This window comes from Hypanus sabinus (genome assembly GCF_030144855.1).
Source record: "Hypanus sabinus isolate sHypSab1 chromosome 31 unlocalized genomic scaffold, sHypSab1.hap1 SUPER_31_unloc_2, whole genome shotgun sequence".
Classification (NCBI taxonomy): Eukaryota; Metazoa; Chordata; class Chondrichthyes; order Myliobatiformes; family Dasyatidae; genus Hypanus; species Hypanus sabinus.
Window position 1 is genome coordinate 1 of NW_026778954.1, and position 67500 is coordinate 67500.

Genomic DNA, 67500 nt, shown 5'->3' on the forward strand with positions numbered 1-67500 from the left:
GAAACATCCTCTCCACATCCACTCTATCTGTGTCCTCTGGTCCTAGACTCCCCCACTATAGGAAACATCCTCTCCACATCCACTCTATCTGTGTCCTCTGGTCCTAGACTCTCCACTATAGGAAACACCCTCTCCACATCCACTCTATCTGTGTCCTCTGGTCCTAGACTCCCCCACGATAGGAAACACCCTCTCCACATCCACTCTATCTGTGTCCTCTGGTCCTAGACTCCCCCACTATAGGAAACATCCTCTCCACATCCACTCTATCTGTGTCCTCTGGTCCTAGACTCCCCCACTACAGGAAACATCCTCTCCACATCCACTCTATCTGTGTCCTCTGGTCCTAGACTCCCCACTATAGGAAACATCCTCTCCACATCCACTCTATCTGTGTCCTCTGGTCCTAGACTCCCCCACTATAGGAAACATCCTCTCCATATCCACTCTATCTATGTCCTCTGGTCCTAGACTCCCCCACTACAGGAAACATCCTCTCCACATCCACTCTGACTGTGTCCTCTTGTCCGAGACTCCCCCACTACAGGAAACATCCTCTCCACAACCACTCTATCTGTGTCCTCTGGTCCTAGACTCCCCCACTATAGGAAACATCCTCACCACATCCACTCTATCCGTGTCCTCTGGTCCTAGACTCCCCCACTATAGGAAACATCCTCTCCACATCCACTCTATCTGTGTCCTCTGGTCATAGACTCCCCCACTATAGGAAACATCCTCTCCACATCCACTCTATCTGTGTCCTCTGGTCCTAGACTCCCCCACTATAGGAAACATCCTCTCCACATCCACTCTATCTGTGTCCTCTGGTCCTAGACTCCCCCACTATAGGAAACATCCTCACCACATCCACTCTATCCATGTCCTCTGGTCCTAGACTCCCCCACTATAGGAAACATCCTCTCCACATCCACTCTATCTGTGTCCTCTGGTCCTAGACTCACCCACTATAGGAAACACCCTCTCCACATCCACTCTATCTGTGTCCTCTGGTCCTAGACTCCCCCACGATAGGAAACATCCTCTCCACATCCACTCTGTCTGTGTCCTCTGGTCCTAGACTCCCCACTATAGGAAACATCCTCTCCACATCCACTCTGTCTGTGTCCTCTGGTCCAAGACTCCCCCACTGTAGGAAACATCCTCTCCACATCCACTCTGTCTGTGTCCTCTGGTCCAAGACTCCCCCACTGTAGGAAACATCCTCTCCACATCCACTCTGTCTGTGTCCTCTGGTCCTAGACTCCCCCACTATAGGAAACATCCTCACCACATCCACTCTATCCATGTCCTCTGGTCCTAGACTCCCCCACTATAGGAAACATCCTCTCCACATCCACTCTGTCTGTGTCCTCTGGTCCAAGACTCCCCCACTGTAGGAAACATCCTCTCCACATCCACTCTGTCTGTGTCCTCTGGTCCAAGACTCCCCCACTATAGGAAACATCCTCTCCACATCCACTCTATCTGTGTCCTCTGGTCCTAGACTCCCCCACTACAGGAAACATCCTCTCCACATCCACTCTGTCTGTGTCCTCTGGTCCTAGACTCCCCCACTATAGGAAACATCCTCTCCACATCCACTCTATCTGTGTCCTCTGGTCCTAGACTCCCCCACTATAGGAAACACCCTCTCCACATCCACTCAATCTGTGTCCTCTAGTCCTAGACTCCCCCACTATAGGAAACACCCTCTCCACATCCACTCTATCTGTGTCCTCTGGTCCTTGACTCCCCCACTATAGGAAACACCCTCTCCACATCCACTCTATCTGTGTCCTCTTGTCCTAGACTCCCCCACGATAGGAAACATCCTCTCCACATCCACTCCATCTGTGTCCTCTGGTCCTAGACTCCCCCACTATAGGAAACATCCTCTCCACATCCACTCCATCTTTGTCCTCTGGTCCTAGACTCCCCCACTATAGGTAACATCCTCTCCACATCCACTCTATCTGTATCCTCTGGTCCTAGACTCCCCCACTATAGGTAACATCCTCTCCACATCCACTCTATCCGTGTCCTCTGGTCCTAGACTCCCCCTCTATAGGAAACATCCTCTCCACTCTATCTGTGTCCTCTGGTCCTGGACTCCCCCACTATAGGAAACATCCTCTCCACATCCACTCCATCTGTGTCCTCTGGTCCTAGACTCCCCCACTATAGGTAACATCCTCTCCACATCCACTCTATCTGTGTCCTCTGGTCCTAGACTCACGCACTATAGGAAACATCCTCTCCACATCCACTCTATCTGTATCCTCAGGTCCTAGACTCCCCCACTGTAGGAAACATCCTCTGCACATCCACTCTATCTGTGTCCTCTGGTCCTAGACTCCCCCTCTATAGGAAACATCCTCTCCACATCCACTCTATCTGTGTCCTCTGGTCCTAGACACCCCCACTATAGGAAACATCCTCTCCACATCCACTCTATTTGTGTCCTCTGGTCCTAGACTCCCCCACTATAGGAAACATCCTCTCCACATCCACTCTATCTGTGTCCTCTGGTCCTAGACTCTCCCACTATAGGAAACACCCTCTCCACATCCACTCTATCTGTGTCCTCTGGTCCTAGACTCCCCCACGATAGGAAACACCCTCTCCACATCCACTCTATCTGTGTCCTCTGGTCCTAGACTCCCCCACTATAGGAAACATCCTCTCCACATCCACTCTATCTGTGTCCTCTGGTCCTAGACTCCCCCACTACAGGAAACATCCTCTCCACATCCACTCTATCTGTGTCCTCTGGTCCTAGACTCCCCCACTATAGGAAACATCCTCTCCACATCTACTCTATCTGTGTCCTCTGGTCCTAGACTCCCCCACTACAGGAAACATCCTCTCCACATCCACTCTGACTGTGTCCTCTGGTCCGAGACTCCCCCACTACAGGAAACATCCTCTCCACATCCACTCTATCTGTGTCCTCTGGTCCTAGACTCCCCCACTATAGGAAACATCCTCACCACATCCACTCTATCCGTGTCCTCTGGTCCTAGACTCCCCCACTATAGGAAACATCCTCTCCACATCCACTCTATCTGTGTCCTCTGGTCCTAGACTCCCCCACTATAGGAAACATCCTCTCCACATCCACTCTATCTGTGTCCTCTGGTCCTAGACTCCCCCACTATAGGAAACATCCTCTCCACATCCACTCTATCTGTGTCCTCTGGTCCTAGACTCCCCCACTATAGGAAACATCCTCACCACATCCACTCTATCCATGTCCTCTGGTCCTAGACTCCCCCACTATAGGAAACATCCTCTCCACATCCACTCTGTCTGTGTCCTCTGGTCCATGACTCCCCCACTGTAGGAAACATCCTCTCCACATCCACTCTGTCTGTGTCCTCTGGTCCAAGACTCCCCCACTGTAGGAAACATCCTCTCCACATCCACTCTGTCTGTGTCCTCTGGTCCTAGACTCCCCCACTATAGGAAACATCCTCACCACATCCACTCTATCCATGTCCTCTGGTCCTAGACTCCCCCACTATAGGAAACATCCTCTCCACATCCACTCTGTCTGTGTCCTCTGGTCCAAGACTCCCCCACTGTAGGAAACATCCTCTCCACATCCACTCTGTCTGTGTCCTCTGGTCCAAGACTCCCCCACTATAGGAAACATCCTCTCCACATCCACTCTATCTGTGTCCTCTGGTCCTAGACTCCCCCACTACAGGAAACATCCTCTCCACATCCACTCTGTCTGTGTCCTCTGGTCCTAGACTCCCCCACTATAGGAAACATCCTCTCCACATCCACTCTATCTGTGTCCTCTGGTCCTAGACTCCCCCACTATAGGAAACACCCTCTCCACATCCACTCAATCTGTGTCCTCTAGTCCTAGACTCCCCCACTATAGGAAACACCCTCTCCACATCCACTCTATCTGTGTCCTCTGGTCCTTGACTCCCCCACTATAGGAAACACCCTCTCCACATCCACTCTATCTGTGTCCTCTTGTCCTAGACTCCCCCACGATAGGAAACATCCTCTCCACATCCACTCCATCTGTGTCCTCTGGTCCTAGACTCCCCCACTATAGGAAACATCCTCTCCACATCCACTCCATCTGTGTCCTCTGGTCCTAGACTCCCCCACTATAGGTAACATCCTCTCCACATCCACTCTATCTGTATCCTCTGGTCCTAGACTCCCCCACTATAGGTAACATCCTCTCCACATCCACTCTATCCGTGTCCTCTGGTCCTAGACTCCCCCTCTATAGGAAACATCCTCTCCACATCCACTCTATCTGTATCCTCTGGTCCTAGACTCCCCCACTGTAGGAAACATCCTCTGCACATCCACTCTATCTGTGTCCTCTGGTCCTAGACTCCCCCTCTATAGGAAACATCCTCTCCACATCCACTCTATCCGTGTCCTCTGGTCCTAGACTCCCCCTCTATAGGAAACATCCTCTCCACTCTATCTGTGTCCTCTGGTCCTCGCCTTCCCCACAATAGGAAACATCCTCTGCACATCCACTCTATCTGTGTCCTCTGGTCCTAGACTCCCCCACTGTAGGAAACATCCTCTCCACATCCACTCTATCTGTGTCCTCTGGTTCTAGACTCCCCCACTGTAGGAAACACCCTCTGCACAGATGGAATGACTCCCTGAAGGATGGTGCCACCGGCCACGTGTCACTCTGTCAGTGATCTACTTTGGGCCTGGGGGTAATCACACGAGTGGAGCTCAGAGCCTGGCTTTGGCACAGTTTGGTCAGGGAGAAGTGAACAGCATCAAAACTCCTTGTGATATAGTGTGTTAAATAAATAAATCAAATGTTTTTTTAACATTTACCTCATTTTTTAATATTTTGAGTGGCATAGATGAGGTAGATTACCTTTTCCCAGGGTGAAAAAGAAATATCAATTAATTCAAGTTGAATTGTCACTCCAGCTTACACGGATACAGCCAAGCAAACACCGTTTATTCCAGGGCCAAGATACAAAACGCAGTGCCAGCTGTCACTTGCAGAAGAAGGCACATACGAGGTATCAGTAGAAATAGTCAGACAACAAAATATCTAGTCCCAGTCCCAGAGTCCTTGAACGTTGCATCCATCTGCAGTCGAATACAATACAGCTTGTCTTCTGCTGGTTGAACAGAGGGGGGCAGCACCGACTCCAGCTTGGACACTGCGCCACAGCGCCCCCGGTGGAGCATACCGGTGAGTCAGACTTGCTGCATTCCACATTAACGTTGTCCAGCGGGATCCTCCGCTCGATCGCAGGAAAAGCCACTGAGACAGTCGCTCGCCTTCGTGCGCCACTGCTCCAATTCCCCCTCTGACTCCAGCTCCTTCAGTTTCTCCACCAACGATGGGGTGGACCTGCAGTACCTCCAGCAGGGTCTAGAGAGCACAGGATGATTGACAATGACCAATTGACCCCCTGACTGCGATGTCTTTGGACTGAGAAAACCCACATGGTCACGGGAAGGGACTTCCCACAGAGGGTGCCCGAGTTGAGCTCTGAACTCCAACACCACGAGCTGGAATCGCATTGTGCGGACTGCTACACTACTCTGTGGTGGGGGGGGGGGGGGGTGGAAGCCTCGTTAAAGAGAGAGGTCAGAGGGGAATGGCCAGACTGATTCAGGCAGACAGGAACTCAAACAGGCACATGTTGCTACAGTGATGTGTTTCTCTCAGAGGTTCTCTGAATGTGGATGTTCCACTCCTGTTCCTGATGAGGGAGCCACCGAGTACAGTTAGTTACAGGGGAGGCGTGGCTGGGTCCACACTCTGTACAGCTTGGGGATGCACTGCAGAGGGCCTGGTGTTCTTTCCTGCCATCGCAGTTCCCCTCCTGTTCTCTATGGGAGCTTGAGGCGGGGCAGGGGCCTTGTCCCAGCAGTCGGGCCGCGTCCTACATACGTACGGAGCTGGAGTTTCTCACACGCACGCTCTGCCTTGCCTTTAGAACTGGGAGCTTGGCTATCACGCGGAAGCTCGCCTGACCCCGCGGGAGGATTACCACGCCAACGCTCCAGACCTCTACATTCCAAGTGAGTACGTGAAGCTCTTCCGGCCGTAGTCTCGCGCGACGAAGAAGCTGTTCCTAAAATATTGATTGTGTCTTCTGACTCCTCCACCTCCTCCCCAATGGTTCGAGAGAGAGGCAAAAGGGGATGTTCCGGACCACCCTCCCCTCTCGGCTGTGCCGCTGCCACGCACACGGCCTTTTCTGCCATCTCATTATCCCCTTTATATCATTAACTTTCAATTTTCATTCTAAATATTCATGGTTTAAAAAAAAGCTTTCAAGTGCTGCGCAGATTTCAGACGGTGAATGAATAAATTCCTGCTGAGAGCTGCTGTGTTCAAATAAATAGCAGAGGGAGGTTGTGATTGGACCAGTTTGTCTTCGGAATGTAGCGGGGAACCGGATCACCCGGAGGAGACCCATGCGTTCACAGGGAGGACCTACGAACTCTGACCCCCCCCCCCCCCCGGAACCGTAATGTCGTCGTGCCAACTGCTACCCTACGGTGGCGTCCAGCTGGGTGAGGAATAAGTACTGACATGTCAAACTGAGAGAAGCTCGCCACTGCTCCGTGCGGTGTGGCTGAGAGAACAGGCGGGGCTTGGGTTTTAGTGTCCCGCCTGCTAGCATGGGCTCGATGGGCCAAGTGGTGCTCTCGGTACTGCTCGCTGTATCCAAGTGCGACGCAGCTGAGCCACGGCTAGGGCCAGTGTGCGGAGCACTGTACTCCTTCCTGACATGTCAGAATCAGGAAATGCAACAGCAGTACAGTGCAATACATAAAAATCACTTTAAAAATAAAATAAGCAGTGCAAAGGGTGGCCACTGTCCGTTCAGAAATCAAGTGGGAAGGAAGCTGTTCCTGAGTCGGGTGGTGTCTTCAGGCTCCTGTACCACCTTCCTGATGGCGGAGGGGAAGAAGCTGTTCCTGAATCGCTGAGTGTGTGTCTTCAGGCTCCTGTACCCCCTCCCTGATGGCAGAGGGGAAGAAGCCGTTCCTGAATCGTTGAGTGTGTGTCTTCAGGCTCCTGTACCTCCTCCCTGATGGCAGAGGGGGAGAAGCTGTTCCTGAATCACTGAGTGTGTGTCTTCAGGCTCCTGTACCTCCTCCCTGATGGCAGAGGGGAAGAAGCTGTTCCTGAATCGTTGAGTGTGTGTCTTCAGGCTCCTGTACCTCCTCCCTGATGGCAGAGGGGGAGAAGCTGTTCCTGAATCACTGAGTGTGTGCCTTCAGGCTCCTGTACCTCCTCCCTGATGGCAAAGGGGAAGAAGCTGTTCCTGAATCGTTGAGTGTGTGTCTTCAGGCTCCTGTACCACCTCCCTGATGGCAGATGGGAAGAAGCTGTTCCTGAATCGTTGAGTGTGTGTCTTCAGGCTCCTGTACCCTCTCCCTGATGGCAGAGGGGAAGAAGCTGTTCCTGAATCGTTGAGTGTGTGTCTTCAGGCTCCTGTACCTCCTCCCTGATGGCAGAGGGGAAGAAGCTGTTCCTGAATCGTTGAGTGTGTGTCTTCAGGCTCCTGTACCCCCTCCCTGATGGCAGAGGGGAAGAAGCTGTTCCTGAATCGTTGAGTGTGTGTCTTCAGGCTCCTGTACCCCCTCCCTGATGGCAGCGATGAGGAGAGGGCACATCCTGGGTGGAGGGGCCCTTCACGTTGGAGGCTGCCTTCTTGAGGCATCACCTTTTGAAGATGTTCTTGACAGAGCAGGAGCTTGTCACCATGATGGAGCTGGCTTAGCGTGCAATTCCTGCAGCCATCTTCCGTCCTGTGCATTGGCGGCTCCAACCCAGACACCGACACAACCGTCAGAACGCTCTCCACCGTACATCCGTGGAAATTTATAAGAGCAACTGTGGTTGGCAGGATCCCGTTGGAGTGTGTTCCCTCAATTTTCCCCCATCTGGAAGTCCTCCATCAGTTCTGTGGTCTTACTGCCATTGAGACATGTGACAACTGCACAGGGGAATGCTCAGTATTTTAAATGAAGGTTTATTAGGTTGGAGCCTGTCTTTTGTTGGCCCGCAAGATTGTAATTTGCAGTTAGTCCTTTGATTTCTGCAAAACGTTCTCAACTCGTTTCTCAGAGCACAAAGCTGGTTTCTGCTGGTGATTTTTTTTTTTAATTATTCGTCCAATCCTGCTTTGTCTTATCCTCCTTGCAGTCCCACAGAATGCTGGAGGGCCTGTTCAGTTCCACACTCTGGCCTCTCATCTCTCCTCCTCGCCTGCGTGTCGCCTCCCTCTGGTGCAGCAGTGCACTGGCTAGCTCAGCTCCTCATAGTACCAGTGACAAGGTCACCTGCAGATGAGCAGTCTGGATGGGGTGGGTCTTTAACGGTGTTACCACCGTGCCAAAGGCATTGGGAGACGATCTCCAGGTCAGGTAGTTGAGTCCGGGTGATGTCCTACTCACCCGTTTTAGCTCGAGGGCCATTTCCAGTCCTTCCAGCATTTTGTGTGTTTTGTGCTGTGGATCTGCAGAATCTCTTGTGTTTGCTTTCAACCTGCTCTCAGTCCTTTGCCTCTGTAGTCCTTGGTGTTAAGTCGATTTGGAAAAAGGCTGAAGCAATGCCAGGTAGAATCAGATCGAGTTTATTTTCGCTGGCAAATGTCACGAGATTTGTTCAGCTGTAGCAGCAGTACACGGTGCAAGACTGCAATAATTTGTACTGCTGCTGCAAAAGAAACACTTCACAACATATGTGAGTGACGATAAACATGATTTTGATATAACCATATAACAATTACAGCTCGGAAACAGGCCATTCGGCCCTTCTAGTCCGTGCCGAACGCTTACACTCACCTAGTCCCACCGACCTGCACTCAGCCCATAACCCTCCATTCCTTTCCTGTCCGTATACTTATCCAATTACTTTAAATGACAATATCGAACCTGCCTCAACCACTTCTACTGGAAGCTCATTCCACACAGCTACCACTCTCTGAGTAAAGAAATTCCCCCTCGTGTTACCCCTAGACTTTTGCCCCCTGACTCTCAACTCATGTCCTCTTGTTTGAATCTCCCCTACTCTCAATGGAAAAAGCCTATCCACGTCAACTCTATCTATCCCCCTCATAATTTTAAATACCTCTATCAAGTCTCCCCTCAGCTTTCTACACTCCAACGAATAAAGACCTGTGGGTCTTTATGGTATGATATGGGTCTGTGTTGTGGACTGAGTGTGGGAAGGGGGCAGGGAGAGGGGAATCATGGTTGGGAAAAGGGGGTGGGAGAGGGGAGGGAGCGGGAAGCACCAGAGAGACGTTCTGTAATGATCAATAAACCAATTGTTTGGAATCAAATGACCTTGCCTGGTGTCTCAGGGCTGGGTGTGTCTGTACCCGTCCCTGACACTCCTTCTCTGCCCCCTGTCCCACACCCCTCCCTCACCATTCCCAACATCCTCTGCTCCCACCAGATTTACAAACTCGCTCTCCGCACTACGTTGACAAATACAGGACTGTGCGAAAGTCTTCGGCACCCTGGCGATATATACGCACCTAAGGCTTTTGCACGGTATGGTTTGACTTCATGAACAATGCAGTCTGGCTAAGAGCTGGGATCATTATAACCCTGTTTGAACAGCAGAGTTGTCCATTTTCATGGCTCGGCCTGCAGGTTGCCCTGGCAACAAAGGAATGGCTGACAGCTCGGCCCATTAAGGCTTTAGGCAAGCATCCAGGAAAGTCAAAAAGGCAGCGTCCATCACTGAGGACCCCCATCACCCAGGACGTGCCCTCTTCTCACTGCTACCATCAGGGAGGGGGTACAGGAGCCTGAAGACACACACTCAACGATTCAGGAACAGCTTCTTCCCCTCTGCCATCAGGGAGGAGGTACAGGAGCCTGAAGGCACACACTCAGCGATTCAGGAACAGCTTCTCCCCCTCTGCCATCAGGGAGGAGGTACAGGAGCCTGAAGGCACACACTCAACGATTCAGGAACAGCTTCTTCCCCTCTGCCATCAGGGAGGGGGTACAGGAGCCTGAAGACACACAGTCAGTGATTCAGGAACAGCTTCTCCCCCTCTGCCATCAGGGAGGAGGTACAGGAGCCTGAAGACACACACTCAACGATTCAGGAACAGCTTCTTCCCCTCTGCCATCAGGGAGGAGGTACAGGAGCCTGAAGACACACAGTCAGTGATTCAGGAACAGCTTCTTCCCCTCTGCCATCAGATTTCTGAATGGACATTAGAACCACAGAACACTACAGCACAGTACAGGCCCTTCAACCTTCCATGTTGTGCCGACCCATATAATCCTAAAAAAAAAGTACTAAACCCACACTACCCCATAACCCTCCATTTTCCTTTCATTCCTGTCCAAGAGGCTCTTAAATACCCCTAATGTTTCAGCCTTCACCACCATCCCTGGCAGGTCGTTCCAGGCACTCACAACCCTCTGTGTAAAAAACTTACCCCTGATGTCTCCCCTAAACTTCCCTCCCTTAATTTTGTACATATGCCCTCTGGTGTTTGCTATTGGTGCCCTGGGATACAGGTACTGACTATCCACCCTATCTGTGCCTCTCATAATCTTGTAGTCCTCTATCAAGTCCCCTCTCATTCTTCTACACTCCAAAGAGAAAAGTCCCAGCTCTGCTAACCTTGCTTCATATGACTTGTTCTCCAAACCTGGCAACATCCTGGTAAATCTCCTCTGCACCCTCTCCATAGCTTCCACATCCTTCCTATAATGAGGTGACCAGAACTGAACACAATACTCTTAAGTGCAGTCTCACCAGAGATTTGCAACATTTGTAGAGTTGTTGAGTCTCTACTGTTGAACTCAATCCCCCGTTAATGAAGCCCAGCATCTCATAGGCCTTCTTAACTACCCTATCAACCTGCACAGCGACCTTGAGGGATGTATGGATTTGAACCCCAAGGTCCCTTTGTTCATCCACACTCTTAAGTAACTGACCATTAATCCTGTGCTCAGTCTTCTGGTTTGTCCTTCCAAATTCCCACAACAGCCTGGGGTGTATCATATCCGGCTTTGGGGATTTATCAATCTTAATGTTTTTAAGAAGATCCAGCACTACTACTTCCTTCATCTCTGCATTGTCCAGCACACAGGCCCGCTCTACTTCAACCTCATCCTGATTAAGATCCTTTTCACTTGTGAATACTGAAGCAAAGTATTCATTTTGGACCTCCCCAACCTCCTCCGCCTCCAGGCACATGTTGCCCGCTTTATCCTTTAGCGGCCCCACCTTCGTTCTTGTCATCCTTCTGTTCTTCACATACGCATAGAACACCTTGGGGTTCTCCTTAATTCTGCATGCCAAGGCCTTCTCATGCCCCCTTCGAGCTCTCCTAAGTCCTTTCTTTAGCTCTTCCCTGGCTATCGTATATTTCTCATAAGCCCCTCCTACTTCCTACTTCTAACATATGTTTCCTTTCTCCTCTTGACGTTTCGTCAGCCACAGTTCCCTTTTCCTACCACTTTTTCCTTGCCTCAGTGGGACAAACCTATCCTGAACCCAGCTCAAGTGGTCCCTAAACTTCTCCCACATTACTTCTGTGCTTTCCCCTTTGAACATCTGTTTCCAATTTACTTTCGCTAGTTCCTGCCTCATCCCTTCAAAGTTAGCCCTTCCACAGTTAAGCACTTTACCATTTCGTCTGATTTTATCGCTTTCCATAGCTCTGCTGAAGCTAAGGGAGTTGTGGTCACTCTCACCAAAATGCTCCCCCACCAAGAGGTCTGTCACCTGTCCAGGTTCATTACCCAGAACTAGATCCAGTATAGCCTCTCCTCTCGTCATACTGTGTCAGGAATCCTTCTTGAACACACCTGACAAATTCAGCCCCATCTCTCCCCCTTGCACTCAGGAGGTGCCAGTCACTATGAGGGAAGTTGAAATCTCCCATAACCACTACCCTGTATTTCCTGCACCATTCTAAAATCTGCCTGCTTATCTGCTCCTCGGTGTCCCGAGGGCTATTTGGGAGCCCATAGACTACTCCCAGCACAGTGATTGATCCCTTCCTATTTCTGACTTCCACCCAGACTGACTCCGTGGACACTCCCTCTGCAGCATCTTCCCTTTCTATAGCCGTGATACTACCCCTGATCAGTAATGCCACTCCCCCCCCTTTTCAACCCCCCCCCCATCCTATTCCTATTAAAACACCTGAACCCGGGGACCTGCATCATCCAATCCTGCCCTTCCTCCAACCAAGTTTCAGTAACGGCCACAACATCGTAGTTTCACGTACTAATCCATGCTCTAAGTTCATCCTCCTTGTTCCTAATACTCCTAGCATTGAAATAGACACATTTCAACCCCTATAACTGGCTACAATCATGTTCTGTCCCCTGCCTGTCCTTCCTCATCAACTCAGAACTCTTAGCATCATGCCCTTGTCCTTCTACCTTAATCCCTGCACTCACATTCTGATTCCCACCCCCCTGCCAAACTAGTTTAAACCCTCCCCAACAGCTCTATCAAACCTGCCCACCAGGATATTGGTCCCCCTGGGACTCAAGTGCAACCTGTCCTTTTTGTACAGGTCACACCCCTCCCCCCAAAAGAGGTCCCAATGATCCAGAAATCTGAATCCCTGCCCCCTGCTCCAATCCCTCAGCCACGCATTTATCCTCCACCTCATTCTATTCCTATTCTCACTGTCACATGGCACAGGCAGTAATCCCGAGATTACTACCTTTGAGGTCCTGCTTCTCAACTTCCTTCCTAACTCCCTGTAGTCTTCTTTCAGGACCTCTTCCCTTTTCCTACCTATGTCATTGCTACCAATATATACCACTATCTCTGTCTGTTCTCCCTCCCACTGCAGGATATCTTGGACGTGATCAGAAACGTCCCGGACCCTGGCACCAGGGAGGCAAACAACCAACCGAGTTTATTTCCTGTGTCCGCAGAATCACCTGTCTGACCCCCTGACTATAGAGTCCCCTATCACTACTGCCTTCGTCTTCCTTTCCCTACCCTTCTGAGCCACAGGGCCAGACTCTGTGCCAGAGGCAAGGCCACTGTTGCTTCCCCCAGGTAGGCTGCCCCCCCCCCCCCCCCAACAGTACTCAAACAGGAGTACTTATCGTCAAGGGGTACAGCCACAGGGGTACCTGACTCTTCCCCTTCCCCCTCCTGACTGTCTCCCGTGACTCCGGTGTGACCACCTGTCTGTAACTCCTCTCTTATCACCTCCTCACTCCCCCTGACCAGGCGAAGGTCATCGAGCTGCAGCTCCAGTTCCCTAACTCGGTCCCTTAGGAGTTGCATCTGGATGCACCGGGTGCAGATGTGGCCGTCCGGGATGCCGGGAGACTCCAGGACCTCCCACATCTGACACCGACCACAGAAAACTGGCCTCACACTCATACTATCTCCTTTTGCCACCAGCAACGGCCTCACCTCGTCCTGTTACACCGAAGCCCGTGGAGCCAAAGCCCTTTCACTCTGTTACCTCTCACTCCGCTGCCCACGCCAACACTGCCCACTGTATATGGCTGCCTTCTTTTTAAACCGTTCGCGCTCAACTGGCTGACGTCACGCGCCTGCGCAGTCTGGCCTCTCTCTTCCGCTGAGAACTCAAAATGTCTTCCCGCTGGAAATCCTTAGGTGCTGTCCCACTGCCTTCTTGTTCCGAATCAAAAAGATATTGACCCAGTGAACTGCTCCTCTGGTTTTTTCTGTTCTCTCTTTTTGCGCTAGTTACTAAATTTAATTTTTTTATATATGCAATGGATTCTGATTAATCAGGGCAGCCACTTATTTGTGACATCTTTTAAAGAACAAAAACTAATCTAGAAAATATCCGGTATTCCCCTTGTTTATTTGGGCCTAATTGGGGCAGGGGACTGTTGCCAACCAGGTTCTAACTAGTTTCAATGGTGTGGCTATTAAAGACTGTGCTGTGCTAAGAGCAAACAGTTTTTAAATAGCATCAGTTGTGTGTGCTTGTTTTCAAAAAAATCAGTGATTTATGTCCTGGAAGCCTCGGCCCAAAACGTTGACTGTTTATTCATTTCCGTAGCTACTGCCTGACCTGCTGAGTTCCTCCAGCATTTAGTGCGTGGTGCTCTGGATTTCCAGCATCTGCGGAATCTCTTCTGTTCATGATTTTTGTCACATAGTTGGCAAGAAATAAGCAGCAAGACAATTCCGAGCAACGGTTTCAAGTGTTCAGGCTTGTGGATGCCAGGAACAGCAGGGAGTGAAAATGAAACAAATTCACTACTTCAGCAAGTTAGGAGCTCCGATGAATTTGAAGGTATCAGCCGTCACCTTGAATGTTACAATGAAAATGAAGATTTGGAGGACGCATTTGTTGATTGGATAATGTGAAGGCAGTCCATTATCTGCACTGATTTTGTTCAATGTGTTTGCCAGATGAATTCCACTGTCAATAACCATTAGGAGCTAACACAGTTTTATAGTTCTGTACTACTGTTGGCAGTGTTCTAACTTGTTCTGTATTTTATTTCAGTTAGAGGTTCCCAACCTGATTTTTGCCATGGATCCCTACCATTCCCGTGATTTAAATACATAATTTGTGACTCACTTTTGTCTTTTTTATACGTTTTTAGCTGTTTCCATGAAACTCCGGCCAATTGGGGCATTCGCTTAATTGGGCGGAAATGCACTGGTCCAGTTAACTGGAATCCACTGTATTTTGTTTCAGATTTCCTGCACCTGCGTTTAACTTTTGTGTGTGTTGGTTTCCAGCCGAGCGGATGGAAGTGCATGCCAGCTTGTAGCAGCTGATTCTCTGCTTGGTTTTGTCTTTCAGCCATGGCTTTCATTACCTACATCCTGCTGACGGGGGTGGCCCTGGGCATGCAGAAGAGGTTAGTATGGCTGCTAAAGGTAGTGGGGACATGTCGGGTTTAATCAGCCTGGCATACTTTGAGATTTGTTTTGTGGCAGTGTGACAGGTAATAAAAAATATGAATTGTAATTGTGTGGGTGTGTGTGGATGTTTGTGTATAAGACACACACCCAGCCCTGAGACATTTCCAAGCTTCTCTGAAATGTTGCGTCACTGACAGCTTGTGCCACACCTGTACCACCTGAATGAGGAGGGTCCCCAAATTTCACCTTTCACCCTTAACCCATGACCTCTCGCTCTAGTCTCATCCAGCCTCAGTGGAAAAAGCCTGCTTACATTTACCCTATCCATACCCTCATAATTTTGTACAACTCGAACAAATCTCCCCTCATTCCCCTACGCTCCAGGGAATAAAGTCCTAACCTATTCAACCATTCCCTATAACTCAGTTCTTCAAGTCCCAGCAACATCCTTGTCAGTTTTCTTTGTTCACTTTCGGTTTCAGGGATATCTTTCTTGTGGGTATATTAAATAACCAGAACTGCAAATTAGACCTCACTAACACCTTGTGTATCTACAACATAACATCCCAACTCCTGTACTCAGTGTCTCAGTGCCAGCTAGCACAATGCTTGGCATGTCAGAGTTCAAACCCGGCAGCCTCTGTAACGACTCTCTGTGTGTCCTCTCCTTGGAAAGCGTGGGTTTTCCCGGGATTCGCAAGTCTCCCAGTTCATTATAAATTTACCCATGATTAGGCAAGTGTTAAATCAGAGAATGCTGCGCGGGGTCACTCAATGGGCCTAAAGAGCCAATACTGCCCAGTATCTCAATATAAACATAAAACAGAAAAGCTTGCTTGCATTTACCCCATCAGTAGCCTCCATAATATCATAACGCAAAGGGAGTAAATGAGGCGGTTACAAACCATTGAGATTCTGTCCAATGGGGAGGGTCTGGACCATTGAGATTCTGTCCAATGGGGAGAGTCTGAACCATTGAGGTTCTGTCCAATGGGGAGGGTCTGGACCATTGAGGTTCTGTCCAATGGGGAGGGTCTGGACCATTGAGATTCTGTCCAATGGGGAGGGTCTGAACCATTGAGGTTCTGTCCAATGAGGAGGGTCTGAACTATTGAGTTTCTGTCCAACGGGGAGGGTCTGAACCATTGAGGTTCTGTCCAATGGGGAGGGTCTGAACCATTGAGGTTCTGGCTAATGGGGAGAGTCTGGGCCATTGAGATTCTGTCCAATGGGGAGGGTCTGGACCATTGAGATTCTGTCCAATGGGGAGGGTCTGAACCATTGAGATTCTGCCCAATGGGGAGGGTCTGAACCATTGAGGTTCTGTCCAATGAGGAGGGTCTGAACTATTGAGTTTCTGTCCAACGGGGAGGGTCTGAACCATTGAGGTTCTGTCCAATGGGGAGGGTCTGAACCATTGAGATTCTGTCCAATGGGGAGGGTCTGGACCATTGAGATTCTGTCCAATGGGGAGGGTCTGAACCTTTGAGATTCTGTCCAATGGGGAGGGTCTGGACCATTGAGATTCTGTCCAACGGGGAGGGTCTGGACCATTGAGATTCTGTCCAAAGGGGAGGGTCTGGACCATTGAGATTCTGTCCAAAGGGGAGGGTCTGGACCATTGAGGTTCTGTCCAATGGGGAGGGTCTGGACCATTGAGGTTCTGTTCAATGGGGAGGGTCTGGACCATTGAGGTTCTGTCCAATGGGGAGGGTCTGGACCATTGAGATTCTGTCCAATGGGGAGGGTCTGGACCATTGAGATTCTGTCCAATGGGGAGGGTCTGAACCATTGAGGTTCTGTCCAACGAGGAGGGTCTGAACTATTGAGTTTCTGTCCAATGGGGAGGGTCTGAACCATTGAGGTTCTGTCCAATGGGGAGGGTCTGAACCATTGAGGTTCTGGCTAATGGGGAGGGTCTGGGCCATTGAGATTCTGTCCAATGGGGAGGGTCTGGACCATTGAGTTTCTGTCCAACGGGGAGGGTCTGAACCATTGAGGTTCTGTCCAATGGGGAGGGTCTGAACCATTGAGGTTCTGTCCAATGGGGAGGGTATGAACCATTGAGGTTCTGTCCAATGGGGAGGGTCTGAACCATTGAGATTCTGTCCAATGGGGAGGGTCTGAACCATTGAGATTCTGTCCAATGGGGAGGGTCTGAACCATTGAGATTCTGTCCAACGGGGAGGGTCTCGACATCGAGATTCTGGCTAATGGGGGGGTCTGGACAGGGAGATTCTGTCCAACGGGGAGGGTCTGGACCTTTGAGATTCTGTCCAATGGGGAGGGTCTGGACCTTTGAGATTCTGTCCAACGGGGAGGGTCTGGACCTTTGAGATTCTGTCCAATGGGGAGGGTCTGGATCATTGTGATTCTGGCCAATGGGGGGGTCTGGACAGGGAGATTCTGTCCAACGGGGAGGGTCTGGACCTTTGAGATTCTGTCCAATGGGGAGGGTCTGGACCTTTGAGATTCTGTCCAACGGGGAGGGTCTGGACCTTTGAGATTCTGTCCAATGGGGAGGGTCTGGACAGTGAGATTCTGTCCAATGGGGAGGGTCTGGACCTTTGAGATTCTGTCCAATGGGGAGGGTCTGGACAGTGAGATTCTGGCCAATGGGGAGGGAATGGACCATTGACAATCTGTCTAACGTGGGAGTGTTGACCATTGAGGTTCTGTTGATGGCTGTCTCTGGATTTAGCACCATAACAGGGTCTGATTATTCTGTTTCAGGTTCACCCCTGAGGTGTTGGGTATGTGTGCCAGCACCGCTCTCGTCTGGATCATTATCGAGGTGCTGGCTCTTCTGCTGGCCCTCTACCTGATATCAGTGCACACAGATCTCACCACCTTTGACCTTATTGCGTACAGCGGGTACAAGTATGTCGGGTGAGTTCTGAGGGCAAGGGGGACACGCCAGCTTTGTGTTGGATTGGTGAAATGAGACAGTCTAGGGGCTGCGGCGTAGAGTGGGCTACATACTTTGCAAAAGACTTGGGCATGTATACAGTGGCATGCAAAAGTTTGGGCACTCCGGTCAAAATTTCTGTTACTGTAAATAGTTAAACGAGTAAAAGGTGACCTGATTTCCAAAAGGCATAAAGTTAAAGATGACACATTTCTTCAATATTTTAAGCAAGATTACTTTTTTATTTCCATCTTCTACAGTTTCAAAATAACATAAAAGGAAAAGGGCCCAAAGCAAAAGTTTGGGCTCCCTGCATGGTCAGTACTTAGTAACTCCCCCTTTGGCAAGTATCACAGCTTGTAAATGCTTTCTGTAGCCAGCTAAGAGTCTTTCAATTCTTGTGTAGGGCATTTTCACCCATTCTTCCTTGCAAAAGGCTTCTAGTTCTGTAAGATTCTTGGACCGTCTTCCAGGCACTGTTCTTTTGAGGTCTATCCATAGATTTTCGATGACGTTTAGGTCGGGGGACTGTGAGGGCCATGGCAAAACCTTCAGCTTGCGCCTCTTGAGTTAGTCCATTGTGGATTTTGAGGTGTGTTTAGAATCATTATCCTGTTGTAGAAGCCATCCTCTTTTCATCTTCAGCTTTTTTTTACAGATGGTGTGAAGTTTGTTTCCAGAATTTGCTGGTATTTAATTGAATTAATTCTTCCCCCTGCTAGTGAAATGTTCCCCTTGCCACTGGCTGCATCACAAGCCCAAAGTATGATTGATCCACCCCCATGCTTAATAGTTGGAGAGGTGTTCTTTTCATGAAATTCTGAACCCCTTTTTCTCCAAACATACCTTTGCTCATTGCGGCCAAAGAGTTCTATTTTAACTTTATCAGTCCACAGGACTTGTTTCCAAAATGCATCAGGCTTGTTTAAATGTTCCTTTGCAGACTTCTGACACTGAATTTTGTGGTGAGGACATAGGAAAGGTTTTCTTCTGATGACTCTTCCATGAAGGTCATATTTGTGGAGGTGTCACTGCACAGTAGAACAGTGCACCACCACTCCAGAGTCTGCTAAATCTTCCTGAAGGTCCTTTGCGGGAGATTTGATTTGCCTTTCTAGCAATCCGACGAGCATTTCTCTTGGAAAGTTTTCTTGGTCTTCCAGACCTCAACTTGACCTCCACCGTTCCTGTTAATTGCTATTTCTTAATTACATTACGAACTGAGGAAATGGCTACCTGAAAATGCTTTGCTATCTTCTTATAGCCTTCTCCTGCTTTGTGGGCATCATTTATTTTAATTTTCAGAGTGCTAGGCAGCTGCTTAGAGGAGCCCATGACTGTTGATTGTTGGGACAAGGTTAGAGGAGCCAGCGTATTTAAAAACTTTGAAATTTGCATCACATGGCCTTTCCTAACAATGACTGTGAACAAGCCATAGCCCTAACAAGCTAATTCAGGTCTGAGAACTTGGTAAAAGTTATCTGAGAGCTGAAATCTTTCGGGGTGCCCAAACTTTTGCACGGTGCTCCATTCCATTTTTTCACTCTAAAATTGTACAAAACAAAAATAATACACTAATCTTGCTTAAAATGTTTCATCTTTAACTTTATGACTTTTGGAGATCAGTTCACCTAACTATTCACAGTAACAGAAATTTTGACCAGACTTTTGTGTGTCGCAGTATATCGCATTAGGGTGATGTGTGTGAGGCGTCAGAAACCGCGAAGGAACAAAAGCAGTGGTGCTGATGTCTGTCGCATGATCAACATCACCAACCGACGTTCGCTGTCATTTGCTTTCCATAGCTACACGGACCAGCCACTGCTCTGAGCGGGACATTTGCCCGACCACCGCACAGCACTTTAATTGGGTTTCTAAAGAAAATCGGAAGAATTCTTACCAAAAAAGTCAGAATATGGAATTTTTCCATCAAATAAATACAATCCACAACTCATATCACTCATAATGATGTCAGACCATCAAAACAACTGATAGCAAAAGTGAAATGTTTTGACTCGACGGTGTTGGCATTAAGGCCAGCTGTTTATTAACTATCAGCTACTGACTTGTATTCTGTGTATATTCCAATTAGTAACAGTGTTGTGACTTGGAACACTGACTGTGTAAATGCAGTGAAGCTCTAAAATGCTTTAAGGTTTAAGGTAAAGGTTGTGGTACGTTTATTATTGGGAAAATTTATGGATTATATTCCTTAAAATGCAATTAGTTAGAAACATACAGCACAATATAGGTCCTTTGGCTCATAATGCTGTGCCAAATATGTACTTACTTTAGAAATTACCTGGAGTTACCCATAGCCCTCTGTTTTTATAAGCTCCATGTACCTATCCAGGAGCCTCTTAAAAGACCCTATCGTATCCGCCTCCACCACCATTGCCAGCAGCCCACTCCACACACTCACCACTCTCTGCGTTAAAGCAACTTACCCCTGACATCTCCTCTGTACCTACTTGCAAGCATTAAAACTGTGCCCTCGTGTTAGCCATTTCAGCTCTATGTTAATATAATTGCAGAATACTTCACAATTATACTAACATAGATTTCAAAATGATGCTAATGTTATATAAAAGAAAGTTCCAGCTGCACAGCAAGAAAGGATATCTGTGCGGGGTCAGAGCCCTGACTGCTCGGCCACGCACCCAGGCAGCTTTGAGAGAACATTGTCACAGAGACGTGTTCTGATGAAGGCTCTCTGCCCTGAACATCCACTGTTTATTCCCCTCCGCAGATGCCTCCTCACCCTGCTGAGCTCCTCTACCATTTTGTGTATAATGGGGCTCTTTCTTTTGGAGGGTATGCTCCGAGTCCGATAATGGGAACTAGCTTCTCAGAAAGTTACTTGAGTGGCCGTGAAGTGGTCAGGGAGTTATCTCCTGAGATTGTGGGGGTGCGTGTCAGAGGTGTGACAAACAATCTTCTAAAAGAGTCAACCAGCGTCTGAGGAGAAAGGAATTGTTGATATTTTGGAGCAAAACTGCAGAGTGTCAACATGAAGTATCGATAGTTCCTCTCCCCCACAGATCCTATTCAATCCACTGAATTCCTCCTGCAGCTTTTTGCTCCAGATCCCGCTGTCTGTCTCCCATCTCTCCAGCATATCACACACTCACCATATTCCTCTGTCTTGGGCCCTGCTCTGGTCCAGGGAGCACAATTAGACCAGTCGGCCCATCGAGACTGCTCTGCCATACCATCATGGCTGATTTGTATTCCCTCTCAACCCCATTCCCCTGCCTTCTCCCCGTAAACTTTGACTCCCTGACCAATAAAGAATCTTATCGACTCTGCTTTAGCTGTACACGATGACTTGGCTCCACAGCTGTCAGCAGCAATGAATTCCACTGCCCTCTGGTTAAAGAAATTCCTCCTCCTCTGAATGGACATCCCTCTAACCACTCGATCTCTGTCCTCTGGTCCTAGACTCCCCCACTATAGGAAACATCCTCTCCACCTCCACTCTATCTGTGTCCTCTGGTCCTAGTCTCCCCCACTATAGGAAGCATCCTCTCCACATCCACTCTATCTGTGTCCTCTGGTCCTAGACTCCCCCACTATAGGAAACATCCTCTCCACATCCACTCTATCTGTGTCCTCTGGTCCTAGTCTCCCCCACTATAGGAAGCATCCTCTCCACATCCACTCTATCTGTGTCCTCTGGTCCTAGACTCCCCCACTATAGGAAACATCCTCTCCACGTCCACTCTATCTGTGTCCTCTGGTCCTAGACTCCCCCACTATAGGAAACATCCTCTCCACGTCCACTCTATCTGTGTCCTCTGGTCCTAGAAACCCCCACTAAAGGAAACATCCTCTCCACATCCACTCTATCTGTGTCCTCTGGTCCTAGACTCCCCCACTATAGGAAACATCCTCTCCACGTCCACTCTATCTGTGTCCTCTGGTCCTAGACTCCCCCACTATCGGAAACATCCTCTCCACATCCACTCTATCTGTGTCCTCTGGTCCTAGACTCCCCCACTATAGGAAACATCCTCTCCTCGTCCACTCTATCTGTGTCCTCTGGTCCTAGACTCCCCCACTATAGGAAACATCCTCTCCACGTCCACTCTATCTGTGTCCTCTGGTCCTAGACTCCCCCACTATAGGAAACATCCTCTCCACATCCACTCTATCTGTGTCCTCTGGTCCTAGACTCCCCCACTATAGGAAACATCCTCTCCACATCCACTCTATCTGTGTCCTCTGGTCCCAGACACCCCCACTGTAGGAAACATCCTCTCCACATCCACTCTTATCTGTGTCCTCTGGTCCTAGACTCCCCCACTATAGGAAACATCCTCTGTACATCTATTCTGTCATGGCCTTTCAGACTTCGGTAAGTTTTAGTGAGGCTCCTAATCTGTAGCAAGTACAGGCCCAGAGCCAACATGCAGCCTGTCGAGCACGAACCTTTTCATTCGCAGATCCAGTCCGGGTGAGTCTCCTCCCGAGCCTGTCCTGGGATTTCTGTTCTCGGATTTCCTCTGACTACCGTCTATATCGGAGATGTAACACCTGTCTCTTTCTTGCAGGATAATAATCACCATTCTAAGTGGCTTGTTATTTGGACGAGATGCTTACTATATTGCTTTCGCCTGGACGTCCTGCGCCATCATGTTCTTCTTAGTAAGTGACCCCTTTGCTCTCCAGAATGCAAAGTATCTCGTAGGATGAGAAGTACTAGAGTCAAAAGACTGGTGTGTCCAGCGAGGGGCTTGTCGTGTCCATTCCGGCAACCATTTTTGTGTGTGTGCTACTGAAGTTACAGAGGTTACTCCCAGTAATATCAGGATAGAACTTCAGCAAATCTAATGGCTGTTCCAATCTAAATGTTGTGTGGCAGGTTCCAAAATAGAGGTTTCTTTTGGATACTCCATGGATCTGAGGACCATTCTTGCTGTTCCTATACAGTTACACCTCAACCTGAACAGTTATGTACGTATACTTAACACAAAATGCAGAGAATGGAAGGTAATGGAAAGAGGATGTGGAGAACTGAAAAGAGTGTAAAGTTGAATTTTATTCAGAAGTAATCTGAGCTAACTTGATATAAACATTTTAGATTCACTTACCATACGATTTAGAGTTGTTTGCAACCATTTTTATGTGTGTGCTACTAAATGTTTACCCCTGACGTCTCCTCTGTACCTATTTCCAAGCACCTTAAAACTGTGCCCTTCGTTCTAGCCACTTCAGCCCTGGGAAAAAGCCTCTGACTATCCACACAATCAATGTCTCTCATCATCTTGTACACTTCTATCAGGTCACCTCTCATCCTCCGTCACTCCAAGGAGAAAAAGCTGAGTTCACTCAACCTATTTACTGAAGTCATGCTCCCCAAACCAGGCAACATCCTTGTAAATCTCCTCTGCACCCTCTCTAATCCAGGCAGCATCCTTGTAAATCTCCTCTGCACCCTTTCTAATCCAGGTAACATCCTTGCAAATCTCCTCTGCACCCTTTCTATGGTTTCCACATCCTTCCTGTAGTGAGGTGACCAGAACTGAGCACAGTACTCCAAGAGGGGCCTAACCATGGTCTTATATAGCTGCAACATTACCTCTCAGCTCTTGAACTCAGTCCCACTGCTGATGAAGGCTTCTTCACCACACCATACACCTTCTTAACCACAGAGTCAACCTGCGCAGCTGCTTTGAGTGTCCTATGGACTTGGACCCCAAGATCTCTCTGATCCTCCACACTGCCAAGAGTCTTGCCATTAATACTATATTCTGCCATCATATTTGACCTACCAAAATGAACCACTTCACACTTATCTGGGTTGAACTCCATCTGCCACTTCTCAGCTCAGTTTTGCATCCAATCAATGTCCCTCTGTAACCTCTGACAGCCCTCCACACCATCCACAACACCCCCAACCTTTGTGTCATCAGCAAATTTACTAACTAATCCCTCCACTTCCTCATCAGAATATGACCCGTCTACAACCACACTTTGCGTTCTGTGGGCAAGCCAGTTCTGGATCCACAAAGCAATGTCCCCTTGGATCCCATGTCTCTTTACTTTCTCAATAAGTCTTGCAAGGGGTACCTTATCAAATGCCTTGCTGAAATCCATATACACAACACCTACTGCTCTTCCTTCATCAATGTGATTAGTCACACCCTCAAAAAATTCAATTAGGCTCAAAATTCAAAAGGCTCAACCTGCCCTTGATGAAGCCATGTTGCCTATTCCTAATCAAAGTGGGGGAGTCCAGGACCTGAGGACACCGATAGAGTGGATGTGGAGAGGATGTTTCCTATCGTGGGGGAGTCTGGGACCAGAGGACACAGATAGAGTGGATGTGGAGAGGATTGTTCCTATAGTGGGGGAGTCTAGGACCAGAGGACACAGATAGAGTGGTTGTGGAGAGGATGTTTCCTATAGTGGGGGAGTCTAGGACAAGAGGACACAGATAGAGTGGATGTGGAGAGGATGTTTCCTATAGTGGGGGAGTCTAGGACCAGAGGATACTGATAGAGTGGATGTGGAGAGGATGTTTCCTACAGTGGGGGAGTCTAGGACCAGAGGACACAGATAGAGTGGATGTGGAGAGGATGTTTCCTATAGTGCGGGAGTCTAGGACCAGAGGACACAGACAGAGTGGATGTGGAGAGGATGTTTCCTATCGTGGGGGAGTCTGGGACCAGAGGACACAGATAGAGTGGATGTGGAGAGGATTGTTCCTATAGTGGGGGAGTCTAGGACCAGAGGACACAGATAGAGTGGTTGTGGAGAGGATGTTTCCTATAGTGGGGGAGTCTAGGACAAGAGGACACAGATAGAGTGGATGTGGAGAGGATGTTTCCTATAGTGGGGGAGTCTAGGACCAGAGGATACTGATAGAGTGGATGTGGAGAGGATGTTTCCTACAGTGGGGGAGTCTAGGACCAGAGGACACAGATAGAGTGGATGTGGAGAGGATGTTTCCTATAGTGCGGGAGTCTAGGACCAGAGGACACAGACAGAGTGGATGTGGAGAGGATGTTTCCTATAGTGGGGGAGTCTAGGACCACAGATAGAGTGGATGTGGAGAGGATGTTTCCTATAGTGGGGGAGTCTAGGACCAGAGGACACAGATAGAGTGGATGTGGAGAGGATGTTTCCTATAGTGGGGGAGTCTCGGACCAGAGGACACATATAGAGTGGATGTGGAGAGGATGTTTCCTATAGTGGGGGAGTCTAGGACCAGAGGACACAGATAGAGTGGATGTGGAGAGGATGTTTCCTATAGTGGGGGAGTGTAGGACCAGAGGACACAGATAGAGTGGATGTGGAGAGGATGTTTCCTATAGTGGGGGAGTCTAGGACCAGAGGACACAGTTAGAGTGGATGTGGAGAGGATGTTTCCTATAGTGGGGGAGTCTAGGACCACAGATAGAGTGGATGTGGAGAGGATGTTTCCTATAGTGGGGGAGTCTAGGACCAGAGGACACAGTTAGAGTGGATGTGGAGAGGATGTTTCCTATAGTGGGGGAGTCTAGGACCAGAGATAGAGTGGATGTGGAGAGGATGTTTCCTATAGTGGGGGAGTCTAGGACCAGAGGACACAGATAGAGTGGATGTGGAGAGGATGTTTCCTATAGTGGGGGAGTCTCGGACCAGAGGACACATATAGAGTGGATGTGGAGAGGATGTTTCCTATAGTGGGGGAGTCTAGGACCAGAGGACACAGATAGAGTGGATGTGGAGAGGATGTTTCCTATAGTGGGGGAGTGTAGGACCAGAGGACACAGATAGAGTGGATGTGGAGAGGATGTTTCCTATAGTGGGGGAGTCTAGGACCAGAGGACACAGTTAGAGTGGATGTGGAGAGGATGTTTCCTATAGTGGGGGAGTCTAGGACCACAGATAGAGTGGATGTGGAGAGGATGTTTCCTATAGTGGGGGAGTCTAGGACCAGAGGACACAGTTAGAGTGGATGTGGAGAGGATGTTTCCTATAGTGGGGGAGTCTAGGACCAGAGGACACAGATAGAGTGGATGTGGAGAGGATGTTTCCTATAGTGGGGGAGTCTCGGACCAGAGGACACATATAGAGTGGATGTGGAGAGGATGTTTCCTATAGTGGGGGAGTCTAGGACCAGAGGACACAGAAAGAGTGGATGTGGAGAGGATGTTTCCTATAGTGGGGGAGTCTCGGACCAGAGGACACAGATAGAGTGGATGTGGAGAGGATGTTTCCTATAGTGGGGGAGTCTAGGGACCAGAGGACACAGATAGAGTGGATGTGGAGAGGATGTTTCCTATAGTGGGGGAGTCTAGAACCAGAGGACACAGATAGAGTGGATGTGGAGAGGATGTTTCCTATAGTGGGGGAGTCTAGGACAAGAGGACACAGATAGAGTGGATGTGGAGAGGATGTTTCCTATAGTGGGGGAGTCTAGGACCAGAGGATACGGATAGAGTGGATGTGGAGAGGATGTTTCCTACAGTGGGGGAGTCTAGGACCAGAGGACACAGATAGAGTGGATGTGGAGAGGATGTTTCCTATAGTGGGGGAGTCTAGGACCAGAGGACACAGATAGAGTGGATGTGGAGAGGATGTTTCCTATAGTGGGGGAGTCTAGGACCACAGATAGAGTGGATGTGGAGAGGATGTTTCCTATAGTGGGGGAGTCTAGGACCAGAGGATACAGAAAGAGTGGATGTGGAGAGGATGTTTCCTATAGTGGGGGAGTCTAGGACCAGAGGACACAGATAGAGTGGATGTGGAGAGGATGTTTCCTACAGTGGGGGAGTCTAGGACCAGAGGACACAGATAGAGTGGATGTGGAGAGGATGTTTCCTATAGTGGGGGAGTCTAGGACCAGAGGATACTGATAGAGTGGATGTGGAGAGGATGTTTCCTATAGTGGGGGAGTCTAGGACCACAGATAGAGTGGATGTGGAGAGGATGTTTCCTATAGTGGGGGAGTCTAGGACCAGAGGATTCAGAAAGAGTGGATGTGGAGAGGATGTTTCCTATAGTGGGGGAGTCTAGGACCAGAGGACACAGATAGAGTGGATGTGGAGAGGATGTTTCCTATAGTGGGGGAGTCTAGGACCAGAGGACACAGATAGAGTGGATGTGGAGAGGATGTTTCCTATAGTGGGGGAGTCTAGGACCAGAGGACACAGTTAGAGTGGATGTGGAGAGGATGTTTCCTATAGTGGGGGAGTCTAGGACCACAGATAGAGTGGATGTGGAGAGGATGTTTCCTATAGTGGAGGAGTCTAGGACCAGAGGATACAGAAAGAGTGGATGTGGAGAGGATGTTTCCTATAGTGGGGGAGTCTAGGACCAGAGGACACAGATAGAGTGGATGTGGAGAGGATGTTTCCTATAGTGGGGGAGTCTAGGACCAGAGGACACAGATAGAGTGGATGTGGAGAGGATGTTTCCTATAGTGGGGGAGTCTAGGACCAGAGGACACAGTTAGAGTGGATGTGGAGAGGATGTTTCCTATAGTGGGGGAGTCTAGGACCACAGATAGAGTGGATGTGGAGAGGATGTTTCCTATAGTGGGGGAGTCTAGGACCAGAGGATACAGAAAGAGTGGATGTGGAGAGGATGTTTCCTATAGTGGGGGAGTCTAGGACCAGAGGACACAGATAGAGTGGATGTGGAGAGGATGTTTCCTATAGTGGGGGAGTCTAGGACCAGAGGACACAGATAGAGTGGATGTGGAGAGGATGTTTCCTATAGTGGGGGAGTCTAGGACCAGAGGATACAGAAAGAGTGGATGTGGAGAGGATGTTTCCTATAGTGGGGGAGTCTCGGACCAGAGGACACAGATAGAGTGGATGTGGAGAGGATGTTTCCTATAGTGGGGGAGTCTAGGACCAGAGGACACAGATAGAGTGGATGTGGAGAGGATGTTTCCTATAGTGGGGGAGTCTAGGACCAGAGGACACAGATGGAGTGGAAGTGGAGAGGGTGTTTCCTATAGTGGGGGAGTCTAGGACCAGAGGACACAGATGGAGTGGATGTGGAGAGGATTTTTCCTATAGTGGGGGAGACTAGGACCAGAGGAGACAGATGGAGTGGATGTGGAGAGGATGTTTCCTATAGTGGGGGAGTCTAGGACCAGAGGACACAGATAGAGTGGATGTGGAGAGGATGTTTCCTGTAGTGGGGGAGTCTCGGACCAGAGGACACAGATAGAGTGGATGTGGAGAGGATGTTTCCTGTAGTGGGGGAGTCTAGGACCTGAGGACTCAGATAGATTGGATGTGGAGAGGATGCTTCCTATAGTGGGAGATTCTAGGACCAGAAGACACAGATAGAGTGGATGTGGAGAGGATGCTTCCTATAGTGGGGGAGTCTAGGACCAGAGGACACAGATAGAGTGGATGTGGAGAGGATGTTTCCTATAGTGGGGGAGTCTAGGACCAGAGGACACAGATAGAGTGGATGTGGAGAGCATGTTTCCTATAGTGGGAGAGTCTAGGACCCGAGGACACAGTTAGAGTGGATGTGGAGAGGATGTTTCCTATAGTGTGGGAGTCTAGGACCAGAGGACACAGATAGAGTGGATGTGGAGAGGATGTTTCCTATAGTGGGGGAGTCTAGGACCAGAGGACACAGATAGAGTGGATGTGGAGAGGGTGTTTCCTATAGTGTGGGAGTCTAGGACCAGAGGACACAGATAGAGTGGATGTGGAGAGGATGTTTCCTATAGTGGGGGAGTCTGGGACCAGAGGATACAGAAAGAGTGGATGTGGAGAGGATTTTTCCTATAGTGGGGGAGACTAGGACCAGAGGAGACAGATGGAGTGGATGTGGAGAGGATGTTTCCTATAGTGGGGGAGTCTAGGATCAGAGGACACAGATAGAGTGGATGTGGAGAGGATGTTTCCTACACTGGGGTGTCTAGGACTAGAGGACACAGACAGAGTGGATGTGGAGAGGATCTTTCCCATAGTGGTGGAGTCTTGGACCAGAGGACACAGATAGAGTGGATGTGGAGAGGATGTTTCCTATAGTGGGGGAGTCTAGGACCAGAGGACACAGATAGAGTGGATGTGGAGAGGGTGTTTCCTGTAGTGGGGGAGTCTAGGACCAGAGGACACAGATAGAGTGGAAGTGGAGAGGATGTTTCCTACACTGGGGTGTCTAGGACTAGAGGACACAGACAGAGTGGATGTGGAGAGGATCTTTCCCATAGTGGTGGAGTCTTGGACCAGAGGACACAGATAGAGTGGAAGTGGAGAGGATGTTTCCTATAGTGGGGGAGTCTCGGACCAGAGGACACAGATAGAGTGGATGTGGAGAGGATGTTTCCTATAGTGGGGGAGTCTAGGACCAGAGGACACAGATAGAGTGGATGTGGAGAGGGTGTTTCCTGTAGTGGGGGAGTCTAGGACCAGAGGACACAGATAGAGTGGAAGTGGAGAGGATGTTTCCTACACTGGGGTGTCTAGGACTAGAGGACACAGACAGAGTGGATGTGGAGAGGATCTTTCCCATAGTGGTGGAGTCTTGGACCAGAGGACACAGATAGAGTGGATGTGGAGAGGATGTTTCCTATAGTGGGGGAGTCTCGGACCAGAGGACACAGATAGAGTGGAAGTGGAGAGGATGTTTCCTATAGTGGGGGAGTCTCGGACCAGAGGACACAGATAGAGTGGATGTGGAGAGGATGTTTCCTATAGTGGGGGAGTCTCGGACCAGAGGACACAGATAGAGTGGACGTGGAGAGGATGTTTCCTATAGTGGGGGAGTCTAGGACCAGAGGACACAGGTAGAGTGGATGTGGAGGGGGTGTTTCCTGTAGTGGACAAGCCCATTGCTGAGGAATGAGCCGATTTAAGGAAAAGGTCGGGGTGAAGTCGGGCCAATGTCCGGCTCATTGCTTGTCGAGCTTTTCTCATCTCTGCGCTGTGCCTGTAACTACCAGGGTGGGGGGTTGGCTGCTGGATTTCCTGGATGTCTGAACAACCGGAAGACCGTCTGCTGATATTGAGAAATACCTGGGAGCTGGGGTTGGCTCAACGCGTCATCTCCATGGAGAACTGGAGATCAAAATTAGCAGGGGCTTCAGTGAAATTGGGGGAAGTGCTGCGGTCAAACTCGGGCAGAAATTCAAACTGGGCCTGGCTGCAGTGGTGCCGAGTTGGGATGAGCCATGCTCACCGGCTTTGAAGTTTCAACACGTCATTACTTGTCAGTTTCCACCACAACGCTCTTTGTGTCCTTGGCAAGGCGGTGGTGTCCGACGGCCGTGGGGAGGCTGGAAATGAAGATTCATAGCAATAACATTCGTAGGAGCTTGTTCACATGCAAGGTTGTCTGAAAGCCTGGTGTTTGTACCCCAGGGGTGACCTGATCAGTTCCAACCTGGTTATTTTTTCGCTCCCCCTTCCCTAATCTGTTTCCCACTCTGCTCTCTTACATCTTCTCCTTCCCCTAGTGTCCCTTCACCTTCCCTTTCTCCCACGGTCCACTCTCCTCTCCTATCAGATTCCTTCCTCTCCAGCCCTTTACCTTTCCCACCCACCTGGCTCCACCTCTCACTTCCCAGCTTTCCCCCTTCCTTTACCCCCACACCTTCTTATCCTTTCCTTTCCAGTCCCAGTGAAGGGTCGTGGTCTGAAATATCGACTGTTTATTAATTTCCATAGAAGCTGCCTGACCTGCTGAGTTCCTCCAGCATTTTGTTTGTGTTGTCCTGATAACCAGCTTTGTCGTGAGCAATCACCTGGACGAGTGTGAAGTGTTTAACAAACTCGTGCCACAGCTGGCGGCATCTCACTTCCTTCCTCTCTGTTTCTGCCCCAAATCCCCGGCCCCGCCCACAGGTCCGCTCCCTGAGAATGAAGGTGCTCTCCTCGTCGGGCATGTCCGCGAATTACAGCTCCAAGAACCGGCTCAGAATGTACGTCACCCTGGCCCTCGCTGGCTTTCAGCCCCTCATCATCTACTGGCTGACCGTCCCCCTGGTTTGATGAGCAGGCCCTTCCCGTTCCACGGCGCGAGATTGGTCTTCTCCTCCCTGGAAGAATTGATGCCAGATGCTTTAAGATTCCCTAACGATTGAGTTGTTTAGTTTTCCTTGGCCGAGGATGAGCATGGTGTGTACTTCAGTAAACCATCCTGGCTGTGAGCTCGCCAGAGAGAGACTTGCTGCAGGCTGTGCACCGTGCTGAGGGCAGGCTCTTCGTGGTCCGCGAAGAACCAAGGGAATGGCAGAAATATCGCTGACCTTCTCCGGACGTGGTCCACGCGTGGGTCTCGGATCGACGGCTGAAGCCGCGGAGCATCACCAACCCGTTAGGACATTCTTCCAGCTCCCCCGGCCGCAGATGCACCTCTGATTCTTCGCAGTCGACCTGAGCCCGTTGAGGGAGGATTGGAAAATGCGACCGCGCCCCTGTATCGGCATACCGCGCCCGGGCAACGGTGGTGGTGGGTTTTCAGTTGTGAATTTTCAAAGGCTGACAAATACATCCTGGTTTTAAGTCATCTGCGGCTTAGTCCCTCCCTCTTCTGGTTCCCCTTGCATAGGACAGAAGAGCAAAAGTCCATTCAGCCCATCGAGTCTGCTCCGCCATTCCATCATGGCTGATTTATTATCCGTCTCAACTCCATTCTTCTGCCTTCTCCCCGTAGCCTTTGAGGTCCTGACTAATCAAGAACCTATCAACCCCTGCTTTAAGTACACCCACTGACTTGGTCTCCACAGCCGCCTGTGGCAATGAATTCCACATTCACCACCCTCTGGCTAAAGAAATTCCTCCGCATCACTGTTCTAAATTGATGTCCCTCTGTTCTGAGGGTGTGTCCTCCCAACCTGGATTCCTCACTGTAGGAAATTCCCTCTCCATATTCTCTAAATTCAGACCTTTCAGTATTTAATAGGTTTTGAGGAGATTCCCCGCATTCTTCTGAACTCCATCGAGTACAGGCCCAGAGCCATTAGACTCTCCTCGTTCATTACAGTGCCTTTGTCGCATATGAAAGTCTAGGGTACCGAAGGATTGTGCACAGGACTGTATCTGTCAGTGTGCAGCAGACAGCGAATTTGTAAATCTGGCTGGAGCAAAGGATGTTGGGGATGGTGAGGGTGGAGGGGTGTGGGACAGGGGGCAGAGAAGGAGTGTCAGGGGCGGGTGCAGACACACCCAGCCCTGAGACACCAGGCAAGGTCATTTGATTCCAAACAATCGGTTTATTGATCGTTACAGAATGTCTCTCTGGTACTTCCCGCTCCCTCCCCTCTCCCTTCCCCTTTTCCCAACCATGATTCCCCTCTCCCTGCCCCTTTCCCACTCTCAGTCCACAATAGAGACCCAGATCAGAATCAGGTTTATCATCACTCACACATGCCATGAAATTTGTTTTTTCTGTGACAGCAGTACAGTGCGATACATAAAATTACTACAGTACAATAAAAATTTGAATTACAAAAAAAATTACTACAGTACAGTGCAAAGGTCAAAGGCACCCTAACTCTACATGTGCACAGTGGAGTGCCATCTCCTCTCAGCACAGGAAAGACAGGAGGATGTGGGGTGTCAGTGTCATGACTGAAACATCTGTTGCATGGCGCTGCCCGGTCCACAATACGCTGGGGAAAAGGCCCCTACAGGTGTCCTCCCTCGATGGTAAACCAGACCACCAGGCTGACGTGAGCCCACGTCATTCGCTTGAGGGAGCGGGAATCCTATCTGAGTGTCTGGGGGGGGGGGGGCTCAGTGACTGAGCACGCAGTCCTTTTCATTCGGGCCATGAAATCAAAACCGTAACAGTGACATGGTAAATGCAATGATTAAATTAATAGTCCGTAAATATCTGATGGTTAAGTGTCATCGTCATTCAACCACACACACACTCACACACTCACACACTCTCACACACTACACACACACACTACACACACACACACACACACACACTACACTCACACTCACACACATACACAGTCACACACACACACACACTCACACATTACACACACACACTACGCACACACACTACACACACACACACACACTCACACACACACTACACTCACACTCACACACATACACAGCCAAACAATACAGTACTCTGGGAGCCAAGGATCGAAACATAACACCAACGGTCACACACAGCACAAGGCACATACTGCAGCACTCATGAGATCAGTAATATCGTTCCTCAAGAAACCGAGTTCCTGAGTCCATTAATTGAATTCTTACAAATTATATCAACATAGATTTCAAAATGATGTTAGCTTATCAAAATTATATCACAGCTGTGCAGCAGCAAATGGTAAGTGCAGGGGAGTATTTCCATTACTGCGAGGCCACACACACAGGGTTTGAATTGACTATTTCTCAGATTCTCCACATACCTGAGCAGTAAAAAATCTTTGTTACGTCTCCATCTCGATGTGCAATCATGGTAATTTGTAATAAAGAGAACAGTCAGTGTAACATGGAAATACACTCAGATCAGCGTGAGTTCATCAGTCTGATGGGCTGGTGGAAGAAGCTGTCCCGGAGCCTGTTGGTCCTGGCTTTTATGCTGCCGTACTGTTTCCCGGATGGTGGCAGCTGGAATAGATTGTGGTTAGGGTGACTCGGGTCCCCAATGATCCTACGGGCCCTTTCTACACACCTGTCCTTGTAACACTTCACTTGTGAGTCGGTTGGGGTAATCTATTGCATCTGGTGCTCCCGTTGCGACATCGGCGAGACCCGAAGCAGATTGGGGGATCGCTTCGTCGAGCACTTCCACTCCGTCCGTCACAACAGACAGGATCTCCCGGTTGCCACCCACTTCAACTCTGCTTCACATTCCCATTCGGATATGTCCATACATGGCCTCCTCTACTGCTATGATGAGGCCAAACTCAGGTTTGAGGAACAACATCTCATCTACCGGCTGGGTAGCCCCCAGCCCCTTGGTATGGACGTCGAATTCTCCAACTTCCGGTAATTCCCTCCCTCTCCCAGTTTCACTCTTCCTCCTCCTCCAGCTGCCTATATCCTCTCTCATGGTTCCACCTCCTACTACCCATAGTACTTTCCCTTTATATTCCTTCTTCACCTTTCCTGCCTATCCCCTCCCACACCCCAAAACCTTGACTATTCATTTCCACGGATGCTGCCCGACCTGCTGAGTTCCTCCAACGTGTTGCTTTGACCCCAGCATCGGCAGTGTATTTTGTGTCCTTGTAAATGCCCTGAATCATGGGACGTTCACATCTACAGATGCGCTGGGCTGCCCGCACCACTCTCGGCAGAGTCCTGTGATTAAGGGAGGTACAGTTCCCATACCAGGCAGTGATGCAGCCAGTCAGGATGCTCTCAATTGTGCCCTTGTAGAAAGTTCTTAGGACTTGGGGGCCCATACCAAACTTCCTCAACCGTCTGAGGTGAAAGAGGCGCTGTTGTGCCTTTTTCACCACTAGCCGGTGTGTACAGACCACGTGAGGTCCTCGGTGATGTGGATGCTGAGGAACTTGAAGCCCCAGCTCCATTGATGTCAACAGGGCTGAGCCTGTCTCCATTCCTCCTGCAATCCACAACCAGCTCCTCTGTTTTTGCGACATTGAGGGAGAAGTTGTTTTCTTGACACCGCTGTGTCAAAGAGATTACTTTGCCCACCATCTTCTCACACCAATTACAAATCTGAAAAATTCTCCAGACTGCGCACCGACACCGTTGTCTGCGAGATGTTGATATCAGAGCCTTTTCTCTTCCCGGACTTTTGGGATTGATTGGCTGTTATTTTCACCAGATTATCCCATCTGTTGGTTTTTATCATCCGCTGATCCAGGTTTGGCAATTCGCAGCACAACCCTACATTCAGAATCAGGCCGGCGCGTGTCATGAAATGTGTTGTCTTTGCGCCAGAAGTGTAACGATGATTGAAGAGAAACTGAATTACAGCAAGAATATATGTATAGATTAAATAAGTAGTACAAAAATAAATGAAAAAATGGAGTGAGGTGGTGTCCAAGGGTTCAAAGTCCATTCTGAAATCTGATGGCAGAGGGGAAGAAACTGTTCCTGAATCGTCGAGTGTGTGTCTTCAGGCTCCTGTACCTCCTCCCTGATGGCAGAGGGGAAGAAACTGTTCCTGAATCGTCGAGTGTGTGTCTTCAGGCTCCTGTACCTCCTCCCTGATGGCAGAGGGGAAGAAGCTGATCCTGAATCGCTGAGTGTGTGTCTTCAGGCTCCTGTACCTCCTCCCTGATGGCAGAGGGGAAGAAGCTGATCCTGAATCGCTGAGTGTGTGTCCTCAGGCTCCTGTACCTACTCCCTGATGGCAGAGGGGAAGAAGCTATTCCTGAATCGTTGAGTGTGTGTCTTCAGGCTCCTGTACCCCCTCCCTGATGGCAGAGGGGAAGAAGCTGTTCCTGAATCGTTGAGTGTGTGTCTTCAGGCTCCTGTACCCCCTCCCTGATGGCAGAGGGGAAGAAGCTATTCCTGAATCGTTGAGTGTGTGTCTTCAGGCTCCTGTACCTCCTCCCTGATGGCAGAGGGGTAGAAGCTGTTCCTGAATCGCGGAGTGTGTGTCTTCAGACTCCTGTACCTCCTCCCTGATGGAAGAGGGGAGAAGCTGTTCCTGAATCGTTGAGTGTGTGTCTTCAGGCTCCTGTACCTCCTCCCTGATGGCGGAGGGGAAGAAGCTGTTCCTGAATCATTGAGTGTGTGTCTTCAGGCTCCTGTACCTCCTCCCTGATGGTAGCAATGAGAAGAGGGCATGTCCTGAGTGTTGGGGGTCTTTAATGATGGACGCTGCCTTTTTGAGGCATCGCTCCGTGAAGATGTCCTGGTTGCTGGGGAGGCTGGTGCTGTGATGGAGCTGGCTGAGTTTACAGCTCTCTGCAGCTCATCTCGATCCTGTGCAGCGGCCAGTTAGAATGCTCTCCACAGTGCATCTGGAGAAATTTGTGTCTTTGGTGACAAACCAAATCTCCTCAAACTCCTAATGAAATGTAGCCATTGCCGGGCTACCTCAATATATTGGGCCCAAGATTGATCCTTGGGACTCAGTTCCTGACACCCAGGAACTGGTAACTGCTTGCTCACTCACGTCTTACCCTTTCTGAAGACCACAGTCAGATGTCAGAATAAATTGACAAGTCCACAACATATTTGAAGCTTGCACACATCAGCGTAACTATGACGACCTCAGGCCAACAACTTCAGTCATGAATTCCATTGTTCCCATTGGACCTCTCACACTGAAATAGGGACCTCCCATTGGGCAGGCAATTGGTCCTTCTCCCTGTCGTCAACATTGGGTATTTCCTTGCAAAGTTTAAAGTAAAATTGTTATCGAAGTGCCCATACGTCACCCTGAGATTCAATTTCTTGTGGAGATACTCATTAAATCCATAATAGAATAATAACCATAACGGATCACATCATCTCAGCGTTCAACCAGTATCCAAAAGACAACAAACTGTGCAAATATAAAAAAAAGAATAACGATAATCAGTAACAATCAAGAACATCAAATATGATGGCAGAATATTGTATTAATGGTAAGACTCTTGGCAGTGTGGAGGATCAGAGGGATCTTGGGGTCCGAGTCCATAGGACACTCAAAGCAGCTGCGCAGGTTGACTCTGTGGTTAAGAAGGTGTACGGTGTATTGGCCTTCATCAATCGTGGGACTGAATTTAGGAGCCGAGAGGTAATGTTACGACTATATAGGACTCTGGTCAGACCCCACTTGGAGTACTGTGCTCAGTTCTGGTCGCCTCACTACAGGAAGGATGTGGAAACCATAGAAAGGGTGCAGAGGAGATTTACAAGGATGTTGCCTGGATTGGGGAGCGTGCCTTATGAGAATAGGTTGAGTGAACTCGGCCTTTTCCCCTTGGAGTGACGGAGGATGAGAGGTGACCTGATAGAAGTGTACAAGATGATGAGAGGTATTGATCGTGTGGATAGTCAGAGGCTTTTTCCCAGGGCAGAAATGGCTAGAATGAGAGGGCACAGTGTTAAGGTGCTGGGGAAGTAGGTACAGAGGAGATGTCAGGGATAAGTTTTTTACGCAAAGAGTGCATGAAATAGGCTGCTGGCAACGATGGTGGAGGCGGATACAATAGGGTCTTTTAAGAGACTCCTGGGTAGGTACATGGAGCTTAGAAAAATTGAGAGCTTTGGGTAAGCCTAGTGATTTCTAAGGTGAGGACATGTTCGGCACAGCTTGTGGGCTGTAAGTTTTCTATATTTCTATGTAACATGACATGAAGTGTCCTTGAAAGTGAGTCCTTCAGTGATGGGGTCAGTGTGGTTATCCCCTCTGGTTCAGGAGCCTGATGGTTGAGGGGTAATAACTGTTCCTGAACCTGCTGGTGTGGGACCTGAGGCTCCTGTACCTCCTTCCCGATGGGATCAGTTCAGAGTTGATGATACCCTCACTGGTTCAGGAGCCTGATGGTTGAGGGGTAATAACTGTTCCTGAACCTGGAGGTGTGGGACCTGAGGCTCCTGTACCTCCTTCCCGATGGAATCAGTTCAGAGTTGAGGTTATCCTCACTGGTTCAGGAGCCTGATGGTTGAGGGGTAATAACTGTTCCTGAACCTGGTGGTGTGGGACCTGAGGCTCCTGTACCTCCTTCCCGATGGAATCAGTTCAGAGTTGATGATACCCTCACTGGTTCAGGAGCCTGATGGTTGAGGGGTAATAACTGTTCCTGAACCTGGTGGTGTGGGACCTGAGGCTCCTGTACCTACTTCCCGATGGAATCAGTTCAGAGTTGAGGTTATCCTCACTGCTTCAGGAACCTGATGGTTGAGGGGTAATAACTGTTCCTGAACCTGGTGGTGTGGGACCTGAGGCTCCTGTACCTACTTCCCGATGGAATCAGTTCAGAGTTGAGGTTATCCTCACTGCTTCAGGAACCTGATGGTTGAGGGGTAATAACTGTTCCTGAACCTGGTGGTGTGGGACCTGAGGCTCCTGTACCTACTACTCCAAAACTTCTACAGATGTACCGTGGAGAGCATTCTGACAGGCTGCATCACCGTCTGGTATGGGAGGGGGACACTACATGGGATCAAAACAAGCTATGGAAAGTGGTAAATCAGTCAGCTCCATCTTGGGCACTGGCCTCCGCGATGCCTCAGAAAGCGACACCCTAACTTAGGGACCCCCGTCACCCAGGACGTGCCCTCTCCTCATTGCTACCATCAGGGAGGAGACACAGGAGCCTGAAGGCACGCACTCAGCTTCTCCCCCTCTGCTGTCAGATTTCTGAATGGACATTGAACCCATGAACACAACTTCTCTCTCCTTTAGCAACACTTGTTTAATTGAACTTTGTTTTAGTGTGCATCTATTTTGATTACAGTTTTTATTGTTATGCACTGCTGCTGCATAACAACAGATTGCACAACCTACGCCGGTGATAATAACCGATTCTCACCCTGGTGACCCGAGGGAACTTTCTCCCACAGAGAGCAATGGCCGCAGAGTCACCGAATGTACTTTGAAGCAGTTTAGTGCCTGTGAAGCACAACAATATGTTATGGGCTTCTAGAAGTACCTGATTTGAACTGCAATCTGCAGCCTGGAATTTCCCTTTAAGCAGCTACTTTTGACAAGTGATTTCATGTCCTTCTGAAGGACCTGGCGGTCTTAACTGTCGTGCACGCCAGTATGACGCCTTTAAGTGGATGAGGATACTTCACCATGGCCAGAGGCGGGGGCAGACATAAAGCCAGAGCATGGAACCACCCCCCCCCCCCCAACCCAGTATCCTGTACTGCTGCTGGAGAACAAGATTGAGGAACTTGGGGCAAGATTGCTGTACTTGAGGGAAATGAGGAACTGCTGTGTTCGATGTTTCACGGAGACATGGCTCACTCTGAAGACCCGAAGACTTCTCGATACATTGGATGAACCAGACGTCTGATTCAGAAAAGACAAAAGGCGGGGGTCTGAGTTCTTAGTGATGCTGAGACGTGGCAGATTTGCTGCACTGTTGTTCCCCCAGCCTGGGACGTCTAACTGCTCTGCTTACCAAGCGAGTTCTCCGTGATCCTGACTGCAGTTCACATGCTGCCAGAAAGGGGCACTCGCTATGGTGCCATCACCAGTCAAGAAACGGTTCACCCCAACACATTTCAAATCATAGCTGGGGACATCAGTCAGGCTGGTTTCAGCAGATCTCTGCCCAGTTATCATCAGCATATAAACCTGCAGCACTCTCGACCTCAGCTGTACCAGGAATAGGAATGCCTACTGTTCCGAGCCGGGGGTGCATGTCAGGAAATCTGATCACTCACAGAGGGATCAGAAGTGGAGAGAGTGACCTGTTTCAAGTTCCTGGGTGTCAGGATCTAACCTGGTTCCAACATATCAATGCAGTTACGCTGTCCAAGTTGCATGCCATCTTGGACAATGACTCCCACCCACTCCATAATATACTGGTTAGGCACAGGAGTACATTCAGCCAGAGACTCATTCCACCGAGATGCAACACTGAGCGTCATAGGAAGTCATTCCTGCCTGTGGCCATCAAACTTTACAACTCCTCCCTCGGAGTGTCAGACACCCTGAGCCAATAGGCTGGTCCTGGACTTATTTCCACTTGGCATGATTAACATTATTATTTAATTATTTATGGTTTTATATTGCTATATTTCTTCACTGTTCTTGGTTGGTGTGACTGTAACGAAACCCAATTTCCCTCGGGATCGATAAAGTATGTTTGTCTGTCTGTCTGTCTGTCTACTCATGATGGAGTTGACTAATTTTACAACATCCTGCAGTTTCTTTTGTACCTGTGCAGTAACCCCCCTCTCCCCCACCCCACCAGACAGTGAGGCAGTCTGTCAGTGGAAGTTTTTGAGTTTCATGTGACAAACCAAATCTCTCCAAACTCCTGTAAAATATCGCCACTGTCTTGCCTTCTTCATGACTACAGCGATGTGTTGGGACCAGGTTAGATCCTCGGAGATCTTGACACCCAGGAACCTGAAGCTGCTCACTCTTTCAGCTTCTGACCCCTGTGTGAGGACTGGTATGTGTTCCTTCATCGTACCCTTCCTGAAGTCCACAATCAGCTTATTCGTCTCACTGACCCTGAGAGTCCGGATCAATATTCATCAGTTTCCTCTGCAATGGCCCCCTCAAGCCTGTGATGTGGGCATTTCGTATTGGGGTCTCACTGGGACAGCCAGGTCTCGTGTGAATATTATTTTTAATTTCACTCTTTGATTCAAATGGTACCTGAATTCCAATACTGAAACTTCAGCTGCGTCTCCCTGCTATTTTGGCAGCTCCCAGCCTTATCTGCTGATTTATTTTTAAAGAGCTGGTCTTTATCTCTTCCTGAAACGATATGTTATCACGTTCGTTCTGTTAACTTTGCCCCCTGCTATCTGATTTACCACATTACAGCATTGATCCTTCGACCCCGTTCAGAACACTTTCCACTTCTCCAGGCACAGAAGGTGCGATTCGAAAGGAAGGCGTAAACGTGGTGTCAACCTCACCCTTGCCTTTCCCATCGAAATTTATTTTAGAAAGCGAAGTCATGTTAAGCTATCCTGGTTCAGAGACAACAATCCCCAGAGTGGCAACGGAAGGAGGTACAGGAGCCTCAGGTCCCACACCACCAGGTTCAGGGACAATTATCACCCCTCAACCATCAGGCTCCTGAACCAGTGAGGATAACCTCAACTCTGAACTGATTCCATCGAGAAGGAGGTACAGGAGCCTCAGGTCCCACACCACCAGGTTCAGGGACAGTTATTACCCCTCAACCATCAGGCTCCTGAACCAGAGGGGGTAACCTCAACTCTGAATTGATTCCATCGGGAAGGAGGTACAGGAGCCTCAGGTCCCACACCACCAGGTTCAGGGACAATTATCACCCCTCAACCATCAGGCTCCTGAACCAGAGGGGGTAACCTCAACTCTGAACTGATTCCATCGGGAAGGAGGTACAGGAGCCTCAGGTCCCACACCAGCAGGTTCAGGAACAGTTATTACCCCTCAACCATCAGCCTCCTGAACCAGTGAGGATAACCTCAACTCTGAACTGATTCCATCGGGAAGGAGGTACAGGAGCCTCAGGTCCCACACCACCGGGTTCAGGAACAGTTATTACCCCTCAACCATCAGGCTCCTGAACCAGTGAGGATAACCTCAACTCTGAACTGATTCCATTGGGAAGGAGGTACAGGAGCCTCAGGTCCCACACCACCAGGTTCAGGAATAGTTATTACCCCTCAACCATCGCCCCAGCAACAGTGGAGAAATCCCAACCTAATCCCTGGCTGCCCGGTGCAAAATTGGACTGTGGGAGGAAACCTGAAAGCAGGGAAAACCCACGCATTCCACGGGGAGGAAGTACGGAGAATGTTGCAAATCCGAACTCCAGAATGCGGGAGCTGTAATTCCCGCTTATTCTTTGGATTGACTGTAAATGAACAAAACCAGTGCAGAATGGACTACCTGCACAGAGTACTTTCGATGGTTGCATCCTCCAAGTCTTCATTATCATTCTAACATTCAAGATGATTCTAAACAGTTCCAAACTTGTTTAAGTAGTGAAATTGTTCCATTTTCACTCCAGACCCTTTCTGGCATCTCCAAGCCTGGATGCTTGAAACCACGGCATCTTACTGCCTATTTATCAACGACAAGAATCGCTGCTCTTTGAACACACACAACTAACGCTATTTAAAAACTGATCAGTGTAAGCACAGCCGCACAACCGTAGCAACTGGCGCTAATTTGAAGCTGTTCGGGAACAGTCCCCTGCCCCAATTAAGTGGCATAGTGTCACAGAGGGAATACCAGCTATTTTCTCTATTCTTTACAAATAAGTGGCTGCCTTGCCCTGTTAACCAGTATCCACTGAACTCGGTGAGGGTTGTGGAGGCTGCTGTCTGCAGCCCGCTCGGAGAATTCCTCTGCAGTTCACATCATCCTCACCCTGCAGTCAAGACCGTTAGACTTTGCCTCCTGGTGTTTACACGACCTTGGCCTCCCGCCCCCCGTGATAGGTGTGCTGATTATCTACGCCATAGGTGTCAAACTCAAGGCCACCGGGCCATATCCGGCCTGCGAGATCATTTTAGATGAGTTTGACACCCCTGATCTACGCTGTGGATGCAGTTGGGAAGATCTACCTGAGACTGGAAGGCATTCCTCAACCCCACATCAGAGTGTAAAGATTCGGCCGCAGGCCGCTAGCTCTCAGCAGAGTCAGAATCAGGTTTAATATCACCATCAGATGGGGCCGAATCAGTTGTTCTGCGCCTGCAGTACATAATCTTTAAAAAAAGCGGAGAAACAATGAGAAATATATGCAAATAATTCAAAGAGAGAGGAAAAAAGTAGAAAGGTCGTGTTCACACGTTCAATGTCCACTCAGGAATCAGATGGCAGAGGGGAAGAAGCTGATCCTGAATCGCTGAGTGTGTGTCTTCAGGCTCCTGTACCTCCTCCCTGATGGCAGAGGGGAAGAAGCTGTTCCTGAATCGTTGAGTGCGTGTCTTCAGGTTCCTGTACCTCCTCTCTGATGGCAGAGGGGAAGAAGCTGTTCCTGAATCGTTGAGTGTGTGCCTTCAGGCTCCTGTACCTCCTCCCTGATGGCAGAGGGGAAGAAGCTGTTCCTCAATCGTTGAGTGTGTGTCTTCAGGCTCCTGTACCTCCTCCCTGATGGCAGAGGGGAAGAAACTGTTCCTGAATCATTGAGTGTGTGCCTTCAGGCTCCTGTACCTCCTCCCTGATGGCAGAGGGGAAGAAGCTGTTCCTGAATCGTTGAGTGTGTGTCTTCAGGCTCCTGTACCTCCTCCCTGATGGCAGAGTGGAAGAAGCTGTTCCTGAATCGCTGAGTGTGTGCCTTCAGGCTCCTATACCTCCTCCCTGATGGCAGAGGGGAAGAAGCTGTTCCTGAATCATTGAGTGTGTGCCTTCAGGCTCCTGTACCTCCTCCCTGATGGCAGAGGGGAAGAAGCTGTTCCTGAATCGTTGAGTGTGTGTCTTCAGGCTCCTGTACCTCCTCCCTGATGGCAGAGGGGAAGAAGCTGTTCCTGAATCGTTGAGTGTGTGCCTTCAGGCTCCTGTACCTCCTCCCTGATGGCAGAGGGGAAGAAGCTGTTCCTGAATCGTTGAGTGTGTATCTTCAGGCTCCTGTACCTCCTCCCTGATGGCAGAGGGGAAGAAGCTGTTCCTGAATCGTTGAGTGTGTGTCTTCAGGCTCCTGTACCTCATCCCTGATGGCAGAGGGGGAGAAGCTGTTCCTGAATCGCTGAGTGTGTGTCTTCAGGCTCCTGTACCTCATCCCTGATGCAGAGGGGGAGAAGCTGTTCCTGAATCGCTGAGTGTGTGTCTTCAGGCTCCTGTACCTCATCCCTGATGGCAGAGGGGGAGAAGCTGTTCCTGAATCGCTGAGTGTGTGTCTTCAGGCTCCTGTACCTCCTCCCTGATGGCAGAGGGGAAGAAGCTGTTCCTGAATCACTGAGTGTGTGTCTTCAGGCTCCTGTACCTCCTCCCTGATGGCAGAGGGGAAGAAGCTGTTCCTGAATCGTTGAGTGTGTGTCTTCAGGCTCCTGTACCTCATCCCTGATGGCAGAGGGGGAGAAGCTGTTCCTGAATCGTTGAGTGTGTGTCTTCAGGCTCCTGTACCTCATCCCTGATGGCAGAGGGGGAGAAGCTGTTCCTGAATCGCTGAGTGTTTGTCTTCAGGCTCCTGTACCTCCTCCCTGATGGCAGAGGGGAAGAAGCTGTTCCTGAATCACTGAGTGTGTGTCTTCAGGCTCCTGTACCTCCTCCCTGATGGCAGAGGGGAAGAAGCTGTTCCTGAATCGTTGAGTGTGTGTCTTCAGGCTCCTGTACCTCCTCCCTGATGGCAGAGGGGAAGAAGCTGTTCCTGAATCACTGAGTGTGTGTCTTCAGGCTCCTGTACCTCCTCCCAGATGGCAGAGGGGGAGAAGCTGTTCCTGAATCGTTGAGTGTGTGTCTTCAGGCTCCTGTACCTCCTCCCTGATGGCAGAGGGGAAGAAGCTGTTCCTGAATCGTTGAGTGTGTGTCTTCAGGCTCCTGTACCTCCTCCCTGATGGCAGAGGGGAAGAAGCTGTTCCTGAATCGCTGAGTGTGTGCCTTCAGGCTCCTGTACCTCCTCCCTGATGGCAGAGGGGAAGAAGCTGTTCCTGAATCGTTGAGTGTGTGTCTTCAGGCTCCTGTACCTCCTCCCTGATGGCAGAGGGGAAGAAGCTGTTCCTGAATCGCTGAGTGTGTGTCTTCAGGCTCCTGTACCTCCTCCCTGATGGCAGAGGGGGAGAAGCTGTTCCTGAATCGTTGAGTGTGTGTCTTCAGGCTCCTGTACCTCCTCCCTGATGGCAGAGGGGAAGAAGCTGTTCCTGAATCGCTGAGTGTGTGTCTTCAGGCTCCTGTACCTCCTCCCTGATGGCAGAGGGGAAGAAGCTGTTCCTGAATCGCTGAGTGTGTGTCTTCAGGCTCCTGTACCTCCTCCCTGATGGCAGAGGGGAAGAAGCTGTTTCTGAATCGTTGTGTATGTGCCTTCAGGCTCCTGTACCTCCCCCCTGATGGCAGAGGGGAAGAAGCTGTTCCTGAATCGTTGAGTGTGTGCCTTCAGTCTCCTGTACCTCCTCCCTGATGGCAGAGGGGAAGAAGCTGTTCCTGAATCGTTGAGTGTGTATCTTCAGGCTCCTGTACCTCCTCCCTGATGGCAGAGGGGAAGAAGCTGTTCCTGAATCGTTGAGTGTGTATCTTCAGGCTCCTGTACCTCCTCCCTGATGGCAGAGGGGAAGAAGCTGTTCCTGAATCACTGAGTCTGTGTCTTCAGGCTCCTGTACCTCCTCCGTGATGGCAGAGGGGAAGAAGCTGTTCCTGAATCACTGAGTGTGTGTCTTCAGTCTCCTGTACCTCCTCCCTGATGGCAGAGGGGGAGAAGCTGTTCCTGAATCATTGAGTGTGTGTCTTCAGGCTCCTGTACCTCATCCCTGATGCAGAGGGGGAGAAGCTGTTCCTGAATCGCTGAGTGTGTGTCTTCAGGCTCCTGTACCTCATCCCTGATGGCAGAGGGGGAGAAGCTGTTCCTGAATCGCTGAGTGTGTGTCTTCAGGCTCCTGTACCTCCTCCCTGATGGCAGAGGGGAAGAAGCTGTTCCTGAATCACTGAGTGTGTGTCTTCAGGCTCCTGTACCTCCTCCCTGATGGCAGAGGGGAAGAAGCTGTTCCTGAATCGTTGAGTGTGTGTCTTCAGGCTCCTGTACCTCATCCCTGATGGCAGAGGGGGAGAAGCTGTTCCTGAATCGTTGAGTGTGTGTCTTCAGGCTCCTGTACCTCATCCCTGATGGCAGAGGGGGAGAAGCTGTTCCTGAATCGCTGAGTGTTTGTCTTCAGGCTCCTGTACCTCCTCCCTGATGGCAGAGGGGAAGAAGCTGTTCCTGAATCACTGAGTGTGTGTCTTCAGGCTCCTGTACCTCCTCCCTGATGGCAGAGGGGAAGAAGCTGTTCCTGAATCGTTGAGTGTGTGTCTTCAGGCTCCTGTACCTCCTCCCTGATGGCAGAGGGGAAGAAGCTGTTCCTGAATCACTGAGTGTGTGTCTTCAGGCTCCTGTACCTCCTCCCAGATGGCAGAGGGGAAGAAGCTGTTCCTGAATCGCTGAGTGTGTGCCTTCAGGCTCCTGTACCTCCTCCCTGATGGCAGAGGGGAAGAAGCTGTTCCTGAATCGTTGAGTGTGTGTCTTCAGGCTCCTGTACCTCCTCCCTGATGGCAGAGGGGAAGAAGCTGTTCCTGAATCGCTGAGTGTGTGTCTTCAGGCTCCTGTACCTCCTCCCTGATGGCAGAGGGGGAGAAGCTGTTCCTGAATCGTTGAGTGTGTGTCTTCAGGCTCCTGTACCTCCTCCCTGATGGCAGAGGGGAAGAAGCTGTTCCTGAATCGCTGAGTGTGTGTCTTCAGGCTCCTGTACCTCCTCCCTGATGGCAGAGGGGAAGAAGCTGTTCCTGAATCGCTGAGTGTGTGCCTTCAGGCTCCTGTACCTCCTCCCTGATGGCAGAGGGGAAGAAGCTGTTCCTGAATCGTTGAGTGTGTGTCTTCAGGCTCCTGTACCTCCTCCCTGATGGCAGAGGGGAAGAAGCTGTTCCTGAATCGCTGAGTGTGTGTCTTCAGGCTCCTGTACCTCCTCCCTGATGGCAGAGGGGGAGAAGCTGTTCCTGAATCGTTGAGTGTGTGTCTTCAGGCTCCTGTACCTCCTCCCTGATGGCAGAGGGGAAGAAGCTGTTCCTGAATCGCTGAGTGTTTGTCTTCAGGCTCCTGTACCTCCTCCCTGATGGCAGAGGGGAAGAAGCTGTTCCTGAATCACTGAGTGTGTGTCTTCAGGCTCCTGTACCTCCTCCCTGATGGCAGAGGGGAAGAAGCTGTTCCTGAATCGTTGAGTGTGTGTCTTCAGGCTCCTGTACCTCCTCCCTGATGGCAGAGGGGAAGAAGCTGTTCCTGAATCACTGAGTGTGTGTCTTCAGGCTCCTGTACCTCCTCCCAGATGGCAGAGGGGAAGAAGCTGTTCCTGAATCGCTGAGTGTGTGCCTTCAGGCTCCTGTACCTCCTCCCTGATGGCAGAGGGGAAGAAGCTGTTCCTGAATCGTTGAGTGTGTGTCTTCAGGCTCCTGTACCTCCTCCCTGATGGCAGAGGGGAAGAAGCTGTTCCTGAATCGCTGAGTGTGTGTCTTCAGGCTCCTGTACCTCCTCCCTGATGGCAGAGGGGGAGAAGCTGTTCCTGAATCGTTGAGTGTGTGTCTTCAGGCTCCTGTACCTCCTCCCTGATGGCAGAGGGGAAGAAGCTGTTCCTGAATCGCTGAGTGTGTGTCTTCAGGCTCCTGTACCTCCTCCCTGATGGCAGAGGGGAAGAAGCTGTTCCTGAATCGCTGAGTGTGTGCCTTCAGGCTCCTGTACCTCCTCCCTGATGGCAGAGGGGAAGAAGCTGTTCCTGAATCGTTGAGTGTGTGTCTTCAGGCTCCTGTACCTCCTCCCTGATGGCAGAGGGGAAGAAGCTGTTCCTGAATCGCTGAGTGTGTGTCTTCAGGCTCCTGTACCTCCTCCCTGATGGCAGAGGGGGAGAAGCTGTTCCTGAATCGTTGAGTGTGTGTCTTCAGGCTCCTGTACCTCCTCCCTGATGGCAGAGGGGAAGAAGCTGTTCCTGAATCGCTGAGTGTGTGTCTTCAGGCTCCTGTACCTCCTCCCTGATGGCAGAGGGGAAGAAGCTGTTCCTGAATCGTTGAGTGTGTGTCTTCAGGCTCCTGTACCTCCTCCCTGATGGCAGAGGGGAAGAAGCTGTTCCTGAATCGTTGAGTGTGTGTCTTCAGGCTCCTGTACCTCATCCCTGATGGCAGAGGGGGAGAAGCTGTTCCTGAATCGTTGAGTGTGTGTCTTCAGGCTCCTGTACCTCATCCCTGATGGCAGAGGGGGAGAAGCTGTTCCTGAATCGTTGAGTCTGTGTCTTCAGGCTCCTGTACCTCCTCCCTGATGGCAGAGGGGAAGAAGCTGTTCCTGAATCGTTGAGTGTGTGTCTTCAGGCTCCTGTACCTCCTCCCTGATGGCAGAGGGGAAGAAGCTGTTCCTGAATCGCTGAGTGTGTGCCTTCAGGCTCCTGTACCTCCTCCCTGATGGCAGAGGGGAAGAAGCTGTTCCTGAATCGCTGAGTGTGTGTCTTCAGGCTCCTGTACCTCCTCCCTGATGGCAGAGGGGAAGAAGCTGTTCCTGAATCGTTGAGTGTGTGTCTTCAGGCTCCTGTACCTCCTCCCTGATGGCAGAGGGGAAGAAGCTGTTCCTGAATCGCTGAGTGTGTGTCTTCAGGCTCCTGTACCTCCTCCCTGATGGCAGAGGGGAAGAAGCTGTTCCTGAATCGTTGTGTATGTGCCTTCAGGCTCCTGTACCTCCTCCCTGATGGCAGCAATGAGAAGAGGGCATGTCCTGGGTGATGGGGGTCCTTGATGATGGATGCCGTCTTCTTGAAGATGTTGGGGTGTTGGGGAGGCTCCTGCCCGTGATGGAGCTGTCTGACTTTTCAACTTTCTGCAGTTTACCTTGACCACCCGGCTCTTGAACCAACAGGGATAACTTCACTTCAGTACTTTCAAGGACTCTTTATGACACATTCTCGATATTTATTTCTGTTTGTATTCGCACGGTTTTTTTTCTGTGACACTCTGGTTGTACACCGAAGCTGGGCGGTCTTTCATTGATTCTATGGTGGTTATTATTCTATAGATTTGTTGAGTTTACTGAGTGTGCCTGGAATCTCGGGGTTGTGTCTGGTTTACATGCATGGTGATAAATTTACTTTGATCTTTGAACTTCGCATCACTGAACTGTTCCCACAACCAGTGGACTCACTTTCAGGGACTCTTCACCTCATGTTCTCAGTATTTATTGCTTATTTATTTATTTACTATTATTATTTCTTGATTTTTGTGTTTGCACAGTTTGTTGTCTTCTGCACGGCGGTTGAGCGTCCCAGTTGGGCGGTCTTTCATCGACTCTGTTCTTGCTTCTATCCCACTGTAGATTTATTGAGTATGCCCACAAGAAGATGAATTCAGGGTTGTGTATGGTGACGTACACGTAATAGATAATAAATTTACTTTGAACTTCGGATTTCCAGCTTTTTCACTGAGTGAGTGGAGCGGATTGATGTCAAAGGGTGACTGGAAGATCAAAAAAGATGAAGGGTTGCAGAAACTCAGCAGGTCAGGCAGCATCTGTGGGGGGAGATAGAGAGTCCAGGGTCTCAAGCTGGCGGCCACTGCTCATTTTTATTGAGAGATCCAGCATAGTACAGGCCCTTCGGCCCGACGAGCCCATGCAACCCATCTGCACCCATGGGACCAGTTAACCTACTAATTTAAATACCTCCATCTCCAGGTCAGCATCCGCCTACCACTCGCTCCCTCGGCCACACTCTGATCACCCGGCTGTCCCCCTGCTCCCTGCAGACAGACAGAGCGTACAGAACAAGTCTCCGGAGATGAGGACGACAGAGGTGGCCGTGGGAAGCGGAGGAAGGGCTGCCGGATTGCTCCGAGTCGGAGGACGGAGTCGTGTTCGAGGATCCGAACGAGTACATCAGGGTTGTCACGGACTTTATAAAATTCGTTATAGACAAGTGGGTCCCCACAAAGCCCTCCCCAATCAGAAGCCCTGGACGAACCAAGGGCTCTGCAATCTACTGCGACCAATCCGAGCAGGCGCGGTCCAGGTCGGCCTCCAGGAAGTGCGATTCCGGACAAAAGTTGAAGCAGTGAAGGATGCTCGGTAACTTTGGCGGGGACGGAGCTCGGCTCCTTCACTTTGGCCGTCAAAACATGGGGGCGCCCTCACCAACTGCCACGAACCCAATGACTTCGGTCTCCGAGAGCACCCTGGGGTGAGCCACGGAAAGCATCCCGCTCAGATCAGGAGCTGAAGACCTGTGCTGGCCAGCTGGCTGGAGTGTTCACTGAGATCTTTAACCTCTCCCTCCGGGAGTCTGACCCTCCCAGCCACTTCACGCAGGCTTCGGTTACAACGGTGCCCAAGGAGAACGCGGTGAGCTGCCTCGGTGACCATCGTCCAGTAGCACCTACAGCCACTGTGATGAAACGTGCCCACTGCAGCCGGAGGTGACTTGGGTCCACAGCAGATGCCATCTCATTGACTCTTCACTCAACCCTGGAACATCTGGACACCCTTTATCAACTCCAGCTTGGCAATTAGCACCATCAAAACTCATCACTAAGCTCCGAGACTTTGGCCCCAGTACCTCCTTCGGCAACCGGATCCCGGATTTCCTCACCTGCTGAGTTCAGTCGGCTTGGACTGATCGCGGCATCTCCGTCAGCACAGGAGCACCGGGGTCCCCTGCTTGACTCGCTGGGCACTCGGGCTGAGGTGAAGCACAGTCCCAGTGCCATGTTCAGTTTGCTGTCCACACCACCATCGTGGGCCGAATCAAGGGAGGTGTCGAGTCAGCAGAGGGCAGGGAGTTTGAAAACCTGCCACAACAACAACCGCTCACTCAGTGTCACCGGGACCGAGGAGCTGATGGCAGGGACGAGAGTTTCATCGGCCCGTCCAATCAGTGGTCAGCAACTTTAAATTCCTTGGTGTTATTCTTTCAGAGGATCTGTCCTGGGCCCGGCTGGAAAGTACAAGCCGGTTGTAAGGAATGCATGCTGCATCCAGCTTCCCAATGCTGGGGAGCAGCTTCCCAATGCTGGGGAGCAGTTACCCAATGCTGGGGAGCAGCTTCCCAATGCTGGGGAGCAGTTACCCAATGCTGGGGAGCAGCTACCCAATGCTGGGGAGCAGCTTCCCAATGCTGGGGAGCAGCTTCCCAATGCTGGGGAGCAGCTTCCCAATGCTGGGGAGCAGTTACCCAATGCTGAAAGACTGAATTAGCTCAACAAAAAGGCTGGACCTGTCCTTGGCTACAACCCGGACCCTCTGAGTTGGTGATGGAGAGCAGGTCACGAATCAAACTGCGGTCCGTTAAGGACAATCTGGCACATCCTCTCCACGACCCCAGCAGTCCTTTCAAAGAAACAGCTCAGCAGTCCCGTTACAGAAACTGTTTACAACAAATGCCGTCAGCACAGACTGCAGTTCAACTCGCTGCGACTGGAGAACACACATCATGGTACAATGGTCTCTGTTTTATTATTTCCCACATTATTATTGCACGTGGGTTGATATTTATTGTTGTGTATGTTCTTATTAAAGTCTGCACACTGCCAAGCGTGTTTTTAAACGCTGTTGCTGGAACGAAAGAATTTCCCAATTGGGGTCAATACAGTACTTGTTATTAAATGTATTAAAGTGCATTAATATCACCATGTACAACCCTGAGATTCATTTACAAGCAGGCATACTCAACAAATCCATAGAATGATAACCAGAACAGAATCAATGAAGAACCGCACTAACTCAGACGTTCAACCCGAGTGCACGACACAACAAACTGTGCAAATACAGAAAGAAAGAAATAATAATAAGAAATAAATATTGAGAACGTGAGATGAAGAGACTTGCAAGAGAGTCCAAAGGTTATGGGACAAGTTTAGTGAAGTTGAGTGAAGTTATCCTCACGGTGTTCAGGAGCCTGATGGTTGAGGGGTAATAACTTTTCCTGAACCTGGTGGTGTGGGACCTGAGGCTCCTGTACCTCCTTCCCGATGGAATCAGTTCAGAGTTGAGGTTATCCTCACTGGTTCAGGAGCCTGATGGTTGAGGGGTAATAACTGTTCCTGAACCTGGTGGTGTGGGACCTGAGGCTCCTGTACCTCCTTCCCGATGGAATCAATTCAGAATTGAGGTTATCCTCACTGGTTCCGGATCCTGATGGTTGAGGGGTAATAACTGTTCCTGAACCTGGTGGTGTGGGACCTGAGGCTCCTGTACCTCCTTCCCGATGGAATCAGTTCAGAGTTGAGGTTATCCTCACTGGTTCAAGAGCCTGATGGTTGAGGATAATAACTGTTCCTGAACCTGGCGGTGTGGGACCTGAGGCTCCTGTACCTCCTTCCTGATGGAATCAGTTCAGAGTTGAGGTTATCCTCACTGGTTCAGGAGCCTGATGGTTGAGGGGTAATAACTGTTCCTGAACCTGGTGGTGTGGGACCTGAGGCTCCTGTACCTCCTTCCCAATGGAATCAGTTCAGAGTTGAGGTTATCCTCACTGGTTCAGGAGCCTGATGGTTGAGGGGTAATAACAGTTCCTGAACCTGGTGGTGTGGGACCTAAGGCTCCTGTACCTCCTTCCCGATGGAATCAGTTCAGAGTTGAGGTTATCCTCACTGGTTCAGGAGCCTGATGGTTGAGGGGTGATAACTGTTCCTGAACCTGGTGGTGTGGGACCTGAGGCTCCTGTACCTCCTTCCTGATGGAATCAGTTCAGAGTTGAGGTTATCCTCACTGGTTCAGGAGCCTGATGGTTGAGGGGTAATAACTGTTCCTGAACCTGGTGGTGTGGGACCTGAGGCTCCTGTACCTCCTTCCCGATGGAATCAGTTCAGAATTGAGGTTATCCTCACTGGTTCAGGAGCCTGATGGTTGAGGGGTAATAACTGTTCCTGAACCTGGTGGTGTGGGACCTGAGGCTCCTGTGCCTCCTTCCCGATGGAATCAGTTCAGAGTTGAGGTTATCCTCACTGGTTCAGGAGCCTGATGGTTGAGGGATAATAACTGTTCCTGAACCTGGTGGTGTGGGACCTGAGGCTCCTGTACCTCCTTCCCGATGGAATCAGTTCAGAGTTGAGGTTATCCTCACTGGTTCAGGAGCCTGATGGTTGAGGGGTAATAACTGTTCCTGAACCTGGTGGTGTGGGACCTGAGGCTCCTGTACCTCCTTCCCGATGGAATCAGTTCAGAGTTGAGGTTATCCTCACTGGTTCAAGAGCCTGATGGTTGAGGGGTAATAACTGTTCCTGAACCTGGTGGTGTGGGACCTGAGGCTCCTGTACCTCCTTCCCGATGGAATCAGTTCAGAGTTGAGGTTATCCTCACTGGTTCAGGAGCCTGATGGTTGAGGGGTGATAACTGTTCCTGAACCTGGTGGTGTGGGACCTGAGGCTCCTGTACCTCCTTCCCGATGGAATCAGTTCAGAGTTGAGGTTATCCTCACTGGTTCAGGAGCCTGATGGTTGAGGGGTGATAACTGTTCCTGAACCTGGTGGTGTGGGACCTGAGGCTCCTGTACCTCCTTCCCGATGGAATCAGTTCAGAGTTGAGGTTATCCTCACTGGTTCAGGAGCCTGATGGTTGAGGATAATAACTGTTCCTGAACCTGGTGGTGTGGGACCTGAGGCTCCTGTACCTCCTTCCTGATGGAATCAGTTCAGAGTTGAGGTTATCCTCACTGGTTCAGGAGCCTGATGGTTGAGGGGTAATAACTGTTCCTGAACCTGGTGGTGTGGGACCTGAGGCTCCTGTACCTCCTTCCCAATGGAATCAGTTCAGAGTTGAGGTTATCCTCACTGGTTCAGGAGCCTGATGGTTGAGGGGTAATAACAGTTCCTGAACCTGGTGGTGTGGGACCTGAGGCTCCTGTACCTCCTTCCCGATGGAATCAGTTCAGAGTTGAGGTTATCCTCACTGGTTCCGGATCCTGATGGTTGAGGGGTAATAGCTGTTCCTGAACCTGGTGGTGTGGGACCTGAGGCTCCTGTACCTCCTTCCCGATGGTATCAGTTCAGAGTGGGTGATGGGGGTCCCTGATGATGGAGGCTGCTTTCTTGTGACAACGCTCCATGTCGATGTGCTCAGTAGTGGGGAGGGTTTTACCCGTGATGGAATGGGTCGAATCCAGTACGTTTTGTAGGATTTTCCATTCAAGGGCATTGGTGTGATGTAGCCAGTCAGTACACTCTGACGTTTGTCAAAGTTTCAGTGTAAACACTACCGGAAGTAGTAAAAGTAGTAAAGGTAAATGATAAACTGAAAGGTAATAATGAGATAGATTGGGCGTCCATCTTATCATACAAGCAGTCTGATCAAGAATCTGATAACAGATCGAGGTGGAATGCTGGCTTTTGCAGAGGAACATAAGATCATAAATGAACCAAATTGGACCCATTGGTGCCACAGCTGTACCATGGAGAGCATTCTGACAGACTGCATCACTGTCTGGTACGGAGGGGCTACTGCATTCTGACAGGCTGCATCACTGTCTGGTACGGAGGGGCTACTGCATTCTGACAGGCTGCATCACTGTCTGGTATGGAGGGGCTACTGCATTCTGACAGGCTGCATCACTGTCTGGTATGGAGGGGCTACTGCATTCTGACAGTCTGCATCACTGACTGGTACGGAGGGGCTACTGCAATCTGACAGGCTGCATCACTGTCTGGTACGTAGGTGCTACTGCATTCTGACAGGCTGCATCACTGTCTGGTATGGAGGGGCTACTGCATTCTGACAGGCTGCATCACTGTCTGGTATGGAGGGGCTACTGCATTCTGACAGGCTGCATCACTGTCTGGTATGGAGGGGCTACTGCATTCTGACAAGCTGCATCACTGTCTGGTATGGAGGGGCTACTGCATTCTGACAAGCTGCATCACTGTCTGGTATGGAGGGGCTACTGCATTCTGACAGACTGCATCACTGTCTGGTATCGAGGGGCTACTGCATTCTGACAGACTGCATCACTGTCTGGTATGGAGGGGCTACTGCATTCTGACAGACTGCATCACTGTCTGGTGTGGAGGGGCTACTGCATTCTGACAGACTGCATCACTGTCTGGTACGGAGGGGCTACTGCATTCTGACAGACTGCATCACTGTTTGGTACGGAGGGGCTACTGCATTCTGACAGGCTGCGTCACTGTCTGGTATGGAGGGGCTACTGCATTCTGACAGGCTGCATCACTGTCTGGTACGGAGGGGCTACTGCATTCTGACAGGCTGCATCACTGTCTGGTACGGAGGGGCTACTGCATTCTGACAGGCTGCGTCACTGGTACGGAGGGGCTACTGCATTCTGACAGGCTGCATCACTGTCTGGTATGGAGGGGCTACTGCATTCTGACAGGCTGCGTCACTGTCTGGTACGGAGGGGCTACTGCATTCTGACAGGCTGCATCACTGTCTGGTGTGGAAGGGCTACTGCATTCTGACAGGCTGCATCACTGTCTGGTATGGAGGGGCTACTGCATTCTGACAGACTGCATCATTGTCTGGTACGGAGGGGCTACTGAATTCTGACAGGCTGCATCACTGTCTGGTCTGGAGGGGCTACTGCACAGGACCAAAAGAAGCTGCAGATGGTTGTAAATCTAGTCAGCTCCATCTTGGGTACTAGCCTACAAAGTACCCAGGACATCTTCAGGGAGCGGGGTCTCAGAAAGGCAGCGTCCATTATTAAGGACCTCCAGCACCCAGGGCATGTCCTTTTCTCACTGTTACCATCAGGGAGGAGGTACAGGAGCCTGAAGACACACACTCAACGATTCAGGAACAGCTTCTTCCCCTCTGCCATCAGGGAGGAGGTACAGGAGCCTGAGGACACACACTCAATGATTCAGGAACAGCTTCTTCCCCTCTGCCATCAGGGAGGGGGTACAGGAGCCTGAAGACACACACTCAGTGATTCAGGAACAGCTTCTTCCCCTCTGCCATCAGGGAGGGGGTACAGGAGCCTGAAGACACACACTCAGTGATTCAGGAACAGCTTCTTCCCCTCTGCCATCAGGGAGGAGGTACAGGAACCTGAAGACGCACACTCAACGATTCAGGAACAGCTTCTCCCCCTCTGCCATCAGGGAGGGTGTACAGGAACCTGAAGACGCACACTCAACGATTCAGGAACAGCTTCTTCCCCTCTGCCGTCAGGGAGGAGGTACAGGAGCCTGAGGACACACACTCAATGATTCAGGAACAGCTTCTTCCCCTCTGCCATCAGGGAGAAGGTACAGGAGCCTGAAGACACACACTCAACAATTCAGGAACAGCTTCTTCCCCTCTGCCATCAGGGAGGAGGTACAGGAGCCTGAAGACACACACTCAACAATTCAGGAACAGCTTCTCGCCTTCTGCCATCAGGGAGGAGGTACAGGAGCCTGAAGACACACACTCAGTGATTCAGGAACAGCTCCTTCCCCTCCGCCATCAGGGAGGTGGTACAGGAGCCTGAAGACACACACTCAGTGATTCAGGGACAGCTTCTTCCCCTCTGCCATCAGGGAGGGTATACAGGAACCTGAAGACGCACACTCAACGATTCAGGAACAGCTTCTCCCCCTCTGCCATCAGGGAGGGTGTACAGGAACCTGAAGACGCACACTCAACGATTCAGGAACAGCTTCTTCCCCTCTGCCGTCAGGGAGGAGGTACAGGAGCCTGAGGACACACACTCAATGATTCAGGAACAGCTTCTTCCCCTCTGCCATCAGGGAGGAGGTTCAGGAGCCTGAAGACGCACACTCAACGATTCAGGAACAGCTTCTTCCCCTCTGCCGTCAGGGAGGAGGTACAAGAGCCTGAGGACACACACTCAATGATTCAGGAACAGCTTCTTCCCCTCTGCCATCAGGGAGAAGGTACAGGAGCCTGAGGACACACACTCAATGATTCAGGAACAGCTTCTACCCCTCTGCCATCAGGGAGGAGGTACAGGAGCCTGAAGACACACACTCAGCGATTCAGGAACAGCTTCTTCCCCTCTGCCATCAGGGAGGAGGTACAGGAGCCTGAAGACACACACTCAGTGATTCAGGAACAGCTCCTTCCCCTCCGCCATCAGGGAGGTGGTACAGGAGCCTGAAGACACACACTCAGTGATTCAGGGACAGCTTCTTCCCCTCTGCCATCAGGGAGGGTATACAGGAACCTGAAGACGCACACTCAACGATTCAGGAACAGCTTCTCCCCCTCTGCCATCAGGGAGGGTGTACAGGAACCTGAAGACGCACACTCAACGATTCAGGAACAGCTTCTTCCCCTCTGCCGTCAGGGAGGAGGTACAGGAGCCTGAGGACACACACTCAATGATTCAGGAACAGCTTCTTCCCCTCTGCCATCAGGGAGAAGGTACAGGAGCCTGAGGACACACACTCAATGATTCAGGAACAGCTTCTTCCCCTCTGCCATCAGGGAGGAGGTACAGGAGCCTGAAGACACACACTCAACGATTCAGGAACAGCTTCTTCCCCTCTGCCATCAGGGAGGAGGTACAGGAGCCTGAAGACACACACTCAGCGATTCAGGAACAGCTTCTCTCCTTCTGCCATCAGGGAGGAGGTACAGGAGCCTGAAGACACACACTCAATGATTCAGGAACAGCTTCTTCCCCTCTGCCATCAGGGAGGAGGTACAGGAGCCTGAAGACACACACTCAGCGATTCAGGAACAGCTTCTTCCCCTCTGCCATCAGGGAGGAGGTACAGGAGCCTGAAGACACACACTCAGTGATTCAGGAACAGCTCCTTCCCCTCTGCCATCAGGGAGGTGGTACAGGAGCCTGAAGACACACACTCAGTGATTCAGGGACAGCTTCTTCCCCTCTGCCATCAGGGAGGGTATACAGGAACCTGAAGACGCACACTCAACGATTCAGGAACAGCTTCTCCCCCTCTGCCATCAGGGAGGGTGTACAGGAACCTGAAGACGCACACTCAACGATTCAGGAACAGCTTCTTCCCCTCTGCCGTCAGGGAGGAGGTACAGGAGCCTGAGGACACACACTCAATGATTCAGGAACAGCTTCTTCCCCTCTGCCATCAGGGAGAAGGTACAGGAGCCTGAAGACACACACTCAGCGATTCAGGAACAGCTTCTTCCCCTCTGCCATCTGGGAGAAGGTACAGGAGCCTGAAGACACACACTCAGTGATTCAGGAACAGCTTCTTCCCCTCTGCCATCAGGGAGGAGGTACAGGAGCCTGAAGACACACACTCAACAATTCAGGAACAGCTTCTTCCCCTCTGCCATCAGGGAGGAGGTACAGGAGCCTGAAGACACACACTCAACAATTCAGGAACAGCTTCTCGCCTTCTGCCATCAGGGAGGAGGTACAGGAGCCTGAAGACACACACTCAGCGATTCAGGAACAGCTTCTTCCCCTCTGCCATCAGGGAGGAGGTACAGGAGCCTGAAGACACACACTCAGCGATTCAGGAACAGCTTCTTCCCCTCTGCCATCAGGGAGGAGGTACAGGAGCCTGAAGACACACACTCAGCGATTCAGGAACAGCTTCTTCCCCTCTGCCATCAGGGAGGAGGTACAGGAGCCTGAAGACACACACTCAGTGATTCAGGAACAGCTCCTTCCCCTCCGCCATCAGGGAGGTGGTACAGGAGCCTGAAGACACACACTCAGTGATTCAGGGACAGCTTCTTCCCCTCTGCCATCAGGGAGGGTATACAGGAACCTGAAGACGCACACTCAACGATTCAGGAACAGCTTCCCCCCCTCTGCCATCAGGGAGGGTGTACAGGAACCTGAAGACGCACACTCAATGATTCAGGAACAGCTTCTTCCCCTCTGCCATCAGGGAGAAGGTACAGGAGCCTGAGGACACACACTCAACGATTCAGGAACAGCTTCTTCCCCTCTGCCATCAGGGAGGAGGTACAGGAGCCTGAAGACACACACTCAACGATTCAGGAACAGCTTCTTCCCCTCTGCCATCAGGGAGGAGGTTCAGGAGCCTGAAGACACACACTCAGCGATTCAGGAACAGCTTCTCCCCCTCTGCCATCAGGGAGGAGGTACAGGAGCCTGAAGACACACACTCAGCGATTCAGGAACAGCTTCTCCCCCTCTGCCATCTGATTTCTGAATGGAGATTGAACCCATGGATACTACATCACTTTTTTAATATATATTATTTCTGCTTTTTTGCATGATTTTTAATCTATTCAATATACGTATTCTGTAATTTATTTATCTGTTATTATTTTCTCTCTCTCTGCTAGATTATGTATCGCATTGACCTGCGGCTGCTAAGTTAAAAAAGTTCACATCACATCCCGGTGATGATAAACCGACTGATTCATCATGGGTAATCCATTTCCCACTCAACCCCAAACTCCTGCCTTCTCCCTCTAACTTTTCATGCCCTGAATCATCAAGAATCTATTAACTTCTGCCGTTCAAATACTCACTCCACAGCTACTTCCAGCAATGAATTCCACAAATTCACCACACCATTCCTCCTCATCTCTGTCCTAAGTGGATGTCACTCTATTCCCAGACTCCCCCACTATAGGAAACATCCTCTCCACATCCACTCTATCTGTGTCCTCTGGTCCTAGACTCCCCCACTATAGGAAACATTCTCTCCACATCCACTCTATCTGTATCCTCTGGTCCTAGACTCCCCCACTATAGGAAACATCCTCTCCACATCCACTCTATCTGTGTCCTCTAGTCCTAGACTCCCCCACTACAGGAAACATCCTCTCCACATCCACTCTATCTGTGTCCTCTGGTCCTAGACTCCCCCACTATAGGAAACATCCTCTCCACATCCACTCTATCTGTGTCCTCCGGTCCTAGACTCTGCACTATAGGAAACATCCTCTCCACATCCACTCTATCTGTGTCCTCTGGTCCTAGACTAACCCACTACAGGAAACATCCTCTCCACATCCACTCTATCTGTGTCCTCTGGTCCCAGTCTCCCCCACTATAGGAAACATCCTCTCCACATCCACTCTATCTGTGTCCTCTGGTCCTAGACTAACCCACTACAGGAAACATCCTCTCCACATCCACTCTATCTGTGTCCTCTGGTCCCAGTCTCCCCCACTATAGGAAACATCCTCTCCACATCCACTCTATCTATGTCCTCTGGTCCTAGACTCCCCCCACTATAGGAAACATCCTCTCCACATCCACTCTATCTGTGTCCTCTGGTCCTAGACTCACCCACTACAGGAAACATCCTCTCCACATCCACTCTATCTGTGTCCTCTGGTCCCAGACTCCCCACTATAGGAAACATCCTCTCCACATCCACTCTATCTGTGTCCTCTGGTCCTAGACTCCCCCCACTATAGGAAACATCCTCTCCACATCCACTCTATCTGTGTCCTCTGGTCCTAGACTCACCCACTACAGGAAACATCCTCTCCACATCCACTCTATCTGTGTCCTCTGGTCCTAGACTCCCCCTCTATAGGAAACATCCTCTCCACATCCACTCTATCTGTGTCCTCTGGTCCTAGACTCCCCCACTATGGGAAACATCCTCTCCACATCAACTCTATCTGTGTCCTCTGGTGCTAGACTACCCCACTATAGGAAACATCCTCTCCACATCCACTCTATCTGTGTCCTCTGGTCCTAGACTCACCCACTACAGGAAACATCCTCTCCACATCCACTCTATCTGTGTCCTCTGGTCCTAGACTCCCCCACTATAGGAAACATCCTCTCCACATCCACTCTATCTGTGTCCTCCGGTCCAATCTGCCTCTGAGAACCCTGTCCAGCTCCCGGCCTTCACGTCTGTCTCAGCTGCTAAACCCGGTGGGACGGGTTCAACGCTGACGGGGAACTCCTGGTGTCGGCCTCTGCCGTTCCATTGGCTGCGTGGAGAGGGGGGGGCCTGCCCAGTCTAGCGTATCACGTAGACACCACAGCCACGGCCGAGCTGGACCCTCGGATTGCCCCTGGCATGGATGCCAGCATGGAGTGGTTGGGCTGTGTGTACACGGGGTGCCCAGGGAAGTCGGAGGTGTGGCGCCATGCCGTCTGTTTATGATCTTTCAGTCAGATCGTCTGATGGATAATGAGTAACAGAGGGTTATATATTATCCTGAGATCTGTCCCCGATCTCAGTGTCGCAGAGCCGGCTCCGTATGCAGGGATGAAGGCATGGATCATCAGCGCGCTGGTGGGCGCTGCCTGCTTGGCCATCGGCCTCCTGCTGGGGCATTTTGCCATCCCGAAGGACGGGGGCACGGTGCAGGGAGAGGTTGCCACCCAGGACATCGATGAGGAGCTGCTCCAGAGCTTCATGGACCAGATCGACCCCCGGAAGATCGAGGAGAACCTGAGGTGTGTGAGGAGGGGGCAGAGGGAAGGAGGCGCTGCCGAGGCTCAGGAGGAGGGAGTGGAGCCGTCTCCCGTCTCCAGTGAGAGCCAGGTTCAGTCCTGGGCTCCAGCGCTGTGTGCGTGCGTGGGATCCGCCCGGGGGGTTTCTCTTCCCAGCGGCATGCGGGGTCGGTGTAGACTGGCCCCCTGGTGAGTGGGTGAGGGGTACGTTCTGGGGAGCGTGGGAGCAATAAGTTCGGATCAGAGTAAGTGGGTGGTTGCCGGTCGGCATGGATTTGGCGGGCCGAATGGCCTGTTTCTCTCCGCGGGGACGGGGACGTCAGTGAAGTAGTGAGCGGAGGGAATTCGATGGAGGCATCCAAAACGCCAGGAGCGGTCCGTCCCCCCCGCACGGCCAGCGTTCAGATCCGGTGCCAGCCGTCGAGCCTCCCCGTGGAAGGCGTGAGCTTCCTCCCGGTGCTCCGGTTGCCTCCCGCGGTCCAAAGACGGGCCGGTTGGCAGGTTCACTGGTCACTGTAAATTGTCCCGTCATTAGGGTAGGGTTAAATCAATTAATGAACAATAATCGGCACTGGTGGTGAAGACAGGCCACACCTCCCGGATGTGTGCCCCTGTGCGGCCCTCACCGCCGTCTGGCTGGGCTCAGATAGATTGGCTGAGGACACCTCGGGAGCTCAGGTGGAGACAGTGACGATATGTACAGCTCAAAGTCAAGCTTCGGCTTACCGTCATTCGCCAACCCTGATGGCGTTCCTCCGGACCAAGGTGCACAACGCAGTACAAACTCCCACACGCGGCACGTCAAGTGATATTGCCACAAGTAGATTAACAACTCGTCAGGTGCAATTACAGCACAGGTTCAGAAGCAAACAGGAGAATGTAACTGACATGGAGGGACCTGGCTGGCTGCTGGCGGCTCAGACGGGGGATGAAGCTATTTCCCATCCCGACAGCTCATGTCCGAATGCTACGGGACCTCCTGGCTGACAGGGTGGGTCGGAGAGATTGCTGGACGGGGAAGAGGGATCATTGACAATGCTAAGCCCATGTACACAGCCTCCTGACAGATATCTGTGATGGGCGGAAGAGAGACCCCTGCGACCCCACTAATCCACTGCAGGGACCAGCAGCCAGACGTCCAGACACTGACGCAGCAGGTCAGGACACAAACCTGGGTTGGAATGGGGGGGGGTGGGGAGATGCCCTCAGGAATTGCAGACACGGCTGTGCTTCCTTCAGCAAAGAGGGAGAGTTGAGGGAGCTGTCAGTACGAGCAACGGGCGAGGGAGAGTAGCCGGGCTGGGCAGTGACCATCTGACCACTGACCCTTCACAATCAGGGACACTGGAACTGTCACAGGTACCGGGATACAGTGAGAGGACGGTCCAGTACACGGTTCACACTGAACAGATCAGTGCACAGTGTATCGAGGTCGAACAAGGACAGACGGTATAAACAGGGAGCGGGATGCCTCCCTGGTGTGCATATGAACTGCCTTCTTTGGGTTCTGATAACAGGCTCCCACTATCAATTCAATACCCTCAAAGTCTCTGTCTCAAATACACTCTGACAACCAAGACCAGCTCCTGGAGTCTATGTGTGCCTTCGACTTCAAACCCGGCACAACCGTTACTACAGATGGGTGTCTGTACAGAGAGTCACCACGGACTGGTCTGTCTGTACAGAGGGTCACCACGGACTGGTCTGTCCGTACAGAGAGAGTCACCATGGACTGGTCTGTCTGTACAGAGAGTCACCACAGACTGGTCTGGCTGTACAGAGAGTCACCACGGACTGGTCTGTCCGTACAGAGAGAGTCACCATGGACTGGTCTGTCTGTACAGAGAGTCACCACAGACTGGTCTGTCTGTACAGAGAGTCACCATGGACTGGTCTGTCCGTACAGAGAGAGTCACCATGGACTGGTCTGTCTGTACAGAGAGAGTCACCATGGACTGGTCTGTCTGTACAGAGTCACCATGGACTGGTCTGTCTGTACAGAGTCACCACAGACTGGTCTGTCTGTACAGAGAGTCACCATGGACTGGTCTGTCTGTACAGAGAGAGTCACCATGGACTGGTCTGTCTGTACAGAGAGAGTCACCATGGACTGGTCTGTCTGTACAGAGAGTCACCATGGACTGGTCTGTCTGTACAGAGAGTCACCACGGACTGGTCTGTCCGTACAGAGAGTCACCACGGACTGGTCTGTCTGTACAGAGAGTCACCATGGACTGGTCTGTCTGTACAGAGAGAGTCACCATGGACTGGTCTGTCCGTACAGAGAGAGTCACCACGGACTGGTCTGTCTGTACAGAGAGAGTCACCATGGACTGGTCTGTCTGTACAGAGAGTCACCACAGACTGGTCTGTCTGTACAGAGAGAGTCACCATGGACTGGTCTGTCCGTACAGAGAGAGTCACCACGGACTGGTCTGTCTGTACAGAGAGTCACCACGGACTGGTCTGTCTGTACAGAGAGAATCACCATGGACTGGTCTGTCTGTACAGAGAGTCACCACGGACTGGTCTGTCTGTACAGAGTCACCATGGACTGGTCTGTCTGTACAGAGAGTCACCACGGACTGGTCTGTCTGTACAGAGTCACCATGGACTGGTCTGTCTGTACAGAGAGTCACCACGGACTGGTCTGTCTGTACAGAGTCACCATGGACTGGTCTGTCTGTACAGAGAGTCACCACGGACTGGTCTGTCCGGACAGAGAGAGTCACCACGGACTGGTCTGTCTGTACAGAGAGTCACCATGGACTGGTCTGTCTGTACAGAGAGTCACCACGGACTGGTCTGTCTGTACAGAGAGTCACCACGGACTGGTCTGTCTGTACAGAGAGTCACCACGGACTGGTCTGTCTGTACAGAGAGAGTCACCACGGACTGGTCTGTCTGTACAGAGAGTCACCACGGACTGGTCTGTCTGTACAGAGAGTCACCATGGACTGGTCTGTCTGTACAGAGAGTCACCATGGACTGGTCTGTCTGTACAGAGAGTCACCACGGACTGGTCTGTCTGTACAGAGAGAGTCACCACGGACTGGTCTGTCTGTACAGAGAGTCACCATGGACTGGTCTGTCTGTACAGAGAGTCACCACGGACTGGTCTGTCTGTACAGAGAGTCACCATGGACTGGTCTGTCTGTACAGAGAGTCACCACGGACTGGTCTGTCCGTACAGAGAGTCACCATGGACTGGTCTGTCTGTACAGAGAGTCACCACGGACTGGTCTGTCTGTACAGAATACTCAATAACTTCACACGCATTGTTCTCTGTCACTGATGATAATCTTTCATCAGATTATTTGAAGGGTACTTCCAGACCAAGGTGTGCATGACTGTGCAGAACGGTTATATACATCGCTCGCGTGCCCAGTACTATAGTAATTTGTGTTGTGTTGTCTCCCCCACTATAGGAAACATCCTCTCCACATCCACTCTATCTGTGTCCTCTGGTCCTAGACTCCCCCACTATAGGAAACATCCTCTCCACATCCACTCTATCTGTGTCCTCTGGTCCCAGACTCCCCCACTATAGGAAACATCCTCTCCACATCCACTCGATCTGTGTCCTCTGGTCCTAGACTCCTCCACTATAGGAAACATCCTCTCCACATCCGTTCTGTCTGTGTCCTCTGGTCCCAGACTCCCCCACTGTAGGAAACATCCTCTCCACATCTACTCTGTGAAAGCCTTTCAGCATTCAATAGGTTTTGATGTGGTCACCCCCTCATTCTTCTGAATCGCAGCAAATACAGGCCCAGAGCCATCAAACGCTCTTCATGTGGTTGTTAAGAACTTTGCAGTGAACTAAACGCAACGGCACTCAATCCGACTCGGTTGATTCCTTTGCCTCTCCTGTAATCCCGAAACGTAGTGCCTCTGCCAGGGAGGACCTGGATTCTGACCTCACTTTGGAAGACATAACCTCTGCCATTAAGTCATTCCCGTCTGGCAAGGCGGCTGGGCCAGATGGATCTGTCTGCGAGTTTCACAAGAAATTCTGTGATGCCCTCGCCCCACTCCTCCTCCGAATGATATCTTGCTCCCAGAGAGACAAAGCTTCGCCTAAAACATTGCACGAGGCTAACATTTCCCTCATTCTAAAGCATAGTGAAGAGGGAACAGACCCGGCCAGCTACAGGCCCACTGCACTCCCGATCTTCGACAGAAAGGTGATCACTAAAGTGCTGGCTGGCCGGCTAATCAAGCACTTGTCTCTGTCATTCATGCTGATCAGACGGGCGGCATCCCTTTCCAGTGTCAGACACCTCCTTCGTGCTGACCGTGGGAAATCCAGCAACGCAGTGACCTTATCCCTTGATGCATAGGAAGCTTTTCACCCGATCGAGGGGCCTTACGTGTTTGAGTCACCGTACAGGTTTGGGTTCGGTAAGTCATTCCGATAAACGCCAGCCCAATGCGTTCTGTCGTAACCAATGGTGACAATGTAACTGTTACCCCGACTCCGTTCAGTTCAGCAGGGCTGCCCTCTCTCGCTGGCCCTCTTTGCCCCACGCCCTGAAATAAGAAGTCACCCAGATGTTGTGGGTTTGAACGTGGGAGATATTGAAACACTTATTAGTTTATACGCCGATGATGTGATTCTCTACGAGTCAGTCCCCCTTCTCCTAGATTTATTCACCTCCTTTGGCTGACTTTGGTGACTTTTTGCCCCTCTCCGACGTCTACACGCCGGGGTTTTTTGGCAATTGTCCCATTTAAAGTAGTTAAAGATCACCTTACCTAGCTTGGCTTGACTATACCCAAAGATCCTAAACTAATATTTAAATTAAACTTTGCGGAGTTTATCTCAAAACTTAAACAGAACATAGAAAGTTGGAAAACCTTACCTTTGTCCATGATTGGCCGTATAAATTCAATTAAAATGATCGCCCTTCCTAGATTTCTCTATCTTTGTCAAAATCTCCCCATTTTTCTCACATCAGCCTTCTTTGAAGAGTTGGACTCGGTAATTTTGTCTTCCATTTGGAATTACAAGAACCACAGGATTTCAAAGATTCATTTGCAAAAGCCCAGGTCTGAAGGAATGTACTGGGCTGTCAATGTCAGGGCTCTAGCAACAGGGGGCTCCAGATAACTCAGGGCTTGATGGTCGTACTGTAGCTTCACTGTGAAGATCAGGGAGGCCTGGAGAGAGGAACTGGGCACTGAACTATCGGAAGCTGCCTGGGACAAGGGTTTGTCTATGATACAGGTGTGGTGAACTACATATACCTGTCTGGACATGCCCCTCTGCTGACTGCTCCTGAGGCTCCTCCCACAGACCCCAGTATAAAGGCGATTGGAGGCACTGCTCCTCCCTCAGTCTCCAGGATGTTGTGTGGTGGTCACTTGCAGCTGATAAAAGCCTATCGTTGGCCTCCTGTCTCCCAGAGTTATTGATGGTGCATCAACGGGCCTGCTCTGTTAACAGTAGACAGCAACTGATCCAGTTCAGATCCAGTTCCATCGCCTTCACTGTTCTAAACTCAGGTTGCACAAGACTTACCCTTTTGTCTCGCCAATGTGTGATAGACGTCAAGGGATGGAGGGCACGTTGTCACACACCTTTTGGTTTTGCCTTCACTGAATGGATTTTGGTCCAAAATATCCGACTATAACAGAGCCTTCCCCTTGTAAGCTGGTCTGGCCATCTTTGGCTGTTCACGATCCACTCTACGCTTCCCTACGGCCATATCTGATGCTGGGGATGACTGTCGCTAAGCGCTCTGTCCTGAGGGAATGGAAACCACCCTCTCCCCCTCCTTTCCGGAGACACGATCTCAGCCAGACAGAGGGGGAGACTCAGGTTCATGGGAACCAATTCAATTAAAACATTTTCGGCTATCTGGGATCCATTTCTTACCTACCTGGACGAGGCGGGGGGCAGTTGAACAATCTTTCATGGCCCTCATTTGAGACTTAATGTTTAGCAGTCTGTACAACAGGCATCCCTCTAACGTTATGTCTTGTTTTCTCGCTCATTTTATCTTCACACGTGGCTGCGCTTATATGTTCTTGTTGACTTTATTGATTTTTGAAAATTTTGAAAATAAAGTATTAAAATAAACGACCCGTCCCTCCACCTGTCCTCATATCATCCGCAAACATTGCAACAAAGCCGTCAATTCCGTCAGCTGAGCCTTTGACATGTAAAAAAGAATCGGTCCCCACACAGATCCCCGTGGAGAACACTGGTGACCAGCAGCCAGTCAGAAAAGGTTCCCTTTATTCCCATTCTTTGCCTCCTGCCGATCAGCCACTGCTTTACCCATGCTAGAATCTTTCCTGTAATACCTTGGGCTCGTAGCTTGTGAGCAGCCTCGTGTGTGGCACCTTGTCAAAGGCCTTTTGAAAATCCAACCCCACAACATCAACCGATTCTCCTTTGTCGTTGTTATTTCTTCAAGGAATTCCAACAGATTTCTCAGGTAAGATTGTCCCTTGAGGAAACCACGCTGACTGTGGCCTATTTCATCATGAGTCCCCCGAAACCTCATCCTCGACAATCGACTCCAACACCTTCCCAACCACCGAGCTCAGACTAACTGGCCGATAGTTTCCTTTCTTCTGCCTCTCTCCGTTCTTGAAGAGCGGAGTGACACTTGCAATTTTCCAGATTTCTGGAACCATTCCAGAATCTAGTGATCCTCGAAAGGTCATCGCTAATGCCTCCACGATCTCTTCAGCCGCCCCTTTCAGAACCCTGGGGTGTAGCCCACTTGGTTCAGGTGACCTGTCCACCTTCGGACCTTTCAGCTTCCCGAGAACCTTCTCTCTAGTTATGGTAACTTCACACACACTACATTAGCCCCGCCATCTGGAACTTCCACCCCATACTGCTAGAGTCTTCCACAGTGAAGACCGACACAAAATATCTATTCAGTTCATCCGCCATTTCCTGGTCCCCCATTACTCCCTCTCCGGCATCATTTTCCAGTGGTCCAGTATCCCCTCTCACCTCTCTTTTACACTTTATGTATCTGAAGAAACTTTTGGTGTTCACTTTAATATTATTGGCTAGCTTACTTTTGAATTCCATCTTTGCCTTCAAAATAACTTGTTTAGTCACCTTCTGTTAGTTTTTAAAAGGTTCCCAGTCCTCCAACTTCCCACGAATGTTTATTCTATTAAATACCCTCTCTTTGGCTTTTATGTTGGCTTTGACTTCCCTAGTCAGCCACGGTTGTGTCATCTTGCCTTTTTGGGATGTATCGACCCTGTTCCTTCCGCATTGCTTCCTGAAATTCCGG

The 67500-nt window shown here is 50.5% G+C and overlaps 2 protein-coding genes across 2 annotated transcripts in view; both read left to right on the forward strand.

Annotated features, from left to right (window-relative positions):
* Nucleotides 1–5607: 5607 nt before the first annotated feature.
* On the forward strand, nucleotides 5608–32541 carry LOC132385551 (protein YIF1A-like). The gene is made up of 5 exons (XM_059957705.1): nucleotides 5608–6048; nucleotides 14790–14847; nucleotides 17585–17740; nucleotides 22313–22406; nucleotides 30566–32541. Exons 2-5 carry the CDS (start codon nucleotides 14792–14794, stop codon nucleotides 30710–30712), a joined length of 453 nt encoding a protein of 150 aa, XP_059813688.1. The 5' UTR covers nucleotides 5608–6048; nucleotides 14790–14791; the 3' UTR covers nucleotides 30713–32541.
* A 27503-nt stretch (nucleotides 32542–60044) lies between these two features.
* The window catches only part of naaladl1 (N-acetylated alpha-linked acidic dipeptidase like 1), a 230477-nt gene continuing 223021 nt past the window's right edge, over nucleotides 60045–67500 (forward strand). The window contains exon 1 of the mRNA XM_059957704.1: nucleotides 60045–60235. Within this exon, the coding sequence (XP_059813687.1) occupies nucleotides 60045–60235 (191 nt within the window). The remainder of the gene's footprint in view (nucleotides 60236–67500) is intronic.

Coding starts and splice junctions, on each gene's coding strand:
- LOC132385551 (XM_059957705.1), top strand. CDS start 14,792: ATGGCTTTCATTACCTACATCCTGCTGACGGGGGTGGCCCTGGGCATG. Junction 14,848..17,584: donor GCCCTGGGCATGCAGAAGAG/GTTAGTATGGCT, acceptor ATTCTGTTTCAG/GTTCACCCCTGAGGTGTTGG. Junction 17,741..22,312: donor AGCGGGTACAAGTATGTCGG/GTGAGTTCTGAG, acceptor TCTTTCTTGCAG/GATAATAATCACCATTCTAA.